The 72,089-nt window shown below is 43.6% G+C and overlaps 1 pseudogene across 1 annotated transcript; it reads left to right on the plus strand.

Annotated features, from left to right (window-relative positions):
* The first annotated feature begins 1,333 nt into the window (after nucleotides 1–1,333).
* Nucleotides 1,334–29,892, plus strand: LOC308578305 (protein CIMAP1C-like; annotated as a pseudogene). Its single transcript has 5 exons — nucleotides 1,334–1,445; nucleotides 4,028–4,197; nucleotides 11,247–11,357; nucleotides 11,978–12,091; nucleotides 29,408–29,892. The product of its transcript is annotated as a protein CIMAP1C-like (transcript).
* The last annotated feature ends 42,197 nt before the right edge of the window (nucleotides 29,893–72,089 follow it).

Below are 72,089 nucleotides of genomic sequence, written 5' to 3' on the forward strand. Positions count from 1 at the left end.
CTATAACTATGTGACTGAGAACGCAGGGAAGGGAGATGCGGGGAAGTCCAAAGATTATGAAAATATGACTTATGAACAACTGTGTTTTATATGTATTCTTCTTTTATTCTTTGTTTATTTCTTAACTTTGCTTTGACTTTTTCTGTCTGTATGGTGATGGTATTTTATATGTTTGGTGGTTTGTTCGTTGTTTAAAAAATTGCAATAAATATTTTATTTTTTTTTAAAAAAGAATTCCTTAACAGACAACCTTCGCCTCGCCTCTCTGCGCGGAAGCCTTCTGCGCAGAGTGGGCGTGCCGAGTGGTGGTCCTCCACCCTCCTCACTGACTTCACTGGAAGAGTCTCGGAGCCTCACGTCCGAGCTGCTCTCTGCCTCTCCCTTCTTCCTGGTGTCACCTGGACTTCCTTCCCCAGATGACGTTCTCTCTCTTCCCTTACTTGTCCCCTCTCCTGCAGAGTCCGGGAGCCTCGCCTCTCCCCTCTGCTCCGATGTCAGTTCCCTGACAGTATGTCCACATTGTTTTTTGTTGGAGAACCATGTGGCAAAATTCCAAGAAGTGCAAATTTCAAAAGAAAGCTGCGTTTCAGTGTGCCTCTTGTTTAAGGAAGGGTGAATTGGGTCAGTTTCATGTTAAGGGAACTGAATTTCCTCTCCATCCCTCTGTTCATATTGAGAAACATTCTCTTTTGCTTTGAGGTTCATTTTTTTATGCTTTCTGGACTTTTTGTTTCATTTTAACTGGGATGTGGTCATTGTTGCCCAGGCAGCCTGTGCAAACACCCCTCTCTGAGCTCCTGGGAATGGGGGAAGGTTAGAATACAAATGCTGCAAATAAAACGAAAAAATGGAACAAAAAAAATCAATGAATACTATATCATATGAAGGCAAAGGAATGGGGAACATGGTCTTAGCATGGGCATAGCGAGGACTTTTGTTAGCGGGGCAGAAATGACATGATTGGTCAGTTAAGTATTTCTATTGTTTTATTTGATAGGGAGCAGCTGCCCTCTGTCCCCCCCCCCTTAGCTATGCCCATGGGTCTTATGAAACAAAATGTGGTATTTTGGGCTTGTGGCTCTCCCCCCCCCCCCGGCTGGTAACTTGCAAGGAAGGAGGACTTGTATTAGCAGCACACAAAGAGGGAGAGAGAGAGAGAGAGAGAGAGGGGGGGGGAGAGAGGGAGGGAGGGAGGGAGGGAGGGAGGGAGGGAGGGGGAGGGAGAGTATTCTGCCAGAACCATGGTAATATGGAAATAAACAAGTCTGGTTCCACACTTGCATCAGCATCGCCTGGGCAACCTGGGAGCGAATTGCGACATGAGGCATTGTTTATGTTCCAAAAAGGAGGGGGTAGAGGAGGAATTGGAAAGCTGAGTAACATCCCCACTCCTTATTGAAATCTACATCCAGATTTCCATTCCATCCAGAGAAGCAGCATCAGCGGTATGGGTGACTGACACAACCAATTGCTACTTTGATTGGTAACTGAAATCCTAAGACCTTTGTTTGCTGTGTATTAGCATGATTAGGGTTAGGGAGCATAGCAATGCAAAGGCCAGTTGCCACCTCTCTTAGAAACTCCAGAGAATTAGAAAGACACAGAAGAAATTGTTTGTATTCTCCAAATGCTGCCCCACAGACCATGCCACTACAAGGAGATGACAAAAGGCATTGTTTTTGTGCCCTGTATTTAAGTTTTATTCCCCACCCCCTCCAAAGTGCTCAGGGTGAGGGATCAGGCCTGGTCTCATGCTCTGGAGGTGGTGCTCCCTTCATTCTGCTCCTCTGTCCTGAAGGGCTCTGGGATTAGGGTGGACACAGTTGTGGTTCTCCGGGGGGAAGGGTCAGACTTATGCTTGGAATGTCTGGAATCAGTATTTTGGTACCTGGAAAAGGGCAGGCGACAGCTTACTCATGCCAAAAATAAGCAGGATATAAATGTAAGAAAACAACTAGCTAAATAAATACTCCCCCTTCAATGCCATCTAGGTCTTCAGCTGGTGGGTCAGGACTTCCACCAATACTTCCACCATGCAAATATATGGTCAATGATGAAGAAATGGGTCCCCAAATGCATGTTACTGAAAAGGATGGAGATCCCTATCTAGCCTTTCGTCCATCATTGAATCACAGAACTGTAGAGTTGGGAAGGCCCATGAGTGTCATCTAGTCCAACCCCCTGCCATGCAAGAATCTTTTACCCAACATGGTGCTCGAACCCATGACCCTGAGATTAAGAGTCCCATGCTGCACCAACTGAGTTATCCTAGGTTCAACAAGTCTTGTGGCAGCAAATTCCACACATCAATGGTGAGTGTGCTTTGCTGCGAACAAATAAGAACGTAAGAACATAAGAATCTGTTGGATCTGGCCAAAGGGCATCTAGTTCAGCATTCTGTTCTCACAGTGACCAACCAGATGCCTGTGGGAAACCTGCAAGCAGGATCCAAGCACTCTCCTCCCATGTTTCCAGCAGCTGGTATTCAGAAGCAGGACATAGTCATAGAATCATAGAATCATAGAATCATAGAGTTGGAAGAGACCACAAGGGCCATCGAGTCCAACCCCCTGCCAAGCAGGAAACACCATCAGAGCACTCCTGACATATGGTTGTCAAGCCTCTGCTTAAAGACCTCCAAAGAAGGAGACTCCACCACACTCCTTGGCAGCAAATTCCACTGTTGTCCTGACTAGTTGTCATTGATAGCTTTATCCTCCTCTGTGAATTTATCCAGTCCTCTTTAAAAGCCATCCATGTTGGTGGTCAGCACTGCCTCCTGTGGGAGGGAGTTCCATAGTTAAACTAAGCGCTGTTTATTGGGGCTTTGCTTAATGCTATCAACACACATGAAACTATTTCCCCAACTCCTGCCTGCTGGTTCCCCTTGCATGTTTCTTTTGGTGTGTTTTCTACATGGCTATTTTGCTATTAATCATTTCTATTGTTTTCCTTCTGCTGTTTGGGATCGTGGTACTGTTGCTTGAGCTGCTTGCAATTATATTTTATGGTTGCAATTTCATTCCATGTTGTTCATTTTAAATTGTTCTGAGCTGCCTTGGGGACCTTGTTGTTGAAAGGCAGGCTGGGGGGGGGCAGTAAAATCAGGGGTCGATAAGCTTTTTTTTTTAGTGCAAGGGCCATATTTGATAACCATCTGAGGGCCATGTACCAGTGTTGAATGGGGTTAGATACAAAAACTGGGTGGAGCAACAGGAGGGACTCTTTGTGCATTAGGCTATAATCCAGCTCCACATACCCTCCAAGTTTCTATACCTACCCCTGCCCCCATCTTCATTCAGGAAAGCAAGAGGCTTTGCTCTCACATTCCAGCCAGGCAAAAGCACTTGAAGAGGGCACAAAGCAGGGGCAGGGAGGCTTGTGACCTGGAGAGAGTGCTAATGGTCAGAGAGAGAGAGGTCTGGTTGGTGGCATGTGGCTCCTGGGCTGAGCCTCCCATTCCTGGTTTAAATAAACAAAGGCACACAGACCTCTAGATTCACCCTCATTCCCTTAGCCCTTACAGTGCAGGGGCTGCAAAGGGGCTCTTCTCTGTCTGTTGTTGGACTAAAACTCCCATCATCCCATGGTGACTGGGGCTGATGGGAGTTGGAGTCCAACAAGCTCTTGGGATGTTGGCTACCCTGGCCTAGGTACATGCCGTTAAATCACATAAACAAGCAGCAATCTCCATTCTTTTAGCACTTATGGTCCTTATGTGGCCAAAACAGCACCATCTGTGCAAGACGGAGGGCTCAGCAAGCCTGGAGAAAACGGCAAGGTTTGAAGATAGGATAGGATAGGATAGGATAGGATAGGATAGGATAGGATAGGATAGGATCCCTCAGAGGAGAACACTCCCCCCTCCCCAAATAGCCCAATGTGAACTTAGCATACTTAGTGGAAATTGAATACTGTTTGGGGTGGGGTAGAACGGAGTAGCTGGAACCCTGAGCTGCAACACTCCATGGTGCAACATTTTATTGCAGGTTGGACTTGCATTCATTCATTTACTTTCATTCCCCAGAGCACTGGTGACACATACGACTCCCCACTGCAGTGGGCACACTCCAATGCCGACTTCCAGAGCCAAAGGTGCAGCTCAGCCTGTTAGTTGTCTTTCTGGTATCTCTAAGCATCCAGCCAGAGTGCCGGCCATCAAGAAGCAGTATGCGTCCATCAGTGCCAAGTATAAAGGTGAGCTGTGGGAATAGATGGGGCAAGAGAGAGAAGGAGATCAGGAATACAGAGGTACCTATATCTTTGCCAGTCTGGATGTGTTCAACAGCATTGTTGAAAGACCCTCTGGCATCTGGTTAGCCCCTGTGAGAACAGGATGCTGGACTCGGTGGCTGGCTGGCTTGATCCATCAGGGTTCAAAGAAATTTCAAAGAAATTTTATTGCGGCCGTAGGCCCATACAGATAAAAACAAGACATAAATAACAGTTTTTGCACGTGGGAAAAAACAGCCGCTAAAACACCACTATAACAATAAAATACTGTAGTATGGAATGGAAGGAAGGAATGACATGCTGCACCTTAATTAACTTGTAGTGCTCCTTGGCAGCGCTTTTGGGTAAGGACAGCGACCAGGAACCTAGCCACTTTCAGTGTCGTATGGATGTCCTTATCCTGCAAGATTTGGGCAAGGTGGAATTTTGGTGGGGTACCCTCTAGCTTCTGTATGATTAATCCCAACAAATTTGCCCGTGGCACATTGAACAAGGGGCAAGTGAACATAATGTGCTGAAGCGACTCCGGCGTCTCCTTATCACATTCGCACATGGCGGAGGCTTGGCCCTTTGAGAATCTATGTCTCAGGACATTAGAGGGAAAAACGTTAAACCTCGCCTTGGTGAAGGCCAGCCTATGGGCAACAGACGAAAGGGAGGAGAGGTATGATGGAACGCAGTAAGTTAAAGTGATACCAATGTTCTGGGGCGAACAAACACCTCCCCCCAGCGTATAATTTCGCTGTAAATCGATGTCGTCCAGTCTTTGGCGGATCAGTCTTTGAGCAGTGATTTGATCTAGTTTTAGGGAATCTAGGGGAGAGATTCCATAACTCAGGAGTTTGGCATGAATTCTACTAGTCCAAAGGCTGGAGAATTCATCTCGCCATAGGCATTGGACAAGGTAATGGTCTGGTAATCTGTGCCACAATGATAACCAATAATTGAAGACTTGCTTCCACAGGCAAGTTTCTAAGGATGCGATCTTCAATTCTAATCGGATGGCTGCGTTGCTTACGCACAGGGGGAGCATTAGGAGCCGACGTAGGAATTGGTTTTGCAAAGTCTCAAGAGGAGCAAGATCTGTCATCACGGCCCAGAGCGGGGCAGCATAAGCAAGCACGGGAACCACTTTTGCCTTGAACACCTTTAGGGCCGAGGGAACATGCAAAGCTCCATCCGAAAAGAAAAATCGGAGGAGCGCATATGACAGAGTTTTGGCCTTGTTGAGTAGGTGTTGAATTTGTGCTTTCCACCCCAAATTGTGTTGAAAAATAACTCCTAGGTATTGAAATTTTAGGACTTGCTCTATTTTTGCTCCACCAAGCTTCCATTTGTATAATCTCCGACTTCTGGCGAAAATCAGAATCTTAGATTTAGCATGGTTGATGGTTAATTGGTTGAGTTGACAGTACGTGGCAAAGATCTTCAGAGCTCTGGTTAGTCCAACACGTGTATAAGATAGAATTACCGCGTCGTCCGCGTATAAAAGGAGTGGACAGTGGTAATCCGCTAGTCTAGGCGCGTGTGTACTTGGAGATGAGTTGACTAGGGGTGCTCGCATGTCGCTGATGAATAGGTTGAATAGGCAGGGAGCTAATATACATCCTTGGCGCACTCCCTTGTTTATTGGAATCGAATTTGTGAGGTCGCCCGCAGGAGTAAGTCTCACTCTGGCAAGGGTACCTTCGTGGAGCTGGCTTATAAGCCATAAGAGTCTTCTATCGATGCCCTGTTTTGCAAGTTTCTCCCAAAGAATATTTCTAGGAACGCTGTCAAAGGCTGCCTTTAGATCTAAGAAGGCAGCACAAAGGTAGCCCCGGGGGGGGGGGGGACGAGTACTTCCGTGCCAGATGGTAAAGAACTATCGCATGATCAGTTGTTGAACGTTTAATTCTGAACCCTGCTTGTTCGTGACCAATCTGATTAGTCTCGTCTGCCCATCGCAATAGTTTAGTCAGCAAAAAGCTGGCATAAATTTTCCCTATGATCGAAAGGAGGCTGATGTTACGGTAGTTTTCCGGCTCCATTGGAGAACCTTTTTTATGAATTGGTACTATAATGGCCTCCTTCCATATTTTGGGGATGAGACCAGAAGCGTTGATTGCGTCGAAGGTTTTGGCCAAGATGTCAGCCCACCATTTTGGGTGTAGTTTGATGGCTTCAGCAGGGATCAGGTCGGGCCCTGGGGCTTTGCCCGGTTTCAGCTGGGCTATTAGCTTGGCTATTTCGTCCGGATCGGTGGGAGGCCAAATAGGTAGGTGGGAAAACAGATGCATCAGATGGTCGGAGGGAGCATCTGCCTGTGAGAAACATTTCTTCAGGAACAATTCCCATGTCGGTGCTGGGATGACTGCCCTTGGGAATTTCCTCGCCCTTCTGTTAATCAAAGACCAGAATTCCCTGGATCTATGTGGTTTTGAAGCAGTAATCAAGGCCTGCCAGCGATTCTGTTGCCACTCGCGTTTGGCAGTTTTCTGCGTGCGTTTGTAAACTTGCTTGGCTTGTGCATAACTAGCTGGCAGAGTAGATGCATCGGAGGTCTTGTACACATTATATATAGCACGGAGGCGCTGTCTTGCTTGTTTACACTAAGAATTATACCAGGGGGCACCGTAAGTATACTCGTTTCGATTTAATATTTTGGGTGGTAGCCTGAAGAAGGACGTAAGATCAGTCGTATGGTGGTGGAAGCGTTTCAACACTATGCTATACTCGTCTGAGGCAGAGTCTATGTTGGAATGGGGCCCGAGGATTTCTTTTTGAAAGAATTCCTGATACCTTTGAGCCTGGGTCTCCGACCATTTGATTCCTCTTAGTTGGAGAGATTCGTTGGTTACCATCTGGGTCGCATGTCTATGGGCCTCTGACTGCCAGTTCAGGGAGAGCTTGGCTACAAGGGGAAGATGGTCACTAGATTGTACATTCTCGATCTTAAAGGTGGAGATACACTTAAGTATATCACTGGAAACCAGCAGGTAATCGAGAACGCTGTTTGATTTAACGCTCAGATGAGTGAAATCCCCTGGAATATCAGGGAGGCATGTTCCATTTAGGGGGACCAGATTTAAACGGATGGCCATTTGATAGAGGAGTACTCCAGCCTCGTTAACTCGTTGGTCTTTAGAAGTTCTCCTCATGATATGTTCCAGCTCATAATTATCAAGGTTTGGGGTAACCCACCATTTGGCTTTGGTTAGCGAGTCCCAATTTGCTGCTGTGCGGGCATTAAAATCGCCACCTATTATGGCCGGGGTGTTAGGAAACTTAACATAGCATGAGAGCAAATGCTCTTCTAGCGAGCCCCATTTAGAGCCCAGTTCGGAGGAAGAGCCCCCAGGTGGCAAGTAAGCATTTGTAACTAGAAGTGAGATCTTTTCCCCCGCAATCAGTCCAGTAAGGGCGTAAGGAGGCAAGGCCTGTACTAGAGTAAGTTTAGAATGTAGGTTGAGGGAGATGCCTATTATTAGGCCCCCTTTAGGGCGGCCTCCTTTCAGGGAGGGGCAGGCAGGGAGTTCTAGAAGCTCAAAGCCATTTAGGGAAATTTTCTCTACTTCCCACGATTCTTGGAGCAAGATGATATGAAACAGGTTAATATACTCCAGGAATTCTGGGTCAAGTTTTTTCCCCCTCCAGCCCGCAATGTTCCAGCTGAGGACTGATAGGGGGGAGTTCCTGTTGTGCCCAATTCGCTGTCATTTCAGGGAGAGATGTGAGTCCTTTGGAGGCAGGGCAGACCCCGCAAAAAAGTCAGTTATTTTACTTTGCACGGCAGGCACCTGCTGAAGGTACCTAGTCTTGAAGTTGGTAGTGAAGTATTCTGACTGAGGCGACAAAACGGGTCTCCCGCTGGGTAACCCAAGGGTGGACACTTCAGTGGGAAACTCCACAGGATTTGCTGAGACTGCCCCACCGCGAGGGCTGAAGGTCGCCAATGAAACCATTTGATTTATATGTCCGGCCGGGTCTTCAATCAAATCCGGGCCATTTTTTGATGTAGGTGGAGCACTCCCATGACCTGATGCTGGTGAAGGTACAGGGGATGCTTGGCGTACTGGTACCGTTTGTATGTCGGGTCTATGCCGCTCAGGGGAATAAGAGGACTCCAGTTCCGGCATTGATGGATTAGATGGTAAGGAATTGTTTTGGTGGAAGGAACTCTGAGATACACTCCTCAGCGGGGGACTCTTGGAGGGCGAGTCAAAATTTATCAAGAGTTGAGGTGAGAGGCCAACTTGTGGGGCAAGACCTGGGTCTGCCAGGCGTCGGTGGGTTTTGCCCACAAATGGGGGAGACATGGGTTTAGGAGCAGGACTAAGGTGAGGAAGACTTCCTGCTTCCTTAAAACACGACTCCGAAAAGCTGGCAGGGTAGTCCTGAAAAGTGGGCAGAACTTTTCCGTTCTTCTGGACATGTATGAGCTGATGATTAAGTACTTCTAGTCTATCAATTATTTCTTGTTATTCTCTCGTTGGAAGGTCGCCAAAGGTGGCTAAAAGCTCTCTTTCCTCCGGCGGGGTCAGAGAATTACTTGCGCCAGTGGGTTTCTTTAGAGCTCGTGGGGGCGTAGGGTAAATCCAGTTTTGGTGCGGGTGGATATCCTCCGGGAGAGGAGGCTCAATGTCCTGAGGTACTCCCGACCTCTCCGACAGAGTCCGCTCCGTGCCGTGACCGGCAAGTAGAAGGGGGTGGATCATGCTATCCATAAAAACTCTTGTTGGGATGATATCATACCTAGCCAAGAGTGATTTCTGCCTGATGATAGCTGAAGGGATCCTTGGAGAGTAAAACGCAAGCATCACTTTCTGTTGCCTGAGGTGCTGGTTCAAGGGTAATACTGCAATGAGATCACATTGTGAGATTTCTATGTTTAGGAGATTGCTTAGATGCTTTTTAACCCCACTCAGAGTAAGCCACCTTGGTGACCCTGCCCCGATGTTTAGGCAGATTTTCTTAGGTTGTAGGGACAACGCTTGGTGTTTCAGTGCAGGATTTGGTTTATATTTAGGGATCACACTTCTTTTTTTGGTTGAAGGTATGGACCTCTGGCACTTCAATTCCCCTGTGTCTACAGTTGGTTTAAACTTTGACCAGGAGTTATCAATTTTCTGTTCGAGGTTACATAGCTGGGAGGATAGCACATCAATCTTCTTGAATATGCAATTAAGGGTTCTGACCACAAGATGGAGATGTTCATGTTGTTCTTGTCTTGCGCAGTCCTCAGCTCCGGCGTCCTGCACCACCCTCAGTGGGACATACCCTCTTCCTCCAAGCTTGCCGTCCGCAGATTTAATCTGAGGTAAAAATAATTCCTCTGGTGTTGACATTTTTTCTGGAGACGTTAGAGGGTAGAAACGGTTCTGAGTTTTCACCCTATAGCAGAATTCAATGGGGTCACTCCGTTTGCCAGGCACGGGGGGGTCGGTTTTTAATTGTTTGGCTCTTGGGGAGGGCAGAGCCTCGTCACAATCCCTTAGGCGTTTGCCTTGGCCCATCGTTATAAGTCTTTTAAAATAGCGGTGCTTAAAAGGTAGTAAAAAGTGGTAGAAAGGTAGTAAAAAGTGGTAGAAATAAAAACAACAACTGAATGTGAGCTGGCGGAGAGCCAGTAAGTCGAAGGCTGCTTCCAAGGCTGCCGGAGAATACAATTATCTGCTCATTAAAGCTGATTTACGATGCAGGCTTTACAGTTATCAACAATGTGAACTCCTGGCATGGGCTCCAACACCCATACAATCTTCAGCAAAAACTTGCAAGGCTGGGAGCCACAACACAGATTTTAAAGAGGATTCGAGATGAACTCCGGCAAATGCGTCTTACCTCATCGCCATCTTGACGCCGCCTCCCATCAGGGTTCCTTTTTTGTTCTTGTGGAAACCCAAGAAGGAAACTGATCTACATTTCTCAGTCACCATCAGAACTTTCTTCCAAGAGTACTGCTAGCATGCGAGACAGTGCATATTTCCTTGTTAATAAATAATAATAAATAATAAACTTTATTTATATCCCGCCCTCCCCAGCCGAAGCTGGGCTCAGGGCAGCTAACAACAATAAAATAATACAACATTCTAAAATCATTTCATTATAAAATTTATTCAAATCAAATTGATGGCAACCATTGGGCTAGAGTTCTGTGAAGATTGCCAAAGGAGGGAGTCAGGCTAATAATATTTTTTTTCTTTTGTTTTCCTTTTCCTGTGGCTGGTATGTCACCACTGCTGTTGTCCTACCAGGGTAACGCTTGTTTAAAGGGGATGAAGGAAGGGGGTTGGGAAAGTACAGGCAGAGCATAGGTGGTTGAGTAAAATGGGAAATCTTCTCTGGCTTGAATTATAGTCCGAGCCACAGAAGAATTCAGGTGCCTTGTAATGCTCACTTCCTATTGCAATGCAAATATCCTGGCCCAAGGCTAGCGAGATTTTACCAGAGGGAGAAGAAAAGTATGTTGTGGGACTTCCATCAGCCCCAGCCAGTCTGGTTCAGTGGTCAGAGATGATGGGAGTTGCAGTGCAGCAACACCTGGAGATCAAACACATCCATTCTTAAGGAAATTAGCCCTGAGTGCTCACTGGAAGGACAGATTGTGAAGCTGAGGCTCCAATACTTTGGCCACCTCATGAGAAGACTCCCTGGAAAAGACCCTGATGTTGGGAAAGATGGAGGGCACAAGGAGAAGGGGACGACGGAGGATGAGATGGTTGGACAGTGTTCTCGAAGCTACAAACATGAGTCTGATCAAACTGCGGGAGGCAGTGGAAGACAGGAGTGCCCAGCATGCTCTGGTCCATGGGGTCACGAAGAGTCGGACACGACTAAACTACTAAACAACAACAACAACACCTAGAGAGCTGTAGCTCCAAAACCCAATATATTATTCAATATATTATTCAACACAATATATTATTCCATTTTGCCCTTTTACCCAGTGTGGCAGCTCATAATCTGCAAATGCTAATGGTTCCGGGTTGTCTTCCCATTATTTTATTCCTCCCCCCCTTGTGGTTCTCTTGCAGGGCCAGGACCTGGGAAGTATGGTAGGTAGCCTCTCACTGGCATTAAGGACCATGACTTCACCAAGTATGCTGAGCCAGCCTACACAATGCGTGTGAAATCCAGTGAAAGATGTAAGATGCTGACAAGTTAGGTTCTGTGTTATTTGGGTTTTCCCAACAGCATTAACTGACCCACAGGGTGAAGCTGGCTAAACAACTGTTAAATTTGCTGGCAAAACATTTGAACAGAGATTGACAACCTGTGTTTTTGGGACTCTCTAATTATCGGGGCCACAGTTGATGGGACCTGGGTGATCCATGATCAAGAGCTGGGTGGCTTTCCAAAGTTTCCATTCCAACTGGATCAATGGCACTGCATGTAGGGGGCTAATGTAGTTGTTTCTTGACTACAACTCCCATCAGCCCCAGTCAGCATGGTCAAGAATGATAGGAGTTGTAGTCCAGCAAGGGCTGGAGGGTCTTATACTGCTGATTATTATGGTTGCACAAAAATCAGGGTTCTCAGTTGTACAGCTGTGGACCTTAGTGGGAAGAGGATGATCTACACTTAAGCCATGTTGAAGGATAACAGGAATGGAGGTGCAGGGGGGCGGAGCTTAACATATTCACTGCTATCTAGCTAGTGGGTGCCTTTAATTGATATCGGATAGGAAGTCAGTCATTGCAACCAAGCTAAATAGCTCAGAATCCACACCATGCCTCATGCAGACAATTCTTCTTTCCTTTGCAAGTGATCTCGATCACGGAGAGTCCTGGGCCCTGCTACTATGTGGACCCAAGCATTTCCCGTCTAGGGATATGGAGACCAGTTTCATTCCGCATGGTGCAAGAGAGAAAGCGGGCATGTAAGTTGAAAGATGAGAGATACTATGATGGTCAAGATGGGGCTGGAGTGGCATCTGTGCAATTTTGTGATGAAAATGTTTCTTTCTCACCTTGTGCAAAGAAGGCTTGTTGGTCAATCCCTGAACATGAAAGAGAGGGAATGAAAAAGAATGAGTGTGAGTGAATGAGCAGGTGTGTTATGCATGAAAATGGATGTGTGGGAGCATTATGTGTGGAGCTGTGGTCTTAAACCACTGAGTCTCTTGGGCTTGCTGAGCAGAAGGTTGGTGGTTCGAATCCCTGAGACAGGGTGAGCTCCTGTTGCTCTGTTCCAGCTTCTGCCAATCTCGCAGCTTGAAAGCATACCTGTGCAAGTGGATAAATAGGTACTGCTCCAGGGGGGAGGTAAACGGCGTTTCCATGCACTCTGGCTTCTATCACAGTGTCCCGGTGCACCAGAATGCTGGCCACATGACCTGAAGTGAGATGAGCGCCACACCGCATAGACGCCTTTGACTATGTATGTAAGGTCCTTTACCTTACATTTACCTTTTACCTGCATGCATGTGGATTTGTGTATGAATGACAGAGAGCAGGGGTAGACTTTGGTAATACGGTTTTCTAAGTGAGGACAAAATTTGGCACTTCCCCCAATATATTTTATTTCCACAGTAATTCCTTTTGGTACAGTTGCTTTTTAATGGGGTTTCTCAGTAGGTACCCACATGAATATAAGTATTAATTATTACTATTATTATTACTATTATTATTGCTACTACCAATATTATTATTACTATTATTATTATTTTATGCCCCCTTGGCTCAGCACCCTGAGCAGGGGAACAGCCTGCACTGCCCTAGATCTGGCACTACAGAGAGAAGCATATGAAAAAGAGACAGGTGGCCTCACCCTCTTTTTTTATCAGCCACACTCACTGTTTGTCCCAGCCCCACTGGTTTGCAGGCCCTGGAAGGTTGACTGCATGGGAGTGTTGTCCATAGGCTGTAAAAGTTTATTCACTCTTTGATAAAAAAAATATTTCTGAGTAGGGGGTTTTCAAGAACCAGACAGGAAAACCAGCTATGTACAGAGACCTTACCTAAGTGGGCTGTTTGATGTGGGAGATTGTCTGGGGTGATATCAAAGTGTAGTTTAAAAGTGTCTGTGACGCCCATCCATCCCTCCATTCATTCCATGTGTGTGTGTGATCCCTATTGCTTTCCAGCTATTGGCCTTGACCGAGTGGGGCTGCTCTGGATAAAGGGGCATTCAAGGAACTGGGGGAAATATAGTTTTCCTGATTGGTGTTCCACCAAGTCAACTGGGTTGAAAAACACTTTTTACCATTAGGGTGTCTAAGTGTCCTACTTTACAGAGGGCAGTCCTCTAGCCAAAGGGTTCTTCCAATAGTAACACCTTGAACCTGGCCTGGTAGCAAATCAGCAGCCAGTGCAGATCTTTGAGCACAGGTGTTATATGCTGACAAGGTCTCACTCCTGCCAGCAATCATGTTGCAGCATTCTGGTCAATCACGCTGGAAGTCTCATCTTCCTGATGCCAAGGGACCATAAGATGTTGAGCATGTGGCTGATGAACGGACAGAAAGGAGAGCCACCAAAAACAGCATAAGGGAAAACAAGAGGGTCATGTTGCTTTAGAGTCATAATCTAGGAAGTAGTCTGGAGGGTACCTATGGAATTAACAGTAAATGACAGTGAATTGCAAGGGAAGATGTCATGGAAGAGATTAATAGCAGTGCACTCTTAACTCCACAGGTGATGAACTTAGTTGGAAAGGCTGCTAGAAGAGGAGATTGGAGGACAATGCCATGATTTTTAAAAGTGGGGGGGATTTTCAGTCAAGGCAAGGAGGATAGTGCCTCTTCCTCCAACATCCTCAAAAGCACAACAGTTTACAAATGATTCAGCTTAAGAACAAATAGAATTCTCAAATTTAGAGAGAGAAAGAGAGAGAGAATATGCAAGGCTTGTCATCTACAAGGAGGAGCAGAGTATTGTAGCAAATACATGGGGAATGCTTTTCCCTTTCGTTTGAGAAACATCAATGGAAGCTTGGGATCTACTAATAGATCAATAAGTGGGGTTTTTTTACTCCTAACATTAGCAAGTAAAACAGCAACTTAAAAAACAAACAAACCCTGCATGGCAGATTGCTCCTTCTCTTTAAGCCTCAATGTTTCTCACCTGTCAGATTTTATATCCATCATTCCTGCCTCCTCCTGTGCTCCTGTAGGATATGATGTATCTGTTACAATATAGAAGCAATGCGGCCACGAGCTGGTAGCTTGAAAGCAAAACATAATGGGAATGTTGGGACTGTTCCGTGGGAAACAGAGGGACAGTCAATTAACAGTGCAGAGAGCACCGGAATTAGCTGAGAGCGTAATATGAGCTGTACAGGAAGTACAGGTGGAGTTTGTCTCTCGGCTGTTGGAGTTTGAAGAGAGCAGTCGTGTTTTTCTGTAACGCTGCAAAGACAGAAATAAAGGCATGTAAATATGTTTCTGTCTATCTCTTTCCCCTGCCGGGGGGGGGGCAGGAAAGAGGGGGGGTGTTCTTCTCACGCTGAGAAGGATCGCCTATCACGACCTAGCCTGTATCCTGCTGGGGAATGCAGACAGGGAGGTCATCAGGAGATCAAGCCGGGTGCCTAGAGAGTTGCCAGGTTCTCCTAATAAAGGCTTGATTCCCAACATCTGGTAGCAGAGGATGGTTTTGATCCATGAAAGCAACAAGAGAGGTTGATGGAGCGTACTTCATCCTCTGCAAGGAGATAAGGAAGATATGGTAGCGTGCGGATGGAAGCACCGGAGGAGGTGTTTTTGCTGAGCAACGGAACCCCTAAGGTATGCTAATTTTATGGCTGTGAGAGTGAACGCGAATTGAGACATTCTTCGGTTCACTGAGTGTCTGCTTTTGGATGAAACCAGCACTGAAAGAGAGCCACATATTTCGCATACCTGAGTCTTGATAAGCCTGGAATGTCCAGTTGCTAAGCAACGAAACGTCAGTAAAGTGGAAAGTTACCGGCCAACAACGGAAGAGGGGCTGGGACTGTGAGAGGCTGGTAAACAGCGTTTGTTTTGTCTAATATCTCACTGCTCTTGAAAGGACTTTCAAAACAGCCTGTGTTTAACTGCCAAGTGAGGCAGTAAACAGCCAATAGACTCTTGGAATTTTACAGGCTCGAGAGTGAGAGCTGAGGCTTGGATTCAAAATGGATGCCAAGAAGGGAGGAGGCTTACCTTACCCACCTCCACTGACTAATGACAATTATTCCTCATGGTCTGTAAAGATGAAAGCCCTGCTTCAGAATCAGAGGATTTTTGGGGTGATTGAAAACCCCATCCCTGCTGCACCAACGCCAGGTTGGAATTCACAGAATGTGAGAGCCAGGACGGCCATAATTCTCTGTATCTCAGATGATCAACTCGTGCATATTCAGAATTTGCAATGCGCGCGTGAGATTTGGCAAACGCTGCTGTCAGGGGTTCAGGAGCAGAGGCACAGGAAAGGGAGGAAACAGAGAGCGAGGGGGAGGAATCCGGAGGTAATATGAGTGATGACAGCGGCCCGAGATCTCTGAGTCTTTCCAGTGAATCGGAAGATTCACAGAAAGGGGCGCCAGTGGTCAGAGCAAGGGGGGCGCCTAGGGGGACACCCCAGGTAGAAGGGACCAGAGGGGACTCAGAGAGCAGCAGTTGGAAATCGGGACCAGCTTCCCCACCAGAGCGCAGTAGGGGGGAGGGGTCCCAGGTATCGGGATCTGGCGGCTCGCCGCAAGCGGGAGGGCAGGAGTTAGGATTGGCCACACCTCCATCGGGGAGCGAGGAAACGGTCAAGAGGAAGGTTGAAGGCTGCGCGCGCGCGCCAAGTTCAAATGCACAGGAAGCCCGCCGCAAGGAGGGAGAAGAGTCGGGGGGGTCAGCGTCAGAAGAGTCCAGGAAGGAAGAGACCACGGGGGGTAGAGGGACCCAGAGGAGAAAGGAAAGACGGAAGAGGTGGAGTAAGGCTAGAGTATTAAGTTGGTGTACAGGAGGCGGAGACTCAGACGGAGCTTCGCCGGTCTAGCTTCTAAGACGTAGAGCTGCGCGCTGCGGCTTGAAAATGGAAACTGTAGCTCAATAAAGAAGTTTGTACAATACTGCCGGCTAGCGTGGTCCTCTGTGAGCTGGGACCTGGAAGCGGCTCTGACAGCTGCGTAGAATACATCAAAGAGATGCTGGTTCTTCAGCGTTGCTGCATTTTGAAAAGCTGACCAATCTAAGGCTAGTGCCAGATGGAGATGTACAAGCGCATCTGACAGAGATGAAATTCTTACGCCAGCAGATGGCGGAATGCAATTTCCCTCTACAGGAAGACATATTCTGCTTCATGATTATTAACAGCCTTAATCGGACTTATGCTGCTGCATCGTGAGTGTCGGAGAAGGCCTCTCCCTCCTCAGGCTCACTCCATCCGGCCTAGGGGGCGGGGCCCAGGCTCACCTTCGCCACAGCTTTAAGAGGCCTCATTGGGGTCTGGGACATCGCTGCTGCTGCATCGGAGTGTCGGAGAAGGCCTCTCCCTCCTCAGGCTCACTCCATCCGGCCTAGGGGGCGGGGCCCAGGCTCACCCCCGTAATAGCTTTAAGGACACTGGTGCTGCTGCAGCAAATGTTGAAGATGTTTATATATATTTTAAGGTGTTTTAAAGGTGTTTTTATTGTTTACTTTGTTGTACCACCGTGAATGGTGGTTTTTATCTATGTATTTTTGTTTGTTCCGTCTTGTTTTGTTTTTGGGGTTGGACATCGAGTGGGGTGGGGATTGGTTTTGTTTGGGCACAATTGTTTTGGTTGTTTTGTTTTCTAATTTGTAAATGGAGGTTAGTATGAGGCTTGGGATTGCTACCGTGGAGGGGCGAGGGAGGTATGGAGGTGGGGGCAGATGTTATAGGCGAAGGGGATTGAGATACGGATATGCTCGTACCCCTTCCAATCTGCGCCCCATCCCGAGGGACGAGGGTAGGGTGAGCAAGGATTACTCACTTCCTTCACTGGTGTTGTGCAATGCCAGGTCTATAGGCAACAAAACCGCTACCCTGCGAGATTTCTTTACCTCGCAGGGGGTTGACCTGGCTTGTGTGATGGAGACCTGGGTGCGCGAAGGGGTAACTGTTACCTTACGAGAGATGGCGCCCCCGGGTTTCTCCGTCCTCCACCAGTCACGGACTGTGGGCCGGGGGGGAGGGGTGGCAGTATTAATCCGGGAAGATTGTTCTTTCAGGGCTCTACCATCGCCATTGATCCCTGGCATTGAATGTGTTGGCCTAGTGTGGGGCTCCGAGGAGAGCTTGGCTGTCTGGCTGGTGTACCGGCCACCTAGCGTACCAGCAGCCACCCTGTCAGGCCTGTTGGAGGCGGTGGCCGGCTGGGCCTTGGAGTTCCCTAACCTATTGGTATTGGGAGACTTCAACTTCCACGCTGATGCCACTCCCTCCTCACAGGCTCTGGACCTGGTGTCTTCCATGGCGACACTAGGGCTCTCCCAGTTTGTTTCGGGCCCCACACATCAAGCAGGCCACACGCTGGATTTGATCTTTGGCGCCGGTATAGATGTGATCATGTCTCCTTCGATGAAGGTGCCATGGTCTGATCACTATGCTCTGAAAGCCAGGATTGATGTTCCACCCCCACCCTGCTTAGGTGGCGAGCCGATTTGGGCTCGCCCGCAGAGGCTGATGGACCCTGATAGATTCCGTCAAGCCTTGCGGGACCTTTCTCCCCCTGGCGACTCATTGACTGAGCTTGTTGAGGGCTGGAATACCCAGCTCCTGGCAGCCATCGATGAGATTGCACCTAAGCGCCCTCTACGACCCCGCAGAAACCGGGCTCCCTGGTTTACCGAGGAGCTTCGGAAAATGAAGCGGGACCTCAGACGGCTAGAGCGAGTATGGCGGGGTGCCCGTGACGGAGCCTCAAGAACATCTTATAGGGTTTTTATGAAAACCTATGAGATGGCAGTGAAGGCCGCTAAGACGTCTTACTTCTCGGCTTGCATTGCATCCGCTAGGTCTCGCCCGGCGCAATTATTTAGTATAATTCGGTCTTTAACATCCCTTGAAGGACAGCCAAATTTAAATAACAATCTGACACACAGCTGTGAGGCATTTGCGAGCTTTTTTGCGGAGAAGGTCCTGTTGCTCCGCCATGACCTCCCTGCCAATTTGGATACAATAAAGGAACTGGAGGCCCCTCGACTGTCCTCGGGTCCAGTATTGGACCACTTTGACCGGATATCTCCAGCCGATGTGGACAGATTCCTCCAAGCTGGAAAGCCCACCACCTGTCCTCTTGACCCGTGCCCGTCATGGCTGATTAGAGCGTGTCCAGACGAGGTGCGGGCCCCCCTGGGGGATATCATCAATTTGTCCCTTGGCACCGGGATATTCCCAGGGGAACTGAAGGAGGCGGTGGTGCGTCCGCTCTTAAAGAAAACATCATTAGATCCCTCAAATCTATCCAATTACCGCCCGGTCTCGAATCTTCCATTCCTGGGTAAGGTGATTGAGAGAGCGGTTGCTGAACAGCTTGGTAGGTTTCTGGATGAAACATCTGCTTTGGATCCATTCCAGTCCGGCTTCCGCGCTGGTCATGGGACCAAGACGGCTCTGGTCGCCCTAACAGATGATCTCTGCAGGCAGCTGGATCGAGGCGGGTCGGGGCTGCTGATTCTTCTAGATCTGTCAGCAGCCTTTGACATGGTCGATCACGAACTCCTGGACCACCGCCTTGCCGACGTGGGGATCCAGGGCACAGTCCTTCAATGGCTGCACTCGTTTCTCTCTGGTCGGGGACAGAGGGTGGCGCTTGGGGGGGAATTGTCATCGCGCCACTCCTTGGTGTGTGGAGTGCCTCAGGGTGCAATTCTCTCCCCTGAAGCGTCAGGCAAAAGTCGTACCAAGTCCCAGGTGAAACCTGCAAAAGACTTCCGGTCAGCACCAGCGACAAATGGCGGATTCCCTCTGAGCTCCGGAGGGAATCGGCTCCACGGGGACAGGGTCTGACCGCTGCGGCGAAGCGGGACCCGAAGAAATCTCAGGCGGGGAAGCCTGAGAACTTGGAGACTCGACGGGCTCCGTTTGCGCCCCCCTTTTTAAAGGCTCCGGAACGGAAAGGGGGTGTGTGGCGCGGAGAGCGCTGATTTCTTTCTGGACAATTGGAAGCTAAAGCAACTACCCGTGAGTAGGAGTAAGCAAGTAATTGGAAGAAAAATTTAGTTAATTTGGCACCGAAACGGGAAAGGCACAAACAGGAAGTCTGCCTCTTCCAACTTGTAAATAGATTAAAGTAAAGAGACTGTAAAGCTGTAACCCTGAAAGACGACTTTTAAAGGTCAAATCCAGCACCAAAAAAGACGACTCCCCTCCGGTTTGCAGGAGTGGAGGGGGGAGAACCGAGCATTATTTTACCTGCAAGAAAAGAGGGTGTAAATATATTTCTGCTGTCTCGGAAAACTGGGAACGGACTGCCTATGACAGGGAAGGTCGACCAGTGGGAAGAATTGTCTGCATGTTAAGGGTAAAGAATATTGACACTTTGAGAAAGATACAGTGTTTATAGATCTGCCTTTGACTATAAAGTAACTTTTTAGAGACACTGAAACTTTTCTAAAAGCATTGAAACTCTGGCTTTTGAGGGATATTGGAACTTTTAAGAACTATACTTGTTTTTAACAGTTGCATAGTGAAGTTGGAAGGGTGTCCCCCTAGAGGAGACTACGTTGTAACAACTATTTTGTCATCAAGTTACCAAGCTCTGGAAAATTACTTTGCAAAACAAACTCACCAAGCGTGTGACTGACCTTGGGCTTGTTATGGCAGATGGGAAAGGGAAGATAGAGCTGGTGAGTGGCATACAGGATAAAACTACCAGATCCGGCAGACAATACAAGACTGATATTACTTTTCAGAGAAGGGCCTCAACATCCGGAGCGGCAGGCACAGTAGGAGCTGCTGCTTCGCAAGTAAAATCAAAAGCTATGTCATCTGAAGAGCTATTGGCTCAGGCACTTGGCAAAATTGATGCATCTTTGGAAAAATTAGCCAAACAGGTTGCAGAGACAAATAAACAAGTAGCTGGGGCCTCAGCAAAAATAGATTTGAACACTCCAAGTATTAATGAACTGGGGAACAAGGTGAACTCCAATACACAGTCCATTGAAAAACTATTAGAGGAATCAGCCTCGACTCGACAGATTGCAGAGGAAGCTAAGGATATTGCAACTGCTGTTCAAGAGAAGATACCACCGGTATATAAGAAATTAGAGGATCACGACCTGACACTCTCTATGATTGAATTACAAAGAAAGGAGAGAAACCTAAGAATTAGAGCAGTACCTGAAAGTGAGAAAGACAACTTGATAGACTTCCTTACAAAGGAATTCACAGACTTTTGGCAACAAGACCTGGGGAAAGATGAATTCAAATGGTGAGTGCATTTAGACTCAGCAAAAGACAAGGAAAGAACAGAGCAAGAGATTGTTTGATCACCTTAAGAACAAAAGAAGAAAGAGATAAAATCTTGAATCTGCACTACCAAAGAACCTTGGAAATTGAAGACTCATTTGTTGAGTCCTTCAAGGATATACCTAAACACATTTTGGATATAAGGGCTTATTATAAAGATCTTGTCGGCCTACTTAGAAGAAATAAAATACTCTTCAGGTGGGAATTTCCCCAAGGTTTATCTTTTAAATACAAAGGAAGGAAAATAAGAATAAGGACAGTGAATGATACAGACAAGTTTCTGAAAGATCACGAGGAGGACTTACAGAAGGAAGTGGAATCAGGAGAGGAGCTGACTGCATCAGGAAAAGGAATTCTAGACATAGCAAACTTGTCATTTGGATTCCCGGGCCCAGGGAAAGACACACCACCGACAGAAGAACAACAACAACTCGGTGCAGTTGGAGGGAAAGCTAAGTAACTTACCATGGCTCTGCAACTTTTAACCTGGAATTGTAATGGACTGAATTCCCCTCGGAAGAGGAAATCTGTTTTTCATGTATTAAGGAAAGAACAATTGGACTTGATTTGTTTAAAAGAAACACATGTAATGAGGCTACACAGGAAAATGCTTATTAATAAGAGATTGGGACAAGAATTTATTTCGTATGACAAAGTTAAAAAGAGAGGCTTGGTGATATATGCAAAGGAGAAATTGCTACCAAAATTTCATAGAATCATAGAGTTGGAAGAGACCACAAGGGCCATTGAGTCCAACCCCCTGCCAAGCAGGAAACACCATCAGAGCACTCCTGACATATGGTTGTCAAGCCTCTGCTTAAAGACCTCCAAAGTAGGAGACTCCACCACACTCCTTGGCAGCAAATTCCACTGTCGAACAGCTCTTACTGTCAGGAAGTTCTTCCTAATGTTTAGGTGGAATCTTCTTTCTTGTAGTTTGGATCCATTGCTACGTGTCCGCTTCTCTGGAGCAGCAGAAAACAACCTTTCTCCCTCCTCTATGTGACATCCTTTTATATATTTGAACATGGCTATCATATCACCCCTTAACCTCCTCTTCTCCAGGCTAAACATGCCCAGCTCCCTTAGCCGTTCCTCATAAGGCATCATTTCCAGGCCTTTGACCATTTTGGTTGCCCTCCTCTGGACACGTTCCAGTTTGTCAGTGTCCTTCTTGAACTGTGGTGCCCAGAACTGGACACAGTACTCCATGTGAGGTCTGACCAGAGCAGAATACAGTGGCACTATTACTTCCCTTGATCTAGATGCTATACTCCTATTGATGCAGCCCAGAATTGCATTGGCTTTTTTAGCTGCCGCGTCACACTGTTGGCTCATGTCAAGTTTGTGGTCAACCAAGACTCCTAGATCCTTTTCACATGTACTGCTCTCAAGCCAGGTGTCCCCCATCTTGTATTTGTGCCTCTCATTTTTTTTTGCCCAAGTGCAATACTTTACATTTCTCCCTGTTAAAGTTCATCTTGTTTGTTTTGGCCCAGTTCTCTAATCTGTCAAGGTCGTTTTGAAGTGTGATCCTGTCCTCTGGGGTGTTAGCCACCCCTCCCAGTTTGGTGTCATCTGCAAATTTGATCAGGATGCCCTTGAGTCCATCATCCAAGTCGTTGATAAAGATGTTGAATAAGACCGGGCCCAAGACAGAACCCTGTGGCACCCCACTAGTCACTCTTCTCCAGGATGAAGAGGAACCACTTATACCGAAAACAGAGACTGAAAAGACTCAACTTAAGAACTACCGTCCCATATCCTTATTAAATGTGGATTACAAAATTTTTGCTGATATTTTGGCTAAGAGGCTGAAAAAAGTACTGATTGAAGAGATTCATAAGGACCAAGCGGGTTTTCTGCCGGGAAGACATTTATCTGATAATCTGAGGAACGTAATTGACATTTTGGAAAAGTTAGAAGTGAATATAAACACTAAAGCAGTTTTGATATTCGTGGGTGCAGAGAAAGCCTTTGATAATATATCTTGGAGTTTTATGAAAAAGAACTTGCAGGGTATGGGGGTAGGCCAAGGTTTTGAAAATGGTATAGGTGCAATATATTCTGAACAAAAGGCTAAATTAATTGTAAATAATGTGGTTACGGAACAATTTAAGATAGAAAAAGGAACACGACAGGGGTGCCCAATTTCCCCATTGCTTTTTATATCGGTCCTGGAGGTTCTGCTCAATATGATCAGAAGAGACCGGCAGGTTAAAGGTATACAGGTCGGAGCTAAACAATATAAATTGAGAGCATTTGCAGGTAACCTAGTTTTGACGTTACAGGAGCCAGAGTCTAGTACCAAAAGAGTATTAGAATTAATTCAAGAGTTTGGTCAGGTGGCAGGATTTAAATTGAACAAATTAAAAACTAAGGTTTTGGAGAAAAACTTAACATCATTGGAAAGAGAGAAGTTCCAGAATGAAACAGGTTTGACTGTGGTTAAGAAAGTGAAATACTTGGGGATTAATATGACAGCTAAAAATGGAAATTTGTTTAAAGATAACTATGAAAAATGCTGGACGGAAGTTAAAAAAGATTTAGAAATTTGGTCAAACTTGAAGCTTTCCTTGTTAGGTCGAATTGCTGTTATAAAGATGAATGTATTGCCAAGAATGTTATTTTTGTTTCAATCATTGCAAATTTTGGACAAAATGGACTGTTTCAAGAAGTGGCAGAGAGACATTTCTAGATTTGTCTGGCAGGGCAAGAAGCCCAGAATAAAATTTAAAATATTAACTGATGCAAAGGATAGAGGTGGATTTGCCCTGCCAGACTTTAAACTCTACTATGAATCAGCGGCATTTTGCTGGCTGAAAGAATGGCTGCTTCTTGAGAACACAGACATTTTGGATTTAGAAGGTTTTAATAACGTTTTTGGGTGGCATGCATACTTGTGGTATGACAAGGTTAAAGCACATAAAGCATTTAAAAATCATATTGTCAGAAGAGCATTGTTTAATGTCTGGATAAGATATAAAGATTTACTTGAAAATAAAACCCCAAGGTGGTTGTCACCGATGGAAGCAAAGGCCCAGAAAAAGCTCAATATGGAGGCCAAATGGCCGAAATATTGGGAAATTTCGGAACAAGAAGGAGATAAACTGAAATTACAGAGTTTCGAGAAATTAAAAAGTAAAGTGAGAGATTGGCTCCATTATTATCAGATAATGGAGGCCTACAATTTGGATAAAAAAGTTGGCTTCCAGGTGGGAAATACTAAACTGGAAACAGAACTGTTAGAACCCAAAACCAAGATTTTTGTCAAAAATGTATAACTTGCTGTTGAAATGGAATACTCAGGATGAAACGGTTAAATCTGTCATGATTAAATGGGCACAAGATGTTGGACATAATATTAATTTTGCTGACTGGGAACAGTTGTGGACCACCGGAATGAAATTTACGGCATGTAATGTCTTAAGAGAAAATATTATGAAAATGATTTACAGGTGGTACATGACCCCAGTCAAGCTCGCAAAAATCTATCTATCATTTGCCCGATAACAAATGTGGGAAATGTAAAGAAATGGAAGGTACATTCTTTCACCTTTGGTGGACGTGCCCAAAGATTAAGGCTTTCTGGGAGATGATATATAATGAACTGAAAAAGGTATTTAAGTATACCTTCCTGAAAAAAACAGAGGCCTTTCTCCTGGCCAATTGGTGCCAAAGAAGGACAGAACTTTTTTTATGTATGCAACGACAGCAGCAAGAATACTTATTGCAAAGTATTAGAAGACGCAAGATTTGCCCACTTTGGGAGAATGGCAGATGAAGCTGATTGACTGTATGGGACTGGCAGAAATGGCTGGCAGAATCCGTGACCAGGGAGAAGAGTCGGCAGAGGAAGATTGGGAAAAATTTAAGGACTATTTACAAAAATATTGCAAAATTAAGGAATGTTTTAGTATTGCTGTCCATGAGATCTCACCCAGCACTTCCCTAAGTTTTATGAAGTCGGCTTTCTTAAAGTCAAGAAATTGAGTCCTAGTATGCTTGGCTGCTCCTTTCCGCTGTATAGTAAACTTCAGAAGAGCATGATCACTCGCGCCTAATGATCCATCCACATCTACCCCACTAACCAGGTCATCAACATTGGTTAGGACCAGATCTAAAATGGCTGTTCCTCTTGTTGCTTCTCCCACTTTCTGGACAATGAAGTTGTCTGCAAGGCCAGTGAGGAATCTGTTTGACCTTATGCTCTTGGCTGAGTTTGACGTCCAACAAATATCCGGGTAATTGAAGTCCCCCATTACTACTATCTCCCTTCCTTTTGCATGCTTGGCCATCTGTTCCAGGAAGGCATCATCTATGTCCTCCGTTTGGCTTGGGGATCTATAGTAAACTCCCACAATGAGGTCTCTGTTATTCTTCTCTCCCTTAATTTTGACCCAAATGCTCTCACTTTGGCTTTGAGGATCTAAATCTTGGATCTCTTCACAGGTATACACATCCCTGACATATAACGCCACTCCTCCTCCTTTCTTGTCTGGTCTGTTTCTCTGAAATAGATTGTATCCCCCCATTATTACATTCCAATCGTGGGTAGTGTGCAGACTTGCAAGTTTCACAGTCCCTTCTCCTGCAATTTGCAACGTCCTTCCATCAGCCAGGTGGATCTCACCTTCCTGAGGCTTGAAGGAGATAAAGAGATGGCGATCCTTCGAAATGTGGCGCGTACAGCCTGAATCAACAACAAAGCTGCCTTTGGCTGTTGGAGCAGTCCTTACAGCAAGCAAACCCTTGTTTTCCACTGGTGTGGGCTTTTGCAGCTTGCCCCCCTGTTTCTGGTCAGCAGACGTGCCTTTAGCCTTTGGTGAAGCTGAGCCAGCAAACAACGCTTTGTTTTTCCCTTGCGCGGGCTCTTCACCCTCCCTCTGCTCCTGGCCATCTGCAGGCGGCTGCCTGTGTTTACCTTTGCCTTTCCGGCCTCTGCAAAGGCGATGGCCTTGGTTCTCACGAGAACCAGAGCTCTCAGCTGCCGACTCCTTGGCTCCCCCTGGAGGCTGGAATGCTGCCTGGGATGACGTGACGGTCAGCTCCCCCTGCAGCTTGCAACCGGTGCCCTCAGCATCCCTACATTCATTCGCATTCTGGGAAACAGCTAGGACCTCCGATGCAGTCAAACTCTGGGCTGGGATTATTGGCTTGTGAGCTTTCATCAAAGCAGTCCACATCCCACGTGCAGTGGTGTTGCCAGCCAGCGTCTTAATTTCCTCAAGAGATACGGATAGGACTATTACGTCTATCGCTTTCGAATCATGCGATTTCCATCTCTCTGTCAGAGGAACCGGAGGGGGCTCAGAAACGACATGCCACACCCCAAACTGACGCAGCAAACTCTCACACCATTTTGCCCAGGTTTCATAATTCTGCCCATCCAACTTAGGGCATTCAGCATTTGCCTTTGGGCACTGAGTGGCCTCTGAAGCTTCAAAAGCGTGGAAAAACTCCATTCCAGCTTTTACAATTAGCCGTGAGTCTATTTTAACTCGAGAGACTCCTTATCTTGGCAGCCATTAATCACGAAGCCTTTTTGGCTCAGCTCGCAGGCCAATTAGGCCTTGCCGGAGATCAAAGGCTCCTTGCGAGGTAAAACAGAAAAGCGTCCCTTTCCTTTCGCTTTTCCCCCAACATACCTCAAACGCAGTCTGTTGCAGCTTTACTCTCCTGTAGGTGCTATGAATCTGGGCCCGGAACCTTGTTGTTGGGAAACTGCCAGGGAGATAACGTCCATCACGGCCCCCAAGCCGGAGTTCGGAGATTCCATCGGCCTCCCGTAGTCACGCAGATCCAACAGTTAGGGGCACAAAGCCTTTGGAATTCCTAGCCACATTCCAGGGCTTGGTGCACCCTCTTTCAGCAGAAAGCACAGTCAAAAGCTTGCACCGCAGAAGAGCAGAAGAGCATTTTTACAGACTTTATGCTTTTCTGCTCTTCTGCGGTGCAAGCTTTTGACTGTGCTTTCTGCTGAAAGAGGGTGCACCAGCCTAGGAATGCAGCCTGAATTTCCAAAGGCTTTTGTGCCCCTAACTGTTGGATCTGCGTGACTACGGGAGGCCGATGGACGTCCAGAACTCCGGCTTGGGGGCTCATGATGGACACTAATGGATCCAACAGTTAGGGGCACAAAGCCTTTGGAATTCCTAGCCACATTCCAGGGCTTGGTGCACCCTCTTTCAGCAGAAAGCACAGTCAAAAGCTTGCACCGCAGAAGAGCAGAAGAGCATTTTTACAGACTTTATTTAGAACATGAACAGAACAAAAGAAAACACGTCCATTCTCAGTCAGCGTCTCTGACCATCTGACAAAAACGAAAGGAATATCTGAACAAAAACATCCTGTGATCAGGACATGCGCAGACTCTGTGACTCCCCAAAGCCTGCTCCCTTTAAGGTGGAACGGAAATATCCTAACATCCTGCACATTCTCTGAGGACTGACTTTGCTCCTCGTCTTCATATACCTGATCGACTGTAATGAGGGAGAGATCCTCAAATGGAGTCTGCTCTTCGTCTTCCATGCTAGGGGAGAGGACCTCAAAGTGATTGTGTATTTCTAAACAATCAGAGTGAACCCTGGGCCTCCTACTTCTTTGAGTCACGTTTCTCCATATATCTGGCTCCTGTGTTGGTGAACTAGCCTCCTTCTCAGGGGGAGTCCCCTGTCTCCTCCTTGGTGGAGACGGTGTGCTCTGTTGCTTCCAAGAAGAGCTCCAGCTCTCTAATTCTTTGGAGCGTAGCTACATGTTCCTCCAGTTGCTGGACTTTGTCTTTTAAAAGGGCAATCAACATGCAATTACTGCAGGTAAAGCTGCCTGCAACCTTTGGCAAGATGGCAAACATTGCGCAGGAATTGCAGGCGACTGCAGCTGTTCCCTCCCCTTCCATCTTGAGATCGTGTCGTTGGGGGTGGCTACAGAGGTCCTCCATCATAAAAAGCTTGAAGACAGGACAAATAACTCCCCCCCCAAAAAAAAGTCCAGAAGACGACGCAAGTAATCAAAGCTTTTCAGCGAGTGTATGCTGATGTGATTGGTCCTCTAGCACCATCTAGAGGCAATGCAAGATATTATCTTGTGTGTGTGGATTATTTCTCTCATTATGTGTGGGTATATATATTGCAGAAACCACAAGAAGCCTTAGAAAGGTTTAAAGAATTTTGTGACAAGGTTAAGAATGTTCATAATGCTAACATTGATTGTCTTTTCACAGATGAAAAGCCAGTTTTTCTTTTACAGGATTTTCAGGATTTCCTGGATAAGAAAGGGATAAGGCACAAGACACAAGACTGCTGTTTCTGCAGAAGCATGGAACAGAAGTGTCTGTGTGCAAGTGAACAAAGAATTGTAAAATGGCATGAAGGCACAATTGCTGAGTTCACATTTGCCACATGAGTATTGGGCGGAGTCGATATTGTGTTATTGTTAGTCTTGATTGAGAAAGGTTTCAAAAGATTTGGGAAGTTCTCCTTTTGAGAAGCTGTTCCGTAGAAAACCTTGTGTTGCCCATTTTAAGGTTTTTGGGTCTCATGTGAAGACAGAAGCTCCAGGTGGAGTAAAGAATGCTAGAGGCATTTTTGTGGGTTATGAAAAGGGTCTCTACAGAGTAATTTTGTCTGAATCTGGTCAGGTGATTCTCAAAAAATTTCTAGAGAGTGCTCCTGAACAGGAGAGAGTAATTGTTCACACATTTCCCACTGAGGACAATTCAGATGTTGATGATGATTTTACTGATTACAGTGGTACTCAGAGTGACAGTGATAGCTCAAAGAGCTCAGTTGACACAGTCATTGAGAGGAAATCTCACACAATGGCTAGACCTTCACAAATGAAGGATGAACCACTGTTTACTATTGGAACTGGTTCTCCAAAGAGTCCTGAGACTGAACCAGTGAGCAAAGAGGATCAGCACCTCATACGTAGGTCTGAGAGAGTTACAAAGGGTGTACCACCCAAGAGGTATTCAAAAGAGTTTGCTAACTTAGCTGTTGCGTGTGTTACTATTGTTGACAAGTCAAGACAGGTTGAAGCTGTGTCTAAGTCAGAGACAAAGACACAACAGGGAGTTGCTAAGTGTAACACTACATTCCCTAGCCAAGGTCATGCAGATGCACTCATTCCTTGGAAGTCAGACTACCAGAGAGGTACACTGGGGAAACCAGTGGCGGGTAGTTCCAAGGGTGGAACTGAAACAACAGGGGAGTGTTATATGTATAACAACTGTTTGTTTTCTTCTCTGGATCACGCTTTGCTCGCAGCGCACATTGATTCATATGGGGGAGTATGTTACGATATAGAAGCAATGCGGCCGCGAGCTGGTAGCTTGAAAGCAAAACATAATGGGAATGTTGGGACTGTTCCATGGGAAACAGAGGGACAGTCAATTCACAGTGCAGAGGGCGCCGGAATTAGCTGAGAGTGTAATATGAGCTGTACAGGAAGTACAGGTGGAGTTTGTCTCTCGGCTGTTGGAGTTTGAAGAGAGCAGTCGTGTTTTTCTGTAACGCTGCAAAGACAGAAATAAAGGCATGTAAATACGTTTCTGTCTATCTCTTTCCCCTGCCGGGGGGGGGGCAGGAAAGAGGGGTGTGTTCTTCTCACGCTGAGAAGGATCGCCTATCGCGACCTAGCAATGCAGACAGGGAGGTCATCAGGAGATCAAGCCAGGTGCCTGGAGAGTTGCCAGTTTCTCCTGATAAAGGCTTGATTCCCAACAGTATCCACAGGTTTATCCACATGCTCGACAGTGGGGAGCACCAAGTGGGGGGTGTCACCTCCTATCTGCTCTTGGCTTGCAGTTATATCTTGTACGCCTGCCCCAAATGAGTACTACGTGGAGAAGATACACCCACTTGAAGAGTCGAATGCACCAGCGTACACTATGGGCCTTCGAACGCACTACTGGGTGAGCAGCCCAAACCCAGCACCCAACCAATACACCCTTCCACAGACACTGGGTCCAAAGCTGCCTGTCAAACCTGCAGCTCCCTGCCTCTCAATGGCATCCAGTGCCTCTGTGTGGGGCTATGCTAAAGACCTGGTGAGAGGGCCTGGCCCGGCAATGAATACCATACCTGAACCAGATGTTTACCTGTGCCACCAGCCATCCTACAGCATCTCCCAAAGGTTTGCTTCCTCCAGCAAGAACTATACACCAGGACCCCCTGACTACAATGCGGAGCTGGTCACCACCGACAAACCCAGAGCCCCACAGTTCAGTCTTGGGATTCGTCACTCTGAGTATTCTCATGGCACACCTCCAGTTTGTTTACTCAAAGAGTGAGGGTGGACTCACAGGCCACAGAGGTGACTTGCCCCTTTGGGTAGACCCACCTCCAAATAATTCCATTGTGACACAGTGTCAGGAAGCAGGTGTAAATAGCTTGTTTCAGAGGGAGAGATTCTGATGAACTTTGAACACGTTTGGGCTATGCCAGGGTCAGGTAATTGGGGAGGGGGACTAGATAGCCCTCCTTGGTGAGACAGGGGGTCTGCCTTGGTTCTTGGCAAAATCCTTTCTCTATCCTTCCTCCTTCCAGTGTGCATTACTAGTGAAGTGTTTCTCACCCCACCACTTAATTCGCTTTCTGTTACAGAAGATTATTGGGAAGAAGGCTAAAATGCTCTTTTTGCTCATATAAGAAATAGTTTTATAATTTTATAAGTATTACCTTTTTTTTTTACAAAGCTCCATAAATATTTATTTTCCTTGCTACTATTCTATTTACACTGAGAATGAAATGCAAAATGAGAGAGCTGTTTTTAATATTGTGTTTTACCAGTGTATATTGAAGAGCCTTCCAAAGAGTGAATTTATAGGGCAGTCTATGTAACTTGTTTACATGTTACTTGCTTTGCGTAAGTAAGTAAATAAATAAATCCAATTTAGATCGCAGTTTTGGATTTTGTCAGCTTGGGATGACTAATGTACCTTCTAACATGCCTATCATCAAACCACATTCATTATGCTCTCAATTGATAAATGTAGGCTACATTGATTATGTTTATGAGCTCTGTGCATCCCTTCCCCCTCCATACCCAGGTGATTCAATGTATGAAAGGGAGAGTGAGACTGGGCTGCTTGGATATCGTTTTCTATCCTAACCTCTTATTTGTTGCATGCAGCACCATTTCTGTTCTGCTACAGTTTGTCTCCTGCCAGCAAATATGTTATTTGTCTTGTCTGCTGGTGGTGAAATTATGGCACTTCACATCAGTCTCAAGGTTGAGGGTGCCTCTTGCCCACAACACATACACAGAATTTCCTCTAAGAGAAATGCTGGTTCTTAGCTCTCTCCTCCTAATCTAGATGAGCACCACAAGCCAAAAACCACTTTCTTGGGAAGAAGACTCACTGAACTCACTCACTTCACAATAAGAATGCGTAAGAACCAGGCTCTAAACTGCCTTTTTTCAATGTATTATTTATCCTGTAACAGGAATGTTTTCCCACTATTCTATTCTTCTATAAACCAGATGGGAACTAAGCTGCTCTTGCTCCATGTATCATTTTTACAGCACTTCCAGCCAACTGTATCCAACCTCTTTGCAAGTGCATGAGTGAAATATTATTATTAATATTAATAATTCAATTTTTTTATAATCTTTTAGCAAAAGATTTCAGGGTGGTGTACAACATTAGGAACACATTACAAAACATCAATGAGCAGGGCAGCAGTTGAAGAAGGAGCAAAAAGGGTTTTCTTTTGTGTGTGTGTGTGTTTCTTTGTGGCTGATTAGCTGTTCTCCCTTTGCAAAGGTCAGAGGGGGCAGGGTTTCTGTTGAGGCAGGGGATTAGCTGTGGGAGGAGCTTATCAGACCTAGCAGGGCAGCAGTTGAAGAAGGAGCAAAAAAGGTTTTCTTGTGTGTGTGTGTTTCTTTGTGGCTGATTAGCTGTTCTCCCTGTGCAAAGGTCAGAGGGGGCAGGGTTTCTGTTGAGGCAGGTGATTAGCTGTGGGAAGAGCTTATCAGAGCTTGCAGGGCAGCAGCGCGTGCAGTTTGATCCATCGTGTAGATTTAGGGGAGCTAGTCTCAAACGTTCGTTGGGGGAGACCTAGGGTTTTTTTGTGGGAGGAGTTATTTGTCCTGTCTTCACGCTTTTTATGATGGAGGACCGCTGTAGCCACCCCCAATGACACATTCTCAAGATGGAGTGGGAGGGAACAGCTGCAGTCGCCTGCGGTTCCTGCGCAATGTTTGCCATCTTGCCAAAGGTTGCAGGCAGCTTTACCTGTAGCAATTGCATGTTGATTGCCCTCTTAAAAGACAAAGTCCAGCAACTGGAAGAACGTGTAGCTACGCTCCAAAGAATTAGAGAGCTGGAGCTCTTCTTGGAAGCAACAGAGCACACCGTCTCCACCAAGGAGGAGACAGGGGACTCCCCTGAGAAGGAGGCTAGTTCACCAACACAGGAGCCAGATATATGGAGAAACGTGACTCAAAGAAGTAGGAGGCCCAGGGTTCGCTCTGATTGTTTAGAAATACACAATTGCTTTGAGGTCCTCTCCCCTAGCATGGAAGACGAAGAGCAGACTCCATTTGAGGATCTCTCCCTCATTACAGTCGATCAGGTATATGAAGACGAGCAGCAAAGTCAGTCCTCAGGGAATGTGCAGGCGACCTTGGAATGGACAGCTCACGGAAGAACCCCGACCAAACCTAAGAGGAGGCGTGTAGTGGTGATAGGGGATTCCCTACTGAGGGGAACAGAAGCAGTGATCTGTGGGCCTGACAAGATGTCTCGGGAAGTGTGCTGACTCCCCGGGGCTAAGATCCAAGATGTAACTGAACGACTGCAAGGAATCATAAAACCCACTGACAAATACCCCTTCCTCTTGGTTCATGTGGGAACCAATGACACTGCAAGCAATAGCCTCCAGAAGATCAAAAGAGACTACGAGGCCCTCGGCAGGAAATTGAAGCAACTAAATGCACAAATTGTCATCTCATCTGTCCTCCCAGTTGAACGACGTGGCCCAGGGAGAGAGGGAAAAATAGTGGAAGTGAACAGCTGGCTTCGCAAATGGTGTAAACAGGAACGGTTTGGATTCTTAGATCACGGACTGCAGTTTCTTGAAGATGGACTTCTGGCAAGTGATGGGCTGCACCTCACAACGGTTGGGAGAAATGTTTTTGCCAAGAATCTCAGAAACCTCATCAGGAGGGCTTTAAACTGACTAATGTGGGGGAGGGAGACAGTGCTCCTGAAGGTAGGAGTCCATCAATTGATGAAGACGATCATCCAAATGTCATAGACCAAATGGAGCAAACAGCACACAGACCTAGTGGTGGGAGGAAAAAATCCTTAAATAAGAGACACGGGGGAATGATTAATGGACTTCAATGTCTGTACACTAATGTGCAAAGCATGGGAAATAAACAAGATGAGCTTGAGCTCTTGGTACAACAAACTAAATATGACATAATAGGCATCACTGAAACCTGGTGGGATAAGTCCCATGATTGGAATGTAATAATGGGGGGATACAATCTATTTCAGAGAAACAGACCAGACAAGAAAGGAGGAGGAGTGGCGTTATATGTCAGGGATGTGTATACCTGTGAAGAGATCCAAGATTTAGAACCTCAATGCCAAAGTGAGAGCATTTGGGTCAAAATTAAGGGACAGAAGAATAACAGTGACCTCATTGTGGGAGTTACAGATGGGTAGCCGTGTTGGTCTGCCATAGTCAAAATAAAAAAATTCCTTCCTGTAGCACCTTAAAGACCAACTAAGTTAGTTCTTGGTATAAGCTTTCGTGTGCATGCACACTTCTTCAGATACACTGAAACAGAAGTTGCCAGATCCTTCTATATATAGAGAAGGTGGGGAGGGGTATTACTCAGAAGGGTGGTGGGAATCGGAGATTGGCAGATAGCTGAGATGAGCCTGATGAGCCTGTTGACGACTCTTAACGACTGTAGTAGGTCTTACAGGAAAAGGCAAGGGGTGAGAAGGTGAGAAGTGGCTTAGTCATGTATAATGAGATAAGAATCCAATGTCTCTGTTCAGACCAGGTGTCTCCATTGTTTTAAGTTTGGTAATGAGTTGCAATTCAGCAGCTTCTCTTTCCAGTCTATTTCTGAAATTCCTTTGTAGTAAAACAGCTACTTTGAGATCTTGTATAGAATGTCCTGGGAGATTGAAGTGTTCTCCTACTGGTTTCTCTGTTTTGTGATTCTTGATATTGGAGGGTCTTGCACTTTCTCTGGCTCTCCTCCCACTCCAGGGATCTCCAAGAGCAGGCCTTGTGCAAGACCAGCATTATATGAAAACAGCAGCCTCTCAAGCAGAGAGGCTGAACTGAGATCCATTGACTTTCTGTAATGCTCCTAGAAGGATAGGCTAAAAGGGGGCAGGGAATTCAGACAAATGAGCCCAAGCAGATGGCTTGATTTTCTGAAATGCTGCACCATGCAGCCTGCAAAGCAGGGACATCTCCATCATCTCCTTTCTCAGGCTGCAGCAGATGGATCCAGCACAGCAGTCTCCTTGTAGAACCACCCAGCCCAAAATGCCACCTTTGCCAGCCGTTAGTCTTACCTTTGCAAGCCCCTGCAGCACCCAGGTGGCAGATGGCGGCCAAAACTCGCCAGATGGCCTTCTGCTCCTCCACCACAATTCCCAGGATCTCCATGGCAGTGTGGAGCTGAGCAAATGCAGCTGAGGCCTTCTGCTTCTCTTCAGCCTGCAAGGAGAGAAAGGAACAGCCAGGTCTATGGCATGAGGGCATGGGCTGGGACCAGAGATACCAAGGTGCCTTCAGAAAGAATGGCAGCATACAAAGCACCCTTATAAAGAACCCGATAGGGCCAGAACCTCTCCAAAATACATCACCTACATTGATTATTCTTAAACCAGCATGTGAACATAGGAAACTAAGAAAAACCTGCTGGGTCAGGCCAATGACCCATCTAATTCAGGATCCTGCTCCCACAGTGAATGCCCCAAAGGGAAACCCATGAGCAGGACCCCAGCTCAAGAGCCCTCTCCTCCCCTCCTGCAGCTTCCAGCCCCAGGTTGGCGAAGGTTCCAGTAGAAGGAACCCCCAAGCTACAGAACTGAATGAGAGATAGTGCCTAGGTTACTTCCCTTGTAAGGACGGTAGAATCTTTCAGTTTCAGTTTCTTAAGTCACAGGCAAAAATACACCATAAATAAGACATTGTGGGGGCCAGGCTTCTGCTGAGGGGGAGCAGAACCTCAGATAATTGAGTACTTTCAATGCTTTTCAATAATATTTTTGGATCTGCCCCTCCTTGGCTATACCCATGTCTTAAGTTTAGCTCTCCTCATTTCCATGTCACCTTAAAAATATTTTGCCACATTCCCACATCAGTTTGCAATTAAAAGAAAAAATCACCAGCATTTTTAGTGCAAATTTCTCATAACATGCACATAGTTTGTATGTATAACTTGCCTAATGTATTTTTGTAAAACAATTTAAATTAATGTAATACATTTCTGTATGTTATTTCCCTAATACATGCATTTCTGGACACATGGCTTGACTGGAGGACAACCTTGCAAAATTCAGCAAGTGTGGATTTCAAACAATGGCTGCACTTCAGTACTCATTTTGTTTTGGGAAGTGCAAATTAAGTAGGTTTGCCTTTAAATGCAAATTGAATCACATTTCTCCTCCATCCCTAGTCCCTTGTTGTGTTTGAGTGTGATCAACAGACAGAATTCAGTATGGCTGGGCTAAGCAATTGGGAGGAGGTGCAGAATTGTGCGGGGGACGGCCCTTGCCTGCTGTGCCCTATACCACCCCCGAATTTATGGGGGTGGGGGCACTAGGCACAAAGCCCTCCTGTGGGATTTCCGGCTCTCCTGGACGCCGTTCCTGATTCGCGCCGCTAGTTGCAAATGATCTTTAAAAGAAACAATTTGGACAAGATTAATTGCACATGCTTCAAGGAAAAAGGGGAGTAAAGACTGCTGACAGAAGAGATCTCTGATAACAAGACAAGAATAAAATATGAGAAGATACGTCAAGATATGGTATGACAAATGAGGGAGGGGGGAGAAAACCTGCCTTCCTTTTTTTATGTGATTTAACAAGAATCCCCTCCCCTAATGAGTCAGAAACTAAGGACTTAAGCTGTGGATTTAAGGCTGTGTGGAGATAAACTTTCGATCCAAAGCAATGTTTCAAGATGAAGCTGGAAAGCTAAGAGTTCTGGAATGACGCAGTTAAAAATGCCGTCGCCATTTTGGGAGGCATTGTTGGAGCTCTTGGGTCTGGGAGGAGAAAGAGAGAAATAGAGTTGTTTACATATCGTGGATCAACTCCTCGGTGGGACTTAAGAGCGACAAATGCCAAAATTTATGATGGAAAGAACGAGGTTATCTACTAAGGAGATATATGGAAACCATCTGGACTTAGTGGAGGAACGGGAAATCCACACAGGATTATTATACTTGCTATCGGCTTAAGGAGACCAACAGAAGAGATCGTAAAGGAAAAAGAGAAATTATATGAATAAGATATGATGTGGAAACACCAAGATAAGACTGGATAGAATTATGAACTTTGTTTGGACTGATTGGGACTGATTTGGACATTAACGCAGTAAAGAAGATGATCTGAATCCCCCTTTGGATCTTGAAGTATGGGTTCCCCCAACAAAATTTAAAAATTTGGCTTTGTAATTTGGAATTTATATGATGTGATTTAATTTGATGTGATTAGCCAGTTAATAAAAATTATTTTAAAAAAAATACAAAGGGGGAGCCATTAAGATTCCAAACAGAAAACTGGATAAAATAAAGGAACCAGTGAGCTAAAACCTGGCATCATTCATACAAGAGAAAAGGTTTGTGCATTTTCAGAAGATGTACATAAAAGTTGAAAACCTGGAGGCAGAGATGACCCTACTTCAGAGCAGTAGATGGAAGTAGGGCTTCCATTTGATGAGCACCTACAGCTCTTGACCACAGAGAAAGTTGCTGAAAGAGCACAGGGTGGTTAATCCTGCCATGTCTCTCCCACACTGGACATGACTGGGGTCATTCCCCAGCACTGGGCAGCTTTTTCTAATTTCAGAAAATGTTCTCCGTTGCATCTCTGCATGATTGATTGTTGTTGAATTCCATACTTCTAAGCAGTCTCTGCTAGGATGATTAATTCTAACTCTGGCAATTCTCTGCGTTGTGATTACTGACTCAGATACATGGCCAGAATCACCAGTCCTCCTCCAGTGAGGTTGCCTGACGCCTCTCTGTATGTCATAGCTCTGTGCTTCTTTCTACCCATTCAGAATGGATGAGTGACTGACAGGTGAGTGACTCTGACAGTCACAGGTGAGTGACAGAGACCCAAGGAAGGGGCTTCTCCAAGGCTGAGTAATTCCTACTTAAATGTATTTGAAAAGTAAACCTTTTCAATAGTGTTTCCAATTCTAATTAAGCCATGCTCTTGGCTACCAAACATTTGAGACTTGAGATCTTGAAACTTTCAAAGGGGAGTGTGTTTGGCTCAAAGCAACTTTCTGAAACACTACAGCTGGAATAGACAGAAGGGCTGAGCATCCGCTGAGGACGGCAGAAAATCCCATTAACCAGCAAGTCCCAGAACTCTTTCAGACATCTAAGGGCCCCTCCCCATTCAACTTCAACAGACAGCATGTGTCACCAGATCAGAGAACACACAGCAAAGCTCCAAACTGTCACACTCCTCCTCAGTGCTTCCTTGGAGTAGAGCCTCTGGCTGTGAGGCAGACCATTTCATTGGGAATCCTGTTTTGCTAAGGTTTTTTTTTGTGTATTTATTTTTTTGAGCCGTTCTTTGAAGTGTTGCTTTTAAAGCAGGGTGAAAACAATCACTTGAGAGGATTGTTCTGATCATGAAACAAACTTCAGAACATGGTTTGAAAAGAAGCATGATTCCTGGCTTGGCACTCACTCCAGCTACTTTCAGTGACACACCAACCTTTTGACTTTAAAATCTTGAAAGAGCTGCAATTGTCAGTAAGGACAAATGGACTTCAAGCCCCATTTACACAGGCTCTTTTGGAAGCCACATTAGCCCAGCTTTTGGTTCCAGATGACATCAAGCTTTTGGCACGTACAGTGTTACCCCAATCAGCAGGTGTTTTGTTTGCCCACGAATGGGAAACTGCCTGCCGTGCTTATGCTCCAGCTTTGTTTCAACAAATCAGGGGAAATAATCCAAATATTACCCTTGCAGACGTCATAGATGCCATGATGGGGCGTGGTCCTTTCACTCAAGCTTCAGTGCAAGCCACACTGCTGCAAATCTTATTGAGGGACACTGCTCTTGCTGCTAAACAAGCAATGAGAAAAATCCCAGAACCCACCAGTATTCAATCAAGGTGGGGTTCTGAGGCATCTGTTCATAGTCTGCATTTTAATCAAGGCTTATATTTTGATCAGATACCTGTATTCTTAAAATGAGCTTAAAATATTTTTTAAAATATCTGTATCTCTCATGCCAGGCAGTGAGTGCATCGGCAGATGTGCTCATCTTAAAGAGGGCCCCTTTGGTTTATTGGTTTATTGCGGTCATAAAAAGGCTGAGAAGCAGGTCACTGACCTTGCATGCTGTAGAGTACAACTAAGTTGTAAAAGTGGTAGGTAAACAGTAAAATAAAACCATGTGCCTTAAACTTGAGCCACAGGACAAAAGGCCAAGGGCACATGGAAAACAAAGGCAACTGGCTTGGCTGGGGAAAAAGAAGCTTCTTCCTATTTTATTTTGAGGCTGGAAAGGAGGGTGAAAGGGGGAGGTGTAAACTAAAGAGGCTTCTTTAAAAACTGTTTTTTACTGAGTTCCTTCCTTTCTACTTTGAGAAGCTTTATTCTTTTAAAAGGTTACCTATGCTAATGTATTAAATATATTTGCTTAAATGTAATTATGCAAAGGATTTAGAAAGTAACAAATTTAGATGTTAGATTCTTATTTCATAGAATCATAGAGTCCTAGAGTTGGAATAGACCACAGGGGCCATTGAGCCCAGCCCCCTGCCAGAAATGAGACGCCATCCGAGCTATCCTGATATATTAGTTGTCAGACATTTGTTTGGAAACCTTCAAATGAAGGAGATCTTTCAATGTTGATGTGAAACTCAAGATCCTTGACATATGTTTAAGATAAAAATTCAAGATTAACCATTTGTTTTAGAAGGCAATAGGGCAAGGAAGGCAAGAGGTGAGCTGGTAATTAAGATTCCTTGTTGAGACACATGTAAGATATATTAATACTTATTTGTCATTTATAGATGTAACAATATATAGCTCTTTGTGTTCCATATAAGGATAGGAGGATGTGGGTGTATCTTTTAAGATTGGTTATAGCAAACAACCAATAGAAATTTCAACCAGGCTGATTGAACAGAGGCAGCCACAGGAGGAGCAAAGGGGGGCTGGATTAAGGGAATATAAGTGCTGGCCATAATGGCAGGAGGCAGGCCAGAGCTTGGTAACCATATACCACTGTGCCTCTCATTTATTTGTCTGACAAATAAATTATTATTTTACTTTCTCTGTTGCTGCGTTGAATATTTCATTCCAGCTAAGCGTTAACCACAAGCAGGATGCTACATTTTATGGTGCCTGCGACTCGGATCAGTGGTCTGCTGGAACGCAGCCCCTTCGCCTTACTGAGCAGGGTACAAGAGAGAAGACAACTGATTGCCTACCCAGCGCGCACTGGAAAAATTTTTTCCAGGGGAACGCAGCAGTCTCGTCTGTCTGATACCCTGCCCACTGACGGCGGCGGACCGGGGGGGACCAGAGAAATAAACAGGGAACCAGCTAAGGGTAAGTGCACTAAGGGGTTTTGGCCCTCCAATTAATTGGGAGGAAGAGAAGTCTTGATCAAACTTCTGCGTCTCAGTAAAGGGGAACTGAGTACGCTAGGTGGCTGGGTACATCAGATGGTGATCTGGTGTAGGGAAAAGGGAAGATTGGGAGGTAGAGTATGGTTGAAGTATCTAGCGCATTGCATGTGTGAGAAAGTACAATGTGTAGCTGACCTAAGTGTGGAGTGAGTACTACTTCGTTTCCCAGTAAGGTGTGTGTGTGAGTGACTGAGTGGATACTTCACAGGGCCATACAATGGGAGTTGGGGGTTCAAAAGGGGAAAACACACCTCTTGAATGTATGTTAAATAATTTTAAGAAAGCCTTCTCAGGGGCGTATGGAGTCAAAATGACGCCAGAGCGCCTGAGAACGTTATGTGAATTAGAGTGGCCGAAGCAAAATACTGAATGGCCATCTCAAGGAACCTTTGATATAAATTTAATAAGCAAACTTTGGTCTAACATCGCCAAAGAAACTGGAGGGTGCCCAGAACAATTTTCATATATAGATTCTTGGCTGAGCACATTAAATAAAAATCCTCCATGGATAAGGGAATGCAAAGTCCAACTATGCAAATTATTGGCTGTAAAAGCCAAAGCTAGGAAAGGAATCTTGCCAAATAAACTCAAACCCATTTTTGAGGGACCAGAGGAAGAGGTGTTTCCACCTCCACCCTATGCTCCACATCGAAGGGAGCCTAATTCAAACCCTCCACCAGTTGTAACCCCAAGGCAAGAAAGTGGAATGAATAATGGGGGTGGAGTCACAGAACTTGATTCCTTGATAGATTATGATAAATATCTTCAGGAGGCATTGGAGTTCTATAATGAAGCCCAAGCAGAAGTGGTTATTCCACCTGTGAGTCCCAGTAGAACTCCATCTACAGTCTCCTTTAGTGGAACAACTAATTGCCCACCCCAAACCCCTGTACATCCAAGTCCTAGAGAATTATTACAGAAGCTACAGGGAGACCTTAATCGGTCAGCAAGCAATACAGCCAGGCGTATAAGGCTGCTAAAAGAACGCCTTGGGACAGATATCACCCCCTATGATTTGAGGCCCCTAGAGCAAAGCGAAGAGAAAGATCACGTAGTAGCCCCTCTCAGAAGAGTATTTGATGCACTTGAGGAGCCTGTGCTGGTTAATGGGCAACCTGGACCACGGCCACCTCGAACTTCGATCCTCCAGTACATTCCATTCACAACTACGGATCTGATGAATTGGAAAACACCCCATTTTTTGCAGAAAAATCTCAGGCTATGATGGACTTGGTGACTTCAATAGTAAATACTCATAGTCCTACTTGGACAGATTGTCGCCAGCTCCTGAATACTCTCTTCACCACTGAGGAAAGGAGAGACATAATTGAAAAGGCACAGATATATTTGCGTGAGCAGGCCAGAGTGGGAAATATTTATAATATTGACCGTCATCTCCAGGACAACTTTCCCTTGGAAGATCCTAATTGGGATCCAAATAATGCAATTCACCTGGCCAGGCTTACCACCTACCGCCAGACGCTTGTGCAAGGTATCTGCAGGGCATGCCAGAAGCCCACTAATATGTCTAAAGTCTCAGGAGGGTAGACGTGTTACCCATAACACTGTTTCGTGTTCGGTGCACACCCACAAAAAGACTTAAGTTGTCACCTTTTGAGCTCCTGTATGGGAGGCCGCCCTCCTTTGTTCAGGATATTCCAACTGACCTCAAACAAATAGGAGACCATGCGACACAGGGACAAGTGCAATCTCTCTCCCGTGTTTTTGTCTCTCTCCCGTGTTTGTTTGTTTGTTTTATCTTAACAGGTGGGCCCTCGAGCGCACGCCGTGCAGCATTGCCAAGCCGATTCATCAGCTCCAGGCTGGCATAGTATATGGGTGAAAGAGTGGAAACGTGATCCACTTGCACCTAAGTGGCGTGGACCTTACACCGTCTTGCTCTCTACTCCAACAGCGGTGAAGGTAGCTGAGGTGACCCCCTGGATTCATCACTCCCGTTTGAAGAAGTCCGAAGGCAGTTGGACGTGCAAAGGTGACCCCTCTAATCCTTTAAAACTGACTCTCTCCAAAAACCCCTGTATCTAGCCCTACGGGGAACGGGCTAGGTCACGGGCAACATTAGACGACCGGCCTGCTGCAGCCACAATCTGGAAGCTGGCTGACCTGCGCACGCCTGAAGCTTGAGGAGCGTCTGAACCAGAGACTGTGAGCGGGAAGATTCTCTTATACAATTGATTGACTGCCCCCTTGTGGAACAATTATCAGAGATATTACACATTGGGGATCCTTGGGATATATGTTTTGGTCTTGGTGGCTCCCCATTTCTGTCACTGGGGGAATTATATTGGGACTAATATTTATTTGCTATCACAATAAGGTAATCTTTTGTGGAAGGAATGCATATGCTAGACATCAACATGATTTTATTATTAATCCTGATCCCTTGGGAAGGGGAAGGGTCCTTGAATCTGACCAAATTTGCTAAATATGGATTCCGCTATGACCACAATATGTGGGTAGGTTTAGCTGAAATGGTAGCCAATGTTGCAAATAGGACCAATTGCCTTGTTTGCTCTCTTGGGCCAGATGATTCAGAGGGAGGTATGCCCTTATTACCGATACCATTAGATGCCATTGGTATGGTAAGCGAAATGCCACACCAAACAGAAATACAGAATTTCCCCGGGTGGAACTCAACTAAACCATTACGAGTCATACCTGTACAAGGGGAATTCTGTGTACATAAATCATCAGATGCAGCTGATTCTACCATGATAGGCTCTTCTCATTGCCACTATACTTGGGATAATATTAAGAATACCTGGGCACACGGTACTACCTATCGAACTCGGAATACCTTGCCCTGTGCACCTCCTTTTATTCATGCATGGAAAGTGGTATGGAACATAACTGTGACAGAAAAAGGCAATCTAACATACTGCACTGTGAACTCTCTGCCTCTTTTGATATTTCGCCTTCTGTACTCCACGTACCAAAAACCTCAGACCCGATGGTTGTGGTGGATATGTGGAGAATGGGCATACAAGAAACTCCCTTCCAAATGGAGTGGGACTTGTTTCCTGGGATGGGTATTACCACCAATGTGGATTATGCCCACTAGTTCAGCTAAGCGAACACGAAGAAACGCTGATATTTCTCATATAGCAGGAGGAAGTACCCAAAGTTGGAGCGGTACTGATGATTGGCCGCCAGAGCGCATAATAGCCTATTATGATCCTGCCTCCTGGAATCCTGGTGAGCTCATACAAGGGGCACGGGATCCTATTTATAATCTAAACAGAATAATTCGATTACAAGCAGTAGTGGAACTTGTAACCAATGTAACGGCCCAGAGTTTGAGACTTATTGCATAACAGCTGGATGAAAGTAGAGCCACCATTTTGCAGCTGAAAATGGGAATGGATTATGTACTTGCCAAGCAGGGAGGCCTATGTGGAGTCTTGAACTTGACAGGGAATGCCTGTTGTTTTAACATTTCAGATAATGGTGAGGCAATCCGTGTGTTGGCCACAAAGATGGAGAATATAGCACATGTCCCAGTACAAACATGGGAAGGATGGGATATGGGATGGTTACCTAATGTCACAGAACTCAAAGGGATATTATTGTCTTGCTTGTTTTTCTTGACAGTAGTGGTAATGGTTTTATGTATGATGCCATGTATCATTTCATGTTTTAGAAGTACAATTAGCAAGATGATTTCGAATGAAACTCTACCTCATATCATGGCCCTATACACAGCTTTAACTCAGGAATATGATGCAGATCAAGCAATCAAGGACACTTGGTACCAAGGTCCTTGAGCTTGAAAGGGGGGAATGAGGCATCTGTTCATAGTCTGCATTTTAATCAAGGCTTATATTTTGATCAGATACCTGTATTCTTAAAATGAGCTTAAAATATATTTTAAAATATCTGTATCTCTCATGCCAGGCAGTGAGTGCATCGGCAGATGTGCTCATCTTAAAGAGGGCCCCTTTGGTTTATTGGTTTATTGCGGTCATAAAAAGGCTGAGAAGCAGGTCACTGACCTTGCATGCTGTAGAGTACAACTAAGTTGTAAAAGTGGTAGGTAAACAGTAAAATAAAACCATGTGCCTTAAACTTGAGCCACAGGACAAAAGGCCAAGGGCACATGGAAAACAAAGGCAACTGGCTTGGCTGGGGAAAAAGAAGCTTCTTCCTATTTTATTTTGAGGCTGGAAAGGAGGGTGAAAGGGGGAGGTGTAAACTAAAGAGGCTTCTTTAAAAACTGTTTTTTACTGAGTTCCTTCCTTTCTACTTTGAGAAGCTTTATTCTTTTAAAAGGTTACCTATGCTAATGTATTAAATATATTTGCTTAAATGTAATTATGCAAAGGATTTAGAAAGTAACAAATTTAGATGTTAGATTCTTATTTCATAGAATCATAGAGTCCTAGAGTTGGAATAGACCACAGGGGCCATTGAGCCCAGCCCCCTGCCAGAAATGAGACGCCATCCGAGCTATCCTGATATATTAGTTGTCAGACATTTGTTTGGAAACCTTCAAATGAAGGAGATCTTTCAATGTTGATGTGAAACTCAAGATCCTTGACATATGTTTAAGATAAAAATTCAAGATTAACCATTTGTTTTAGAAGGCAATAGGGCAAGGAAGGCAAGAGGTGAGCTGGTAATTAAGATTCCTTGTTGAGACACATGTAAGATATATTAATACTTATTTGTCATTTATAGATGTAACAATATATAGCTCTTTGTGTTCCATATAAGGATAGGAGGATGTGGGTGTATCTTTTAAGATTGGTTATAGCAAACAACCAATAGAAATTTCAACCAGGCTGATTGAACAGAGGCAGCCACAGGAGGAGCAAAGGGGGGCTGGATTAAGGGAATATAAGTGCTGGCCATAATGGCAGGAGGCAGGCCAGAGCTTGGTAACCATATACCACTGTGCCTCTCATTTATTTGTCTGACAAATAAATTATTATTTTACTTTCTCTGTTGCTGCGTTGAATATTTCATTCCAGCTAAGCGTTAACCACAAGCAGGATGCTACAGTTCAATCAGGCAAGAGGCAAGAGAATCATATTCTTCCTTTATGGACAGGCTGCTTACAGCAGTGAGTCGTCAAATTGAAAATCCTGAAGCCAAACAAATAATTATCAAACAATTGGCCTTTGAAAATGCCAATGAGGATTGTAAGGTTGCGTTACAACCGACGATACACAATCCTGCCACAGACACAGCAGCCATGCTTCGCATTTGTCAGTCTGTTGGTACAGCCACCCACAAGGCTCATCTGCTGGCAGCAGCGCTAAATGAAAACCAGCCTGTAGCCACCGATACAACTTGTTTCCAGTGTGGCAAACCAGGATCACTGATACCCCAGTGGGGGTAGAACAGTGGCCTCTACCAAAAGAAAAATCAGCAGCAGCGGCACCAGCTGTTTCTGAACAGCTTATTTCTGAACAATTGACTTTCGGCCACATTGAACCATCTTCATCCCACTGGCTCCAGCAGACAGGGAACGGTTTGCTTTTACATTGCCAGTATATAACAATTCGCAGCCCACCCAGTGATATCAGTGGGTTGTCCTGCCTCAAGGCATGCGGAACTCCCCTACACTTTGTCAACATTTTGTGGGTGAAGCATTGAAACCTTTCCGCATGCACCACCTAGAGGTGCTGCACACAAGCTGCATCTGGCAGTGTTTGCTACACCATTGTTGCCAACAGGAATTTATATGCTCAGACAGAAAAGAAGAAGACAATCTGCATTATAGAATGGCTACATTTACCACACACCCCACCTAAAAACATTTATTCCGTTGTTGAATCCACATCAGACATTGTTATCAAAGGACGTTCACGTGCTATAGCTTTGAGCGGTTCTGATGTTGCATCAATATATCTGCCCTTCTCACAGACTGAACAGCAGCATTTATTCATAACAAATGCTGCCGTGCAAATTGCCTTGGCTGATTTTATAGGTGTCATCACTTTTTTTTTAAAAAAAATCATATTTATTAAAGTTTCCAAAAAATATAGAAATACAAAGATAAAATACACTTAAAGCCTTACTTTCAATACCAACTTTCTGGGACTCCCCCTTCCCCCTCCCAGCTGTATTCCCCTTTCATGAATTTAGTTCTACAATCTCTCACTCCCCATTTAAAACTTAATTTGTTTAACCCACTATCCAATTTAAATTACACAATCTTACCTCCCTCCCATATCATTTACAAAAATAGAAAAAAAAGATTTTCCCCCCAGATCCACCCCAGTTTCCTTCCACGAATTCCCTTTTTAAAAAAAAAAACATGTCCAATCAAAATGAAATGATATACAAGAGTTATATAAAGATATAAAAGATAAAAGATATAAAAAGATTCAAAAAATAGTTGCACAGCCTTTGGATTCCAAATCTCCCCCCCCCCCTTCCCCGGTTTAGATTCCCTATGTCCATCAGTCTGTATGTTGTCAGCCTGGAGGTCTCGAAATCCATGGCCAGATTTCTCCCCAGTTCCACCTTGCCGGTTTTCTTTTAATTTATTTATTTTAATAATGTTTAACTTCAAACGTCCAATCTAAAAAAGGCCTTTAATTTCCTTGGTCTTTACCGCTCCTCCCTTTTTTCTTTCCATGTCGTAATCAGTCCTTTGTTCTTTTTATTCCTCACTTTCTCAGGTTTCTTGTCCTGTTCAGCTGCGAAAACGTTCTAATTCGGAAATCTGGTATCTCTACAGAGGTTTGTTGTTCAGGAACAAAAACTTACGTCCAGTCCCTTCCTTTTTTTTTTTAATTTAAATTCATCATTAATATACATATACAAGCATACAAACATACATTTCTTACAATCCTTAAAAATGTTCAAACATACTTACACTCAATCCCACAAATAGTTCCTTTCCCCATCACCATCCACCAACCCTTCACCCCACCTTTGTGTTTGACTTCCAATCTACTCAATTACAATTTCTTTCCACTTCTATTACTTTCTTTCACACACCTTTACCCTAATTTCATACTTCTTTTTCTATTACACATTGTTTTCCATCTTATTTGATATATCAGTATTTGAAACGGAACTTGTTTATTCTAATAGGAGTTCTGATTTTTCGATATGATTTTGCAAGTATCTTTTAAACACCTTCCAGTCCCTATCTATCTTTTCTTTTGAAATCCTTCCAATTTCTTCCATTGTTTTGGATATATTGTAATACTCCAATAATTTGGCAAGCCACTCTGTTTTTGTCGGTATTATACCACTTTTCCAGTTTTTTGCAATCAATAGCCTTGCTGCTACTGTTGCGTATAAATATAAGGTCTTACCTTCTTCCCTTAGGCTTCCTGGTACAATTCCCAATAGAAAACCTTCTGGCGTTTTCCTAAATGAGTATCTAAACATTTTTTTCATTTCATTATATATTATTTCCCAAAATTGTTTGATGTTTAAACAATTCCACCATATATGTATCATGGTACCTTTTCCCGTGTTACATCGCCAGCAGATATCGCTACAGTTTTTATTCATTTTTGCTATTCTTTCAGGTGTTAAATACCATCTATGTTGCATTTTAAGGTAATTTTCTTTCAGTATATAACACATGGTGAATTTCATATCTTCTTTCCACAATTTTTCCCATTGTTCAAACATAATATTTTTCCCAATATCTTGCGCCCATTTAATCATTGATGCTTTAACCAATTCATCCTTTGTTTCCCACTCTAAAATCAGATTATACAATTTAGATATATTTTTTGATTTTTCTTGTATTAAATATTTATCGAATTTTGATATTTCTTTTTCAAATCCTAACTTTTTGTCTTTTGCTAATCTATACTTAATTTGAATATATTGGAACCAATCACTAATATGAGCTTTAATCTCTGTGTAGTCCTTTAATTCCAATTCTCCGTTTTCTTCCTTTAATACAGTTTTATAGGTAGCCCAATTTTCTTTCATATTTAATTTTTTCACTGCGACAATTTCTGCTGGCGATGCCCACCAGGGAGTTTTCGGTTCTAAGAGTCTCTTATATTTCTCCCATATTTTATATATAGATTTTCTGATTATATGCCCTAGGAAGCCTTTATGTACTCTCACTTTTTCATCTATTAAATAGGCATGCCATCCAAATCTCGTCTCTACTCCCTCTAAATCCAATACATCCGAGTCATCTAATTTGATCCATTCCTTTAGCCAGGTCAGACCCACCGCATCGTGATATAACTCCATATCTGGGAGACCAAATCCTCCTCTCTCCTTCTTATCTATCATTATTTTGTGTTTTATTCTTGGCTTTTTCCCTGACCATATGAATTTAGCCAAATCTCTTTTCCAGTTATTAAAACATTTATCTCCTCCTAGTATTGGGATACTTTGAAATAAAAACATCATCCTTGGTAATATGTTCATCTTTATTACCGACATTTTCCCTAGTAAGGAAAGATTTAATTTTCCCCATACTTGCAAGTCATTTTTTATTTCATTCCATGTTTTCCCATAGTTCTCATTACTTAAGTCTATAGTATTTGTTGTTAAATTTATTCCAAGATACCTTATTTTCTTTTTAATTTCCAATCCTGTAATTTCTTGTAATTTCACTTTATCCTTTTCTTCCATATTTTTCACTAGTATTTTGGTTTTCCCATAGTTTAATTTGAATCCTGCTAATCTGCCATATTCGTTTATGCATTCCAATATTCTAGGTGTACATTGTAGGGGATTTTCTGTTGTGATCATAACATCGTCTGCAAAGGCTCTTAACTTATATCTTTTTTCACCAACTGCTATTCCTCTTATTTGGTTGTCCTGCCTTATTTTCTTTAATAGAACCTCTAATACTATTATAAATAACATTGGGGATAGGGGGCATCCTTGTCTTGTACCTTTAAAGATGTTGATTTCTTCTCCAAACTCTCCATTAATAATAATTTTTGCTTTCTGTTGGTTATATATTGCATTTATACCTTTTTGGAATTTTTCACCTAGACACAATTCTTTTAATAGTTTTTTCATAAATTCCCATGAGATTTTGTCGAAAGCCTTCTCCGCATCGATTGAAATCAGGGCTGCTTGTTTGTCTCTTCTTACTTGTAGATATTCCATTATGTCTATTATATTTCTGATATTATCCTTTATTTGTCTACCTTCCACAAATCCAGCCTGATTTTTATGTACTATTTTTCCTATAATTTTTTTCAACCTATTAGCCAATAATCCTGCGTAAATTTTATAATCGGAATTTAACAATGAAATGGGTCTATAATTTGAGACCGATTCCAAATCCGTACCTTGTTTTGGCAGGAGCGTTATATACCCTTGAGTCCAAGAGTCTGGAATATTCCCCTTCTCTACTGCTTCCTCTATTACTTCTTTTAGTGGGTCAATTAATTCATTTAACATTTCTTTGTAATATTCTGCTGGTATGCCATCTGGACCTGGGGATTTCCCTATTTTTAATTTTTGAATTGATTCCTTAATTTCTACGGTTGATATTGGTTCATTTAATAATTTATGGTCTTCTTCTGCTATCTCTATTAATTTATTTTTCTTTATATATTCCTCTATTTCTTCTATTGGCACTTCATCTTTTTGATATAATTTTTTGTAATATTTTTCAAATTCTTTTTTAATTTCTGTCATATCCCTTATTGTCCTCTCTTCTACTTTTATTTTATTTATTAATTTTTCATTTCTTTGTTTCTTTAGCTGCCAGGCAAGGATCTTGCCTGGCTTATTTGCCCATTCAAAATTTTTATATTTCCAAAATTTGATTTCTTGTTCTACCTCCTGTTCTATAATTTTATTATATTCTACTCTCAGTAATTTAATTTCTTGATTTAATCTCTCTTTATTTTTGCTTGCATAGGCCAATTTTTCCTTCCTTTTAATTTCTTCTAAAAGCCCCCTTTTCTTTTTTTCTTTATTCTTATATGCTATTGAGTTTGGTTGTATGAAATATCCCCTAACAACCGCCTTCCCAGCATCCCACACTGTTTTAACATCTGTCCCTTTCCTCCAATTGTTTTCAAAATATTCCTTCATCAACTTCCTGGCTCCTTGTATTACTTTTTCGTTTTTTAATAAGAAAACATTCATTCTCCACATTTTTTCCCCTTTCTCCTCTTTTCCTTTAAGAGTTAATGATACTGGATTGTGATCTGTAAGTGTTTTTGGCAATATTTCGGCATTCTCTGCTTCAATTGTCATATCCTTAGTAATCCATATACTGTCGATTCGACTATACGAGTTTTTTGGTTCTGAGAAATATGTGAACTCCTTTTCAACAGGATGTTTATATCTCCATATATCCACTAAATCAAAAATCTTTACCATTTCCATAAAGCTTTTTGGCAGCTTCCCTTCATTCCCCCCCCCCAAAAGACCCACCATTACCCTCCCCACCGAAAGCAGCGACAAATGGCTGTATTTGCAAAAGACAAAATTCCTCGCTGGACTCAATAACAGAACTAGAATGACTAAATGCTGTTAACCAGCCACCAACTCAAAAACGGATTCTACGCTTACTGTCCTGGAATATTGCAGGGTGGGGAAACAAAGGCGGAGACCCAGACCTAATGAACTTCTTCAAAGATTTTGAATTAATACTTCTACAAGAAACATGGTCAACTAGAGATATTAAAATTAATGGATTCACCTCCTATACGAAACCCGCTTTGAAAACAAACACGAAGGGCCGGCCGAAAGCAGGGTTCTGTTGTATGATCAAAGACAACTCAGGGTTTGAGATCAAGCAGCTAGAAAAATGCTTTCCACTTGCACAAGCTCTACTTTTAACACAAAAAGACGATACCTTGCTACTTGTAAACGTCTACATCCCCCCAACCAAAAACAACAGCAGCAGTGAAAATTGGTCACAGCTAACCTTCTATATAGAAAATTTGACCGATAAATACCCAAATGCTTCACTGATAATAGCAGGTGATTTTAATGCAAGAGTGGGAACCAACAATGAACAACTATGTAGCAAATTAAATTGGAATACTGATAATGATATCGCACATGCCCTGAAAATAGGACGTTTCTCCAGAGATAGGGTTGTAAACAACGAAGGCTTACGCCTACTCGAATTATGTAACAACTTTAATTTGCAGATTGTGAACGGCTCAACAGAAGGCGATAGAAGCGGGGAGTTTACATACTTCTCCCCCCGAGGATGCAGTGTCATTGACTATATTCTTGCCCCTTATAATATTATAAATTCGATCATGGACCTCAAAATTGGAACGCGTACTGAAAGCGACCATCAGCCACTATCGCTGTCTATAAACTTAAAGAACGAAACCAAAATAACTAAGTACAATATCATAGAACCTTCTCAATACAAACAAATGACTCAATTAAAATGGTCTCAGGAAATGAGTGCAGCAGTGGGGCAAAAACTCACAGCCAACCTGAGAAAACAAGTATTATCCAATTTAAAGACCACTAATCCCTGCAGTGATATTCTGAAAACTTATAATGAAATCTTCCAAATGTTTGTAGAGCTTAGTACTCCACTTAAAGGTTGGATACTTAAACATAGCGCTAGCCCCTGGTTTGACGATGAATGTTTCCAGCTAAAAAGAAAACTGCGTCAAACATTTAAAAATAATCACATTAAACTAGAGCCCTCTTATCTCGATGAAAAAAGAAAATATCATTACATTCTGGCCGAAAAGAAACAGAAATATGCAACCCAAAAATGGCTACAACTATTTGACTCAATTCAGAGTAAAAACAACAAAGCGTTCTGGAACCTAGTGTACGGAGGACTGAAAGCCGAAAATCAACTAACCCAACCACCAATTGCAGAATCCAAATGGTCCCAATACTTTACATCTGTATTTAACAATCTACACAGTGAACTTAAAGGAAATGAGACCGCTATAAATAAAATCAATAAACTCCAGGAGTGGCCAAGGGTAGAAGAAGTGGAAATTAGAGAGATAGTTAAAAATTTCAAATCGGGGAAATCGCCTGGGCCAGACGGTCTACCAATAGAATTATTTAAGACCTATATAGATTGGTGGGCAGAACCCCTAGCTCAATTGTTTACTCTCATAGACAAAGATGGGATCATACCGGAGATATGGTTAAGATCAATAATTATCCCAATCTTTAAAAATGGCGACCCAAAAGAACCAAAGAATTACAGACCGATAAGCTTACTATCAGTGATAGGGAAAATCTACGCTAAGCACCTCCTATCCAAACTCCTTATATGGATGAAAAATTTAAATTTACCAGGGAAAGAACAAATAGGTTTCTCTAAAGGTTGCTCTACATTAGACCACTGCCTTATACTTATGCATTTGGTTGAAAAATATAGATCTCAAAGGCAATCTAAGATATATGCTGCTTTTGTAGATTTTCGTGGTGCATTCGACTCAATTGACCGCCCAAAGCTGTGGAGGAAACTCGCAGAACTAAAAATTGATCAGCGCTTATTGATTCTAATACAAAATCTATACTCTTCCAATGTCTGTCAAGTCAAACTTAACACCATAGGTCATCTTTCATCAGACATCCCAATCTCGAAATGGGTAAAACAAGGATGTATTCTTGCCCCCTTTCTATTTAACTTATTCTTATCAGACTTGCCAGATCACCTTCAAAAAATAGAATCACATGCCCCTAAACTTAATCAGAAACCAGTTCCTCTCTTATTATACGCAGACGATGCAGTCCTACTATCATTAACGAGCTTGGGTCTGAAACGTCTTATATCTTCTCTGACCCTTTACTGCGAATGTAATAAACTCTCTATAAATTACGAGAAGACAAAAATTTTGGTCTTCTCAAATGGTTGGAAACTAGAGAAATGGAAAATAAGAGGGCAAGAAATCCAACAAGTAAAAATCTATAGGTATCTGGGAATCTTATTCCAGAGCAATCTAGGGTGGGCAAGTCATCGCACAAATGCCATAAAACAGGCAAAGTGCACCTCATCAGCAGTTGCCCGTTTTTATTATCAGAAAGGTAATCAATTTATTCCTGCGGCCAATCAGATTTTCCAAACAAAAGTGCAAGCCCAGATATTCTATGGAATCCCGCTATGGATTCAAGCATATAACAGTGATTTAAATAAGATTCACTCCAGCTTTCTGAGACGTATTCTTGGACTCCCAGCTGCGATCAAATATGAAACAATGTGTGCAGAAATAGGCATACACACAATGGAATACTGGGCCTGGTCCACCTCAATAAAGTACTGGTTACGCTGCCATTTTCGCTGCTCTCCATCAAGCCTGCTCGCTGATCTGCTCAAAGACTCCTATAAATCAAGATGGTATCAGTACCTCGAAAAAAAGATTGAATCTTTAGGCATCGAGCTGGAGCCCCTGTATAATTCTAATGAGCAATACATTTTCCATAATATCCTAGCTAGACTAAAGGATGTGGAGAGACAAAATATTATGGCAGCTGTAAACAAAACTTGCTCCCCCATATTCTATGATTTAAATATCTTAGATAGCAGAGTCAATTACGTCACTAAATTAATAATCCCAGCCCAACGTAGGGCTTTTATGCTGGCCCGGTTGAACGTCTTTCCCTCAGCATTTGTCTGGGGAAGATATCAAAACATCCCTAGAAACAAGAGATTCTGCAGATGCTCTATGAATGTCCCGGACACTGTAGAGCATATTCTCTTTCATTGCCCATTGTACAGTACGCTCCGTCAACGCGTGCTGTCCCCTCTTTTGGGTGGTCTGGAACCCCAGCAAGGTGAATGTGTGGGATTCTGCCTATCCGACGTTGACCAAAGGGTAACGGCGGGGGTAGCCGAGTTTTTGGCTGCAGTCCTCCAAGGAGCAGGTTAACAAGGAAAACCACTGATTTTATATGTATATATATATATATATATATATATGATTGTAACCAACTGCTGCCTTTTTATATATATTTCAAGGCTTTTACATGTTATTTTCTTTCTTACGGTTTTTATTTGCATAATGCCTAATAAAGGTTTGATTTCAACATTTTGACTATTATAATCCTCCCCTCTTTGTCTTCATATATCAATTCCGGTTCATATTTGCTTTTAACATACATTACAACCCCCCTCTTTTTTCTTACATCAGATGCGATGAATTCTTCCCCTAACTTTGGTTTTACCAATAGTCTTTTATGCTTAGTATTGATGTGGGTTTCTTGTAAGCAAGCAAGGTCCCACTTCTGCCTCTCTAAGATACGTTCTATTTTCTGCCTCTTCCTCCTATTATTTAGACCATTCACGTTCCATGATAACAATTTAAATTTCATTATTTATTAGTTAAAAAATTCTAAAGTTAATGGAAAGAGTTTACGTTATCTGCAGTGGTAAAGGAGAGGGGTTTTGTAATAGTTATTGGTCTGATTGCCAATATCAAACCACTGGCGTAGTTCTTTATCCTTCCACCCTTTGCTGAGCTTTTTCTTCTTCTTCCGCCTCATCCGATAGCTCTCCCTTTCTTCCTTCCTCATTTCTTACTTCACTTTTCCCACCTCCTAATTCTCCTCGATACTTCCTCCAAAACATATCTGCTTCCTCAAATGTCTCAAATCGTCTTCTTTTTCCTTTGAAGTTGAAGGAAATCCCCACTGGGTATTCCCATCTGAAAGATATTGCTTTGGCCTTTAATGCTTTTGTTAGAAATTGGAATTGCTGTCTCTTTTTTATCAGCCTAGGTGGGACTTCTCGTAAAATTATTATTTCCTTTCCATCTATGGTTAATTTGTTCTTACTCTTTAGTTGGAGGATCTTATCTCTCATCCAATTCGATGTGAATACAATGATGCAGTCTGCCGGCCATTTGTTCATTTTTGCTTTTCTTGAGTTCACTCTGAAGATTTTCTCTGTCTGTTCTATTATGTCTTTTTCCTGTAAATGTAGCCACTTTGCTAAAGTTTCAATCATCTTCTTCCAAATATCCTCCTTCTCCTCTTCTGGAACATTTCTGAATCTCAAAGTCTTCTCTTTAATCTGCATCTGTATCATTGCTAGCGCGTCCCTTCCTTTCTTCAATAGAAAATTCTATTGTCTCCTTTAATGTAAACACCTCTGTAGACAAAATACTATTTCAGTTTTGCAGCTTTCCCAGAAGATAACAAGTCCTGTACGAATCCAAGAGTATTTTTCCACTTACGACCGTTTTTGTAATGTCCCGAAACCCCTCTAGGGGAATTGTAATAACTTTGTATCCTCTAATCCAAAAGTCAAATTGTTGTTCCTTATTTTCCGACAGTTTATATCCATATTGTATCAAATTGTAACAAAATTAACCAGCAAAGTCCTCCTAACAAAGTCCTCTTTATATTCTCCAACTTTGACAGCTACTTTGACAGCTGTCAAAGTCTCCGTCTCTCTTCGCCAGGCTCTGCGAATCGCCCCGGTTCCCAGGGGGGGTTACATTTTCCTTCTCACCCTCCACTCTTCTCCTCCAGCACAGTTCTTGTAATTTCCCATCGTGGAATTAATGATTTTTGTCAAGAGTATGCTTCTCTTTCGACCTTGGTTACCCAGTCCTTGTTTTAGAATGTTTACAGTAGGGGGGGGGACTGACTTCCTTTTTAGATCACCCCCGCTCGTGCCGAATCCGAAAAAAAATTCTTTTTTTCTCCTTTTGAACCCGGTTTCCCAATTACTCACGGGTTGTTGTTAATAGTCCGAATTTCCAATGGAAGAAGTCAGCGCTCTCCGTCGAATGGCATGCGGCTTCGCTCGGCAGGGAAAGCAGAGGACTCAAAGCACCACGCCGCTCCCCGGCACCCGATCCGAAGCCTTTAAAAAGGCTCCTTCACGAGTCGGGAGGGCGCTAACGGTGCCAGCCGAGTCACCCATGTCCACGGGCTCCGTGCCCGTGGTTTTTAAGGGTCCCCGCGTCGCCGGCGCGGTAGGACCCAGCCCCTGCCGAGCAGACCCCCTCCGGAGCTCGGAGGGAGTCCGCCATGCGGCGATGGCGACAACCCGGAAGTCTATAGGTGTCATCATTTTTAACGCTCCAAAGGATGACGGTTTGACATTTCTGACACAGGTCACCTATGTTTTGGCTACCCCCTTGTCTCTCACACCTCTCCCCTCTGCATTGACCCTTTTCGCAGATGGAACAAGAAGTAGAGGGGGTAGTGACATGGGAGGAGGGAGGACAATGGAAATGTTTATTTACCCCCCCCCCACAGTCTTCTGCTCAGCAAGCTGAGCTAGCGGCTGTGATTCTTGCATTTCAATCCTTTCCTACTCAACCTTTCAATCTTATTGTGGATACTCAGTATGTATATCACCTTTTTGCTATTTTACCAATATCTTATATAACTCCTTCCTTGGATTCTGACTTGTTTTCCTTGTTTCTTGCCCTGCAGGCCTTACTTCAGCACAGAGAGTTCCCTTATTATGTTGCACATCTTCGCTCCCACACATCGCACCCATGGTATTTAGCAGAGGGCAATGCAAGAGCAGATGCGGCTTTGGGGGACATTTCTGCCTTTTCTCTCTTTTCTGATCCTATACTATGTCATAACACCTTTCACCTTCCTGCGAAAGCATTGGCAAAACAGTTTTCTATTCCCTTGGCCCAAGCAAGGGATATAGTTTCCCAATGTGCTTCTTGTTCTAAATCTCAGCTGGCCATTCATAGAATCATAGAATCATAGAGTTGGAAGAGACCACAAAGGCCATCGAGTCCAACCCCCTGCCAAGCAGGAAACACCATCAGAGCACTCCTGACATATGGTTGTCAAGCCTCTGCTTAAAGACCTCCAAAGAAGGAGACTCCACCACACTCCTTGGCAGCAAATTCCACTGTTGAACAGCTCTTACTGTCATTCCTTTTGATGCTGTCTGGGGGCTGCAGCAGGTTGCTCCGCCACTCACTGTGGGTGAGGACCAGGTCCAAGATAGATGATTCCCTTGTTGCTTCTTCCAACTTCTGGGAAATGAAATTGTCAGCTAGATAATGGAGGAATACAGTGGTGCCTCGCAAGACGAAAATAATCCGTTCTGCGAGTCTCTTCGTCTAGCGGTTTTTTCGTCTTGCGAAGCAACCCTATTAGCGGCTTAGCGGATTAGCGCTATTAGCGGTTTAGCGGCTATTAAAGGCTTAGCGGCTTAGCGGCTAAAAGGCTATTAGCGGCTTAGCGGCTTAGGAAAAGGGGGGGGAGTGAAAAAAATTGCAAGACTCGCAAGACGTTTTCGTCTTGCGAAGCAAGCCCATAGGGAAATTCGTCTTGCGAAGCGCATTGAAAAACGGAAAACCCTTTCGTCTAGCGGGTTTTTCGTCTTGCGAGGCATTCGTCTTGCGGGGCACCACTGTATGTTGGACCTTACATGAAACCCATCTGCAATCCATTTTCCCCAAGCTCACAAACTTCAAATGCAGAAAACAACACCTTAAACTTTTTCAGACCTGGAACCCATGCTTATTTCTTTATAAGAATATTTTTAAACTACCAACTCATTTTTAGAAATTGATGTGGTATAGCTTCCATTCAAACATGAATTTGTGGACTCTCCTCTTAGCTGGTCCCAGGACAGTTGTTGTGAGCCACCTTCTGTCAGCTGTGGCCGCAGACCCACCCACTGAAGATCCAAGCTTTGGCCCAAGTCTTCTGGAAAGCCATTTCCGAGCTAGAGAGGAGAGGGGGTTGCGGGCTAACCCCTCCCACACACTCCACTCGCGTGGGCTGGCCTTCTGCCCCCACGAGAGCAGGGGAATCCCCGGGCGTGCCGGCAACCCTGCCCGCCAATCGGCGGGGCTGGGGGGGGGCATGGCCTAGCCCATTTAAGGCCAGGCACGTCCGGGGACCGCCCTCTTTTGCCCCATTCAGCTGAAGGTATTGGCGGCGAGCTTTGCTCAAGTGGCGGTTAGGCATTGGCAGGGGTTATTGTTAGGCAAATGAATGGGGGGGGGAAGGGAGCGCCATCACCTTCCCCCAATGAAAATGGGTAGTCCGGTAGAGGACTCCGGGGGGCATTGCCTTGTCCGAAACCTAGGGAGGTAAGGGCCTCCGGCACGGCCCCGAGCAGTGACACCCGTGGGATCCTAGTTGGCGTACTCCAACAGGACCCCCCCATGGCTTGTGGTTAACCCTTCCCAGTCTCCATGCCGGGTAGTCGATAGGAGCCAATGCCTAAGGCCAATACCTTCCAATTCTGTAATCAATACAGTTGTGGCCTTTTTATGCCCATTAACCTTAAATAATGTGTCACGTGTCTTTATTTCAATTGGGGGAGGGGACTTGCCACGCAAAGCCATTTCCGAGCTAGAGAGGAGAGGGGGTTGCGGGCTAACCCCTCCCACACACTCCACTCGCGGGGGCTGGCCTTCTGCCCCCGCGAGAGCAGGGGAATCCCCGGGCGTGCCGGCAACCCTGCCCACCAATCGGCGGGGCCGGGGGGCGTGGCCTAGCCCATTTAAGGCCAGGCACGTCCGGGGACCGCCCTCTTTTGCCCCGTTCAGCTGACCGGTTTTCCCACCCCACCCACCCTTTAGGTTTAGGTAGGTTTGACCTTGCTATGGACTTCGGTTGGTCGCCGCAAGGGGCCTGGTAGGAATTTTTGCAACTTGGTGCACTTCCAGCCTTTTGGTTTTTTCGCCTACCTCATAGCAAACGTCACAACTTCTCGGTTTTGGCGGTTAGGCATTGGCAGGGGTTATTGTTAGGCAAATGAATGGGGGGGGGGAAGGGAGCGCCATCACCTTCCCCCAATGAAAATGGGTAGTCCGGTAGAGGACTCCGGTGTTGTAATTGCAGAGTCCTGTACACAGCGGAATGATGAGCAGTACGTGCCACATGCTTAACTTTGCTTTATTTTCATTTCAATGTTGAGAGATTACAAACATGCAATCATCCTTTTCCTCGGAACAAAGAACACCGAGAGAAACAGTGAAAAACAGGAAACCAGTGTACATCACATCCAGTCTCCCATTCCCGTGGGAAACCCAACAGTACTCTGACCGTGGAATGCAAAACATTGTCCCGTGACTAGCACTTCGCTGCACAGTGAAGAAAGCAGAAACCAACATCCTCCCCCTTTCTGTGAACATCACTGGGCAGCGTGTTCGTACAATATCAGTACAAACCCAACTTCTGTACATAGGTACAGTGTTGATCCCTTGATACAATCTTGGACAATACATCAGCAGGAATTTCATTACCTGGCATATAGGACACCGTTACGAGTCCCTTCTGAATATGTTCCCTAGCATGTTGCAACTTCAATTGCAAGTGCTTCGTGCTTTGCTTACAACCTTCCGAATTCAGCAAAGCCAAACATGCTTTGCTGTCCTGGTAAACCTGGATTGGACATTTGACAGGAATTCTCATGTCTTTGCACAATTGTAACAACCATTCACAATCCTTAAGTGAATAAGACAGTGCATTCAGTTCAGCTTCACAAGTACTTAAGCTAATTGTTGTTTGCTTCTTGCATGACCAATCAAATAGACCCTGATTGTACATGTAGCAAACTCCAGACGTACTTTTCCTGTCTGTTGTGTCACTTCCCAAACTTGCATCTGCAAAAATCTCAAGACCACCAGACTTCTGATTGTTAAATCTCAGTCTGTAATGCATAGTGCCTTTCAAATAGCGTGCTATGCATTTCAGAGCTTTCCAATCCTTAACGGTGGGATTGTTAACTTGTCTGCTTAGCAAATTACAGCTAACAGCAATGTCAGGTCTTGAACATCTGGCAATGAAGTTTAGCTTGCCTAGCACACTTCTGTACAGTGTAGTGTCAGAAAATGCTTCTTCAGTGTCTTCTACCTGATAACCTGTTGTCATCGGTGTGTCTACAGGGTTAGCATCCATCAGGTTTAGTTTGCTTAACACATCAGCAATTTTTCGTGACTGGTGTACTAGAATGTTACCACTTTGATCTCTCTCTATTTCCAGAGATAGGTAGTTGTTTACCTCACCAAGATCTTTCATGTCAAAGTGCTCTTTCAGTTGAGCTAGGGCGTTATTGTACATTGTGACATCTTTCCAAAAGAATAAAATATCATCAACATAAAACAAACAATACAGCTTCTTTTGCCCCTCCTCTTTGACAAATACACATGGATCAGCTTTCCCTTGCTGAAAACCTAGAGAAAACAATGTCTCAGTGAGTTTTGTGTGCCAACACCGTGCACTTTGTTTGAGACCATAAAGGGACTTCTTTAGAGCACAAACAAATCCCTGTTTTACCTGTACACCATCAGGTGGAAGCATATAAAGTGATTCACCTAGAGATCCGTACAAAAATGCTGTATTCACATCGTGGTGACTAACGTGTAGATTCTCCTCTGCAGCTAGCTTGAGCATAAGCCTAATGCTCTCATATCTCACTGTGGGTGAGTAGGTCTGGTGATAGTCTTCACCTGGTACCTGTGCAAAACCTCTGGCTACCAATCTGGCTTTGTGTCTGACTATCTTGCCATTTTGATCAGTCTTCACTTTGAAGACCCATTTGCTTCCAAGCAGTTTCATTCCTGGAACTAGAATCATAGAATCATAGAATCATAGAATCCAACCAAGCAGTCTTTAAGCAGAGGCTTGACAACCATATGTCAGGAGTGCTCTGATGGTGTTTCCTGCTTGGCAGGGGGTTGGACTGGATGGCCCTTGTGGTCTCTTCCAACTCTATGATTCTGAACGGGGCAAAAGAGGGCGGTCCCCGGACGTGCCTGGCCTTAAATGGGCTAGGCCACGCCCCCCGGCCCCGCCGATTGGCGGGCAGGGTTGCCGGCACGCCCGGGGATTCCCCTGCTCTCGCGGGGGCAGAAGGCCAGCCCCCGTGAGTGGAGTGTGTGGGAGGGGTTAGCCCGCAACCCCCTCTCCTCTCTAGCTCGGAAATGGCTTTGCGTGGCAAGTCCCCTCCCCCAATTGAAATAAAGACACGTGACACATTATTTAAGGTTAATGGGCATAAAAAGGCCACAACTGTATTGATTACAGAATTGGAAGGTATTGGCCTTAGGCATTGGCTCCTATCGACTACCCGGCATGGAGACTGGGAAGGGTTAACCACAAGCCATGGGGGGGTCCTGTTGGAGTACGCCAACTAGGATCCCACGGGTGTCACTGCTCGGGGCCGTGCCGGAGGCCCTTACCTCCCTAGGTTTCGGACAAGGCAATGCCCCCCGGAGTCCTCTACCGGACTACCCATTTTCATTGGGGGAAGGTGATGGCGCTCCCTTCCCCCCCCATTCATTTGCCTAACAATAACCCCTGCCAATGCCTAACCGCCACTTGAGCAAAGCTCGCCGCCAATACCTTCAGCTGAATGGGGCAAAAGAGGGCGGTCCCCGGACGTGCCTGGCCTTAAATGGGCTAGGCCATGCCCCCCCCCAGCCCCGCCGATTGGCGGGCAGGGTTGCCGGCACGCCCGGGGATTCCCCTGCTCTCGTGGGGGCAGAAGGCCAGCCCCCGCGAGTGGAGTGTGTGGGAGGGGTTAGCCCGCAACCCCCTCTCCTCTCTAGCTCGGAAATGGCTTTCCAGAAGACTTGGGCCAAAGCTTGGATCTTCAGTGGGTGGGTCTGCGGCCACAGCTGACAGAAGGTGGCTCACAACAACTGTCCTGGGACCAGCTAAGAGGAGAGTCCACAAATTCATGTTTGAATGGAAGCTATACCACATCAATTTCTAAAAATGAGTTGGTAGTTTAAAAATATTCTTATAAAGAAATAAGCATGGGTTCCAGGTCTGAAAAAGTTTAAGGTGTTGTTTTCTGCATTTGAAGTTTGTGAGCTTGGGGAAAATGGATTGCAGATGGGTTTCATGTAAGGTCCAACATACAGTGGTGCCCCGCAAGACGAATGCCTCGCAAGACGAAAAACCCGCTAGACGAAAGGGTTTTCCGTTTTTCAATGCGCTTTGCAAGACGAATTTCCCTATGGGCTTGCTTCGCAAGACGAAAACGTCTTGCGAGTCTTGCAATTTTTTTCACTCCCCCCCCTTTTCCTAAGCCGCTAAGCCGCTAATAGCCTTCGCAAGACGAAAAAACCGCTAGACGAAGAGACTCGCAGAACGGATTATTTTCGTCTTGCGAGGCACCACTGTATTCCTCCATTATCTAGCTGACAATTTCATTTCCCAGAAGTTGGAAGAAGCAACAAGGGAATCATCTATCTTGGACCTGGTCCTCACCCACAGTGAGTGGCGGAGCAACCTGCTGCAGCCCCCAGACAGCATCAAAAGGAATGACAGTAAGAGCTGTTCAACAGTGGAATTTGCTGCCAAGGAGTGTGGTGGAGTCTCCTTCTTTGGAGGTCTTTAAGCAGAGGCTTGACAACCATATGTCAGGAGTGCTCTGATGGTGTTTCCTGCTTGGCAGGGGGTTGGACTCGATGGCCTTTGTGGTCTCTTCCAACTCTATGATTCTATGATTCTATGAATGGCCAGCTGAGATTTAGAACAAGAAGCACATTGGGAAACTATATCCCTTGCTTGGGCCAAGGGAATAGAAAACTGTTTTGCCAATGCTTTCGCAGGAAGGTGAAAGGTGTTATGACATAGTATAGGATCAGAAAAGAGAGAAAAGGCAGAAATGCCCCCCAAAGCCGCATCTGCTCTTGCATTGCCCTCTGCTAAATACCATGGGTGCGATGTGTGGGAGCGAAGATGTGCAACATAATAAGGGAACTCTCTGTGCTGAAGTAAGGCCTGCAGGGCAAGAAACAAGGAAAACAAGTCAGAATCCAAGGAAGGAGTTATATAAGATATTGGTAAAATAGCAAAAAGGTGATATACATACTGAGTATCCACAATAAGATTGAAAGGTTGAGTAGGAAAGGATTGAAATGCAAGAATCACAGCCGCTAGCTCAGCTTGCTGAGCAGAAGACTGTGGGGGGGGGTAAATAAACATTTCCATTGTCCTCCCTCCTCCCATGTCACTACCCCCTCTACTTCTTGTTCCATCTGCGAAAAGGGTCAATGCAGAGGGGAGAGGTGTGAGAGACAAGGGGGTAGCCAAAACATAGGTGACCTGTGTCAGAAATGTCAAACCGTCATCCTTTGGAGCGTTAAAAATGATGACACCTATAGACTTCCGGGTTGTCGCCATCGCCGCATGGCGGACTCCCTCCGAGCTCCGGAGGGGGTCTGCTCGGCAGGGGCTGGGTCCTACCGCGCCGGCGACGCGGGGACCCTTAAAAACCACGGGCACGGAGCCCGTGGACATGGGTGACTCGGCTGGCACCGTTAGCGCCCTCCCGACTCGTGAAGGAGCCTTTTTAAAGGCTTCGGATCGGGTGCCGGGGAGCGGCGTGGTGCTTTGAGTCCTCTGCTTTCCCTGCCGAGCGAAGCCGCATGCCATTCGACGGAGAGCGCTGACTTCTTCCATTGGAAATTCGGACTATTAACAACAACCCGTGAGTAATTGGGAAACCGGGTTCAAAAGGAGAAAAAAAGAATTTTTTTTCGGATTCGGCACGAGCGGGGGTGATCTAAAAAGGAAGTCAGTCCCCCCCCCTACTGTAAACATTCTAAAACAAGGACTGGGTAACCAAGGTCGAAAGAGAAGCATACTCTTGACAAAAATCATTAATTCCACGATGGGAAATTACAAGAACTGTGCTGGAGGAGAAGAGTGGAGGGTGAGAAGGAAAATGTAACCCCCCCTGGGAACCGGGGCGATTCGCAGAGCCTGGCGAAGAGAGACGGAGACTTTGACAGCTGTCAAAGTAGCTGTCAAAGTTGGAGAATATAAAGAGGACTTTGTTAGGAGGACTTTGCTGGTTAATTTTGTTACAATTTGATACAATATGGATATAAACTGTCGGAAAATAAGGAACAACAATTTGACTTTTGGATTAGAGGATACAAAGTTATTACAATTCCCCTAGAGGGGTTTCGGGACATTACAAAAACGGTCGTAAGTGGAAAAATACTCTTGGATTCGTACAGGACTTGTTATCTTCTGGGAAAGCTGCAAAACTGAAATAGTATTTTGTCTACAGAGGTGTTTACATTAAAGGAGACAATAGAATTTTCTATTGAAGAAAGGAAGGGACGCGCTAGCAATGATACAGATGCAGATTAAAGAGAAGACTTTGAGATTCAGAAATGTTCCAGAAGAGGAGAAGGAGGATATTTGGAAGAAGATGATTGAAACTTTAGCAAAGTGGCTACATTTACAGGAAAAAGACATAATAGAACAGACAGAGAAAATCTTCAGAGTGAACTCAAGAAAAGCAAAAATGAACAAATGGCCGGCAGACTGCATCATTGTATTCACATCGAATTGGATGAGAGATAAGATCCTCCAACTAAAGAGTAAGAACAAATTAACCATAGATGGAAAGGAAATAATAATTTTACGAGAAGTCCCACCTAGGCTGATAAAAAAGAGACAGCAATTCCAATTTCTAACAAAAGCATTAAAGGCCAAAGCAATATCTTTCAGATGGGAATACCCAGTGGGGATTTCCTTCAACTTCAAAGGAAAAAGAAGACGATTTGAGACATTTGAGGAAGCAGATATGTTTTGGAGGAAGTATCGAGGAGAATTAGGAGGTGGGAAAAGTGAAGTAAGAAATGAGGAAGGAAGAAAGGGAGAGCTATCGGATGAGGCGGAAGAAGAAGAAAAAGCTCAGCAAAGGGTGGAAGGATAAAGAACTACGCCAGTGGTTTGATATTGGCAATCAGACCAATAACTATTACAAAACCCCTCTCCTTTACCACTGCAGATAACGTAAACTCTTTCCATTAACTTTAGAATTTTTTAACTAATAAATAATGAAATTTAAATTGTTATCATGGAACGTGAATGGTCTAAATAATAGGAGGAAGAGGCAGAAAATAGAACGTATCTTAGAGAGGCAGAAGTGGGACCTTGCTTGCTTACAAGAAACCCACATCAATACTAAGCATAAAAGACTATTGGTAAAACCAAAGTTAGGGGAAGAATTCATCGCATCTGATGTAAGAAAAAAGAGGGGGGTTGTAATGTATGTTAAAAGCAAATATGAACCGGAATTGATATATGAAGACAAAGAGGGGAGGATTATAATAGTCAAAATGTTGAAATCAAACCTTTATTAGGCATTATGCAAATAAAAACCGTAAGAAAGAAAATAACATGTAAAAGCCTTGAAATATATATAAAAAGGCAGCAGTTGGTTACAATCATATATATATATATATATACATATAAAATCAGTGGTTTTCCTTGTTAACCTGCTCCTTGGAGGACTGCAGCCAAAAACTCGGCTACCCCCGCCGTTACCCTTTGGTCAACGTCGGATAGGCAGAATCCCACACATTCACCTTGCTGGGGTTCCAGACCACCCAAAAGAGGGGACAGCACGCGTTGACGGAGCGTACTGTACAATGGGCAATGAAAGAGAATATGCTCTACAGTGTCCGGGACATTCATAGAGCATCTGCAGAATCTCTTGTTTCTAGGGATGTTTTGATATCTTCCCCAGACAAATGCTGAGGGAAAGACGTTCAACCGGGCCAGCATAAAAGCCCTACGTTGGGCTGGGATTATTAATTTAGTGACGTAATTGACTCTGCTATCTAAGATATTTAAATCATAGAATATGGGGGAGCAAGTTTTGTTTACAGCTGCCATAATATTTTGTCTCTCCACATCCTTTAGTCTAGCTAGGATATTATGGAAAATGTATTGCTCATTAGAATTATACAGGGGCTCCAGCTCGATGCCTAAAGATTCAATCTTTTTTTCGAGGTACTGATACCATCTTGATTTATAGGAGTCTTTGAGCAGATCAGCGAGCAGGCTTGATGGAGAGCAGCGAAAATGGCAGCGTAACCAGTACTTTATTGAGGTGGACCAGGCCCAGTATTCCATTGTGTGTATGCCTATTTCTGCACACATTGTTTCATATTTGATCGCAGCTGGGAGTCCAAGAATACGTCTCAGAAAGCTGGAGTGAATCTTATTTAAATCACTGTTATATGCTTGAATCCATAGCGGGATTCCATAGAATATCTGGGCTTGCACTTTTGTTTGGAAAATCTGATTGGCCGCAGGAATAAATTGATTACCTTTCTGATAATAAAAACGGGCAACTGCTGATGAGGTGCACTTTGCCTGTTTTATGGCATTTGTGCGATGACTTGCCCACCCTAGATTGCTCTGGAATAAGATTCCCAGATACCTATAGATTTTTACTTGTTGGATTTCTTGCCCTCTTATTTTCCATTTCTCTAGTTTCCAACCATTTGAGAAGACCAAAATTTTTGTCTTCTCGTAATTTATAGAGAGTTTATTACATTCGCAGTAAAGGGTCAGAGAAGATATAAGACGTTTCAGACCCAAGCTCGTTAATGATAGTAGGACTGCATCGTCTGCGTATAATAAGAGAGGAACTGGTTTCTGATTAAGTTTAGGGGCATGTGATTCTATTTTTTGAAGGTGATCTGGCAAGTCTGATAAGAATAAGTTAAATAGAAAGGGGGCAAGAATACATCCTTGTTTTACCCATTTCGAGATTGGGATGTCTGATGAAAGATGACCTATGGTGTTAAGTTTGACTTGACAGACATTGGAAGAGTATAGATTTTGTATTAGAATCAATAAGCGCTGATCAATTTTTAGTTCTGCGAGTTTCCTCCACAGCTTTGGGCGGTCAATTGAGTCGAATGCACCACGAAAATCTACAAAAGCAGCATATATCTTAGATTGCCTTTGAGATCTATATTTTTCAACCAAATGCATAAGTATAAGGCAGTGGTCTAATGTAGAGCAACCTTTAGAGAAACCTATTTGTTCTTTCCCTGGTAAATTTAAATTTTTCATCCATATAAGGAGTTTGGATAGGAGGTGCTTAGCGTAGATTTTCCCTATCACTGATAGTAAGCTTATCGGTCTGTAATTCTTTGGTTCTTTTGGGTCGCCATTTTTAAAGATTGGGATAATTATTGATCTTAACCATATCTCCGGTATGATCCCATCTTTGTCTATGAGAGTAAACAATTGAGCTAGGGGTTCTGCCCACCAATCTATATAGGTCTTAAATAATTCTATTGGTAGACCGTCTGGCCCAGGCGATTTCCCCGATTTGAAATTTTTAACTATCTCTCTAATTTCCACTTCTTCTACCCTTGGCCACTCCTGGAGTTTATTGATTTTATTTATAGCGGTCTCATTTCCTTTAAGTTCACTGTGTAGATTGTTAAATACAGATGTAAAGTATTGGGACCATTTGGATTCTGCAATTGGTGGTTGGGTTAGTTGATTTTCGGCTTTCAGTCCTCCGTACACTAGGTTCCAGAACGCTTTGTTGTTTTTACTCTGAATTGAGTCAAATAGTTGTAGCCATTTTTGGGTTGCATATTTCTGTTTCTTTTCGGCCAGAATGTAATGATATTTTCTTTTTTCATCGAGATAAGAGGGCTCTAGTTTAATGCGATTATTTTTAAATGTTTGACGCAGTTTTCTTTTTAGCTGGAAACATTCATCGTCAAACCAGGGGCTAGCGCTATGTTTAAGTATCCAACCTTTAAGTGGAGTACTAAGCTCTACAAACATTTGGAAGATTTCATTATAAGTTTTCAGAATATCACTGCAGGGATTAGTGGTCTTTAAATTGGATAATACTTGTTTTCTCAGGTTGGCTGTGAGTTTTTGCCCCACTGCTGCACTCATTTCCTGAGACCATTTTAATTGAGTCATTTGTTTGTATTGAGAAGGTTCTATGATATTGTACTTAGTTATTTTGGTTTCGTTCTTTAAGTTTATAGACAGCGATAGTGGCTGATGGTCGCTTTCAGTACGCGTTCCAATTTTGAGGTCCATGATCGAATTTATAATATTATAAGGGGCAAGAATATAGTCAATGACACTGCATCCTCGGGGGGAGAAGTATGTAAACTCCCCGCTTCTATCGCCTTCTGTTGAGCCGTTCACAATCTGCAAATTAAAGTTGTTACATAATTCGAGTAGGCGTAAGCCTTCGTTGTTTACAACCCTATCTCTGGAGAAACGTCCTATTTTCAGGGCATGTGCGATATCATTATCAGTATTCCAATTTAATTTGCTACATAGTTGTTCATTGTTGGTTCCCACTCTTGCATTAAAATCACCTGCTATTATCAGTGAAGCATTTGGGTATTTATCGGTCAAATTTTCTATATAGAAGGTTAGCTGTGACCAATTTTCACTGCTGCTGTTGTTTTTGGTTGGGGGGATGTAGACGTTTACAAGTAGCAAGGTATCGTCTTTTTGTGTTAAAAGTAGAGCTTGTGCAAGTGGAAAGCATTTTTCTAGCTGCTTGATCTCAAACCCTGAGTTGTCTTTGATCATACAACAGAACCCTGCTTTCGGCCGGCCCTTCGTCTTTGTTTTCAAAGCGGGTTTCGTATAGGAGGTGAATCCATTAATTTTAATATCTCTAGTTGACCATGTTTCTTGTAGAAGTATTAATTCAAAATCTTTGAAGAAGTTCATTAGGTCTGGGTCTCCGCCTTTGTTTCCCCACCCTGCAATATTCCAGGACAGTAAGCGTAGAATCCGTTTTTGAGTTGGTGGCTGGTTAACAGCATTTAGTCATTCTAGTTCTGTTATTGAGTCCAGCGAGGAATTTTGTCTTTTGCAAATACAGCCATTTGTCGCTGCTTTCGGTGGGGAGGGTAATGGTGGGTCTTTTAGGGGGGGGGGAATGAAGGGAAGCTGCCAAAAAGCTTTATGGAAATGGTAAAGATTTTTGATTTAGTGGATATATGGAGATATAAACTTCCTGTTGAAAAGGAGTTCACATATTTCTCAGAACCAAAAAACTCGTATAGTCGAATCAACAGTATATGGATTACTAAGGATATGACAATTGAAGCAGAGAATGCCGAAATATTGCCAAAAACACTTACAGATCACAATCCAGTATCATTAACTCTTAAAGGAAAAGAGGAGAAAGGGGAAAAAATGTGGAGAATGAATGTTTTCTTATTAAAAAACGAAAAAGTAATACAAGGAGCCAGGAAGTTGATGAAGGAATATTTTGAAAACAATTGGAGGAAAGGGACAGATGTTAAAACAGTGTGGGATGCTGGGAAGGCGGTTGTTAGGGGATATTTCATACAACCAAACTCAATAGCATATAAGAATAAAGAAAAAAAGAAAAGGGGGCTTTTAGAAGAAATTAAAAGGAAGGAAAAATTGGCCTATGCAAGCAAAAATAAAGAGAGATTAAATCAAGAAATTAAATTACTGAGAGTAGAATATAATAAAATTATAGAACAGGAGGTAGAACAAGAAATCAAATTTTGGAAATATAAAAATTTTGAATGGGCAAATAAGCCAGGCAAGATCCTTGCCTGGCAGCTAAAGAAACAAAGAAATGAAAAATTAATAAATAAAATAAAAGTAGAAGAGAGGACAATAAGGGATATGACAGAAATTAAAAAAGAATTTGAAAAATATTACAAAAAATTATATCAAAAAGATGAAGTGCCAATAGAAGAAATAGAGGAATATATAAAGAAAAATAAATTAATAGAGATAGCAGAAGAAGACCATAAATTATTAAATGAACCAATATCAACCGTAGAAATTAAGGAATCAATTCAAAAATTAAAAATAGGGAAATCCCCAGGTCCAGATGGCATACCAGCAGAATATTACAAAGAAATGTTAAATGAATTAATTGACCCACTAAAAGAAGTAATAGAGGAAGCAGTAGAGAAGGGGAATATTCCAGACTCTTGGACTCAAGGGTATATAACGCTCCTGCCAAAACAAGGTACGGATTTGGAATCGGTCTCAAATTATAGACCCATTTCATTGTTAAATTCCGATTATAAAATTTACGCAGGATTATTGGCTAATAGGTTGAAAAAAATTATAGGAAAAATAGTACATAAAAATCAGGCTGGATTTGTGGAAGGTAGACAAATAAAGGATAATATCAGAAATATAATAGACATAATGGAATATCTACAAGTAAGAAGAGACAAACAAGCAGCCCTGATTTCAATCGATGCGGAGAAGGCTTTCGACAAAATCTCATGGGAATTTATGAAAAAACTATTAAAAGAATTGTGTCTAGGTGAAAAATTCCAAAAAGGTATAAATGCAATATATAACCAACAGAAAGCAAAAATTATTATTAATGGAGAGTTTGGAGAAGAAATCAACATCTTTAAAGGTACAAGACAAGGATGCCCCCTATCCCCAATGTTATTTATAATAGTATTAGAGGTTCTATTAAAGAAAATAAGGCAGGACAACCAAATAAGAGGAATAGCAGTTGGTGAAAAAAGATATAAGTTAAGAGCCTTTGCAGACGATGTTATGATCACAACAGAAAATCCCCTACAATGTACACCTAGAATATTGGAATGCATAAACGAATATGGCAGATTAGCAGGATTCAAATTAAACTATGGGAAAACCAAAATACTAGTGAAAAATATGGAAGAAAAGGATAAAGTGAAATTACAAGAAATTACAGGATTGGAAATTAAAAAGAAAATAAGGTATCTTGGAATAAATTTAACAACAAATACTATAGACTTAAGTAATGAGAACTATGGGAAAACATGGAATGAAATAAAAAATGACTTGCAAGTATGGGGAAAATTAAATCTTTCCTTACTAGGGAAAATGTCGGTAATAAAGATGAACATATTACCAAGGATGATGTTTTTATTTCAAAGTATCCCAATACTAGGAGGAGATAAATGTTTTAATAACTGGAAAAGAGATTTGGCTAAATTCATATGGTCAGGGAAAAAGCCAAGAATAAAACACAAAATAATGATAGATAAGAAGGAGAGAGGAGGATTTGGTCTCCCAGATATGGAGTTATATCACGATGCGGTGGGTCTGACCTGGCTAAAGGAATGGATCAAATTAGATGACTCGGATGTATTGGATTTAGAGGGAGTAGAGACGAGATTTGGATGGCATGCCTATTTAATAGATGAAAAAGTGAGAGTACATAAAGGCTTCCTAGGGCATATAATCAGAAAATCTATATATAAAATATGGGAGAAATATAAGAGACTCTTAGAACTGAAAACTCCCTGGTGGGCATCGCCAGCAGAAATTGTCGCAGTGAAAAAATTAAATATGAAAGAAAATTGGGCTACCTATAAAACTGTATTAAAGGAAGAAAACGGAGAATTGGAATTAAAGGACTACACAGAGATTAAAGCTCATATTAGTGATTGGTTCCAATATATTCAAATTAAGTATAGATTAGCAAAAGACAAAAAGTTAGGATTTGAAAAAGAAATATCAAAATTCGATAAATATTTAATACAAGAAAAATCAAAAAATATATCTAAATTGTATAATCTGATTTTAGAGTGGGAAACAAAGGATGAATTGGTTAAAGCATCAATGATTAAATGGGCGCAAGATATTGGGAAAAATATTATGTTTGAACAATGGGAAAAATTGTGGAAAGAAGATATGAAATTCACCATGTGTTATATACTGAAAGAAAATTACCTTAAAATGCAACATAGATGGTATTTAACACCTGAAAGAATAGCAAAAATGAATAAAAACTGTAGCGATATCTGCTGGCGATGTAACACGGGAAAAGGTACCATGATACATATATGGTGGAATTGTTTAAACATCAAACAATTTTGGGAAATAATATATAATGAAATGAAAAAAATGTTTAGATACTCATTTAGGAAAACGCCAGAAGGTTTTCTATTGGGAATTGTACCAGGAAGCCTAAGGGAAGAAGGTAAGACCTTATATTTATACGCAACAGTAGCAGCAAGGCTATTGATTGCGAAAAACTGGAAAAGTGGTATAATACCGACAAAAACAGAGTGGCTTGCCAAATTATTGGAGTATTACAATATATCCAAAACAATGGAAGAAATTGGAAGGATTTCAAAAGAAAAGATAGATAGGGACTGGAAGGTGTTTAAAAGATACTTGCAAAATCATATCGAAAAATCAGAACTCCTATTAGAATAAACAAGTTCCGTTTCAAATACTGATATATCAAATAAGATGGAAAACAATGTGTAATAGAAAAAGAAGTATGAAATTAGGGTAAAGGTGTGTGAAAGAAAGTAATAGAAGTGGAAAGAAATTGTAATTGAGTAGATTGGAAGTCAAACACAAAGGTGGGGTGAAGGGTTGGTGGATGGTGATGGGGAAAGGAACTATTTGTGGGATTGAGTGTAAGTATGTTTGAACATTTTTAAGGATTGTAAGAAATGTATGTTTGTATGCTTGTATATGTATATTAATGATGAATTTAAATTAAAAAAAAAAAGGAAGGGACTGGACGTAAGTTTTTGTTCCTGAACAACAAACCTCTGTAGAGATACCAGATTTCCGAATTAGAACGTTTTCGCAGCTGAACAGGACAAGAAACCTGAGAAAGTGAGGAATAAAAAGAACAAAGGACTGATTACGACATGGAAAGAAAAAAGGGAGGAGCGGTAAAGACCAAGGAAATTAAAGGCCTTTTTTAGATTGGACGTTTGAAGTTAAACATTATTAAAATAAATAAATTAAAAGAAAACCGGCAAGGTGGAACTGGGGAGAAATCTGGCCATGGATTTCGAGACCTCCAGGCTGACAACATACAGACTGATGGACATAGGGAATCTAAACCGGGGAAGGGGGGGGGGAGATTTGGAATCCAAAGGCTGTGCAACTATTTTTTGAATCTTTTTATATCTTTTATCTTTTATATCTTTATATAACTCTTGTATATCATTTCATTTTGATTGGACAT

Source organism: Podarcis bocagei (genome assembly GCF_964188305.1).
Source record: "Podarcis bocagei genome assembly, chromosome: W".
NCBI lineage: Eukaryota > Metazoa > Chordata > Lepidosauria > Squamata > Lacertidae > Podarcis > Podarcis bocagei.